The 72,089-nt window shown below is 40.1% G+C and overlaps 1 protein-coding gene across 1 annotated transcript; it reads left to right on the plus strand.

The window, feature by feature from the left end:
• The first annotated feature begins 11,226 nt into the window (after nucleotides 1-11,226).
• Nucleotides 11,227-55,851, plus strand: LOC124722144 (piggyBac transposable element-derived protein 4-like). Its single transcript, XM_047247349.1, has 4 exons — nucleotides 11,227-11,367; nucleotides 39,716-39,961; nucleotides 45,271-45,520; nucleotides 54,236-55,851. Exons 1-4 carry the CDS (start codon nucleotides 11,227-11,229, stop codon nucleotides 55,849-55,851), a joined length of 2,253 nt encoding a protein of 750 aa, XP_047103305.1.
• Nucleotides 55,852-72,089: the final 16,238 nt, after the last annotated feature.

Here is a 72,089-nt window from a genome sequence, read left to right on the forward strand (position 1 = left end):
AAGTGCATTGATAAGATTTGGACTCTGATCATAATTTATTGGTTGTGAAAATGCAGATTAACTCTGGGTGAAGAAGAATAGTATATTACGTAGATGAGACCAGTATAAATTGAAACAACCAGATTTTGTTGAAAGTCTCAGGGGAAGCATTGTACAATAGCTGACTGAAATAGGTAAATGGAACACAATAGAAGATGTATGTATAGCTTTGAGATATGATTCAGAAAAGTCAGCAGAGTAACAAGTTGGTAGTATTTTTAGATTCTGAAAAAAAAAATTATATTGCTGATGCGAAGACACTATTTGAAATTCTGAAATTATTGATGATAAAATATAATGAGTGAAAGCCTATCTGCAACTTACATGGCAGCCTGACTGCATCTGCAGGAGTTGAAGGACATGAAATGGAGGCAATAGTTGAGAAGGTAGTGAGACAAGATTGCCGTCTGTACCCAATGTTATATGTTATCCTTTGCATACACAGATCAAACAGCAAATGAAACTAACAATTTGGAAAAGGACTGAAAGTTCAGAGAGATAAAATAAAAACTTTAAGGTTTGTTGATGACACTATAATTCTATCAATGATGGCAATGGATATAGATCAGGTGAGTGGATCAGATAATTTCCTGAAAACAGGTTATAATATAAACATCAACAAATTTAAAATAGGTAAATGAGTGCAGTCAGATTAATTCAGCTAATGTTGAGAGAATTAGATTATGAAATGAGACAGTAATTCATTAAATGAGTTTTGCTATTTGGACAGCAAAATAATGATGGCAGAAGTGAAGAGGATATAAAATTGAGGCTAGAAATAGTAAGATAAGTGTTTCTGAAAAAGAGAAATTTGTTAATATTAAATGTAAACTGAGGAATTACAAAATCTTTTTTGAAAGTATTTGTATGGAGTGTAGCCTTATACTGAAGTGGAATATGTGGGATAAACAGTATAAACAAGAGGAGAATAAATGTTTTTGAAATATGGTGTTACAGAAGAATGCTGAAGATTAGATGGTTAGACTGGGTAGTGATAAAAATGCACCCCATCAAGTTCTGGAGAAAAGAGCTTTATGGCAAAATTTGATGAAAAATGAGATAAGTTAGCAAGACATATCATGACACATCAGCGATGTATTTAATTTGGTAATGGAGGGAAACATTGGAGATAAAAATTGTTGAGGGTGAACATTCTTCATTCTTGATTACAATAATCAGGTAGAAATGGGATGCGTGCTGAAGTAGTTATGCAGTGATGAAGAGACTTGCATGGAATAAACTAACTTGGGAAGCTGTATCAAACCAGTCTTTGGACTGAAGACGACAACCATAACGATATAACCGCCCAAGCCAAAGGTCTTACTTATATGTCAAATGCTACTATTTTTCTATAATCTCTCTGCTGTAATGTAAATATTCAGCTCATTTAGATAATATGGTTGTAGTAACTTCACACACAAAAATAAGTATGCACCTAAAGTGTAAATCACTTAAATGAGTTAACAGTTCAGAAATTCCATACACAGTCCAAGTACAATGCCAGGCAAAATACAGTAGTGCAGATTCAAGTTAAAATGAGAACACACTATAACACAATGAGGCTGAGTGTACGCCACTCTAGGATTATATCAGGTAGATTTCTTGTCAGTATCTTGAGCTGGTACTGTCCATTGCCTGCGTGCATTGTTCCCAAAACGGTGCTGTGTCCAGTATTTGATCCTACTGCCACCTGGCAACTGGACCTGTGCCACTGGGCACCAGCACTAACAAGTTGAATCATGTTGGTAGCAGCTGCCTAGGTGCCAGTATGATACGAGTAGTAACAGAGTGTTACCACAGTTATCTTGGTAACTTCAAAGTGTCAGAGAATTCATTTTCATCTTCACTTGCAATGCATTCAGAGTCCATTTTCTTTGTAGACAAATCATCATATTGATGGCTTATTTATGAAGCAAAAGTTAAGAAAAACATGCTTAGTCTTTTATCTAAATGCAGAAGAGATAAATTTACAAGATGGTACAAATGCAATGGGGAAAAACTGAATGCAATAAACAGCTTCAAAAGAAAGTTCATTTGTATTGTGCAGAGGAAGGCTTTGTTATGGTATGACTCTGGAAATACTATTTTGACCTTGTATTATCTAGTTACAGTTTTGGCAAGAAAAGATTACATATCTTGGTACTGGGTGGAAACAAAGATAGATAATATAATTATAAAGTCCCATGTTCTCCCTCATGCATGCCCAGTCTGGACATACTGAATAGTGTGCCATCCTCGACCAATGACATGACTTGTACGTGGTATGGGTGAATGTGGGATCAGCACACTGCTCTCCCAGGTGTTGTTGGGTCTGCTGATCTTGGAGCCACTGCTTCTCATACAAGTAGCTCTTCAGCTGACATCACGAGACTGAGTGGACTCTGTTCCAGTCCTCCCACTAACAGAAAGATCCCTGGCAGTACCAGGTATTGAACCCAGGTCCACCAAATGACAAACAGCTATGTTGACTACTCAGCTACAGAGGCAGACAAAAAGAAAGAAGGGAATATGAAGTATCTGCACTAGCAGAATAAAAATGCAGAAAACACAAGTTCAGAAACAGTTTATTGGACTTACCAAAATGAAACAATAATACAATCTCCAAAAGAACAGCCAAGTTGATCCCAACTGCGGATTGACACAAATATAAAATAACAAATAATAATAATAGAAAAGATCTGACTCTTCGTGGGGAGCGAACACGACAAACAATTCTACTATGTCAAGATGTTTGTCAACTATACCAAGTCCATCTACAAGAGATCAGCCAGCTAGAAGAGGCATCTGGCCAGCTAGAAGAGACATCTGGCCTCGGCTGCCGAGGCGGCAGCTCTGTATCCTTCCAGCAGAACTGCCTTTTGCCAGCAGTGCACCACCTTATAAAGCCCGTTGGCAGATGGATGTGCAGAAACTATTTCCGACCATGTGCCTGGCATATCAGAGAAGTTCCTGGGCTAGCTACGACCTCTGGTGAAGCTGTTCTGCAGGCTCCACAAATGGGTAGCAGTTCCTGATGGCCGTTGGTGGAGACCTGGTGTTGTGTTGTGTTGTGGCCACTAGTAAGTATTTGTTTTGACAAGGCAGATGGTGCAGGTTTTCCTGGTGAATATATGCCCTGTGATGCAGTCATCCCATGTCGGTTGGACATGAAGTGGGATGCCAATGCAGCAGGTGCTACGATGTATGAAGTGGACAGCCACAGCAGAATTAAAATTCATTTGTAATTTCCTTGGATCATGCGGCCCAAAATAATTTGTGACATTTTTTAACATGATGTAGTGTAAGCACATGAAACACAAATCAGATTATATTGTTTCTTGTCTAGAAATTTTGATCTTAAAAATACACCTCGATCTTCTCAATTTAGAATGTGAAAAGTCAATGAAATCTTGAGAAAAACCGAGCAACACAAGGGCTGATGTCAACAGAACAGTGCTTTACAAGGTCTGGTCCTATTGAAGCTAATACACCAATGATTTCTTTTGACCTATTGATTAAATTATCAAACCCACTATAGGGGGACTTCCAGATTAACATGGACTCCTTAGGAGAGTCTGACTTGGCATTTGTTACATTACTGAATCATTGCTATACATTAAAGAAGTATCTTTGGATTTGTGTTCTGACAATATAAGCAGTTCCATAGTATTAGCATATTAGCATCTAGAAATATGAAAGAAACTAAAGTCAATCATGAAACGGTTTTGAGGCACTTAAAGAAGACTGTATAGTAACAGTTCAATTCCATATTATTTGACAGTGATTTGAAATTACATCTGCAAAAAATAGCTGAAAGAGAAAGGATTTTCACAATTTTTGAAGCCACTCATTTTTCCTCTCCAGTGTATATATCTTACATGTGTTGACTGGACGTTCTCCACTTTCCTCTGCCCTTAGCCTCTTCCTCCATGTCTTTTCTCTGAAGTTTTTCCTTTGATCACTCTTTGTTGCAGGCAGTATGTCCCAGCTAAGTTGTCCTTGTTATTTATTTATACATGTTCTATAGATCCGGTATACAAAAGAATTGCAAGGATATGTAACGAGTCACAATATAAATTAACACAGTAGCTTACTTGTATATGCTAACAAATGTAAATTGCAATTGGTGTATAAGAAACAAAATATGTTAATAGTTACAGGCTTAAGCACTTTCCATGGTAAAACAGAGGTATAAAATAATAAATTACAATTTTCCATATTACAAACTATACATTAGCAGGAATTTGATAGTGCCAATTGTCTGAACACGAATTCCCATCCTGGTGTAAGATGTATTAAGTTACAAAGTAGCAATAGCAAATATACAAGTAAAGTATTACATCTAAGTTACAATGTTACACTAAAGGATTGATTAAGAGAGTAAAAAGCTTTTTCAAGAAGATATTCCTTCAATTTACTCTTAAATTTTGGCGTTTCACTGGTAAGATTTTTTGTGTCAGATGGGAGTGCATTAAACACCTTTATGCTTGAGTAGTATACTCCCTTTTGTATCAGACTCAAGTTTTTTCTGTCAACATGAAAGTCATGTTTTGTTCTTGCGTCACAGTCATGATAAGAAGTATTGGTTTTGTACATGTGTAGGTTCTTAGCCTAAAAGCATATAAGGGATAAGATATATTGTTAGGTCATTGTTAATATCTTGTGTGTTTTAAAAAGATTTCTGCATGAATGATTCCTGATAACTCCACTTATAATTCGAATTGCTCTTTTCTGAGTTACAAATACTTTATTTGCCATTGCTTGGTTACCCCAGAATATTAAGCCATAGGATAACAATGAATGGAAATTGCCAAAATAAGCATCCTTAACAGCATCACTATTAGCAGTTGTTGCTATAATACATAGAGCATAAGTTGCTGAAGCAAATCTTTTTCTCAAGTCCAAAATATGACAAGACCAATTTAATTTATTGTCAATGTGGAGGCCTAAAAATTTTGTTGAATAAACTTGATGTATATCTTGATCATTACAGCTTAGACTTACGTCATCCTGAACTTTGTGAGACCCATGGAAATATATGAACCGGATTTTATTTAGATTTAAAGTTAGGCCGTTGCATCTGAACCACTTATGGAGGTCATGGAACACCAAGTTGGCAGATGATGCAATATCATTTTGAGGTGTTTTTTCAATTACAAGGGATGTATCATCTGCAAAAAGAGTAAATTTGATGGTAGCCTTAGAACAGTGAGGAAGGTCATTAATAAAAATAAGAAAGAGCAAAGGGCCAAGCACCAAACATTGCAGCATGCCTACACTAACTGTTCCCCAGCCAGTGGAAGCTATTGAGCTACCTTCATGATTCAGCAATACCCTCTGCTTTCTGTCAGTCAGGTATGATCTGAGCCACATTCTCAGTGTCAATTAAACCATAATAGGCTGCTTTTGAAAGGAGGATTTCATGACTCACACAGTCAAAGCCTTTGGTTAAGTCGCAAAAAATACCAACTGAAGCCAATTTATTGTTCAGTGCTACTGGAACATTATTAGTAAAGGAGAATATGGCATCATAAGTTGACAGGTCTGATTGGAAACCAAATTGGCATTGACTAAGAGCCTTGTGGAAATTCAGGTGATCTACAATTCTCCTATGCATCAGTTTCTCGAGAACTTTGGAGAAGCGTGTTAAAAGGGATATAGGGCGGTAGTTAGAAGCATCAGTTTTTTCACCCTTCTTGAACAGTGCTTTCACATCGGTATACTTCATTCTATCAGGGACAATATCTTGTTGAAGGGATTCATTAAATATATGGCAAAGTATTACACAAATGGCATTACGAATATGTTTAAGTACCTTAGTGGAGATATTATCAAAGCCAGATGACATTTTGGTTTGCATTTTAGTGATGATCCTTTTCACTTCACTGACTGTAACTGGGGCTTTGAGCATTTGATTAATTTTGCACAGACCAGATCCTTTCAGAAGGTCCATAGCCCCATTGACTGAACTCTTTTTCTTCCCACTTCTGTTCTTGCAAGTCATTATGGGTTCAGAATTTGACCCATTAATAGTAATGCAAGAAAAATGTTGTTCTTGAAGTAAGATGAAGCTTTTTGAATGGGGTTGAAGTGAGGACTGGCACATGCAAGATCTTCTCATACTGCCCCAAGTGTGTGTTTGGTTGGGGAGGGGGGACATGGTTCAAAAATTATTCATGATTGGCAACCCCTCAAAAATGGAGAGAACTTGGTATCTCCACTTGCAGTATTGAACTTGCAATATCAGATTACTTTTTGTTTTAGTCTCCATAGAACTTTTGTGATGTTGTAAATTTGATTTTAAAATAGTGCTGTAAAAAGTGTTTTCATGGTTTTTCACTCAGAAATCACAGTAGTTCTACAGCAGCTGAATTACGTTTTCATCATAATAATGGCAAAAGTTTTTTAAAAAAGGCGCATATTTCAGTTGATAAAATTCATTTAAAATAAAAACTCTCTCACTTTTGCATTAAAGTATCAAAAAATTTTCTCCCAACCCTCTCACTTGGGCTCCAGTCTCAGAACAGAGCAAAGTTCAGCAGTGGCAACAGCAGTTTATTGTTTGTGTACAGTTAGTTTAATGGACTTTTTACATCCTTCTGAGTAGAAGTCAACAGTGGATGTTTATTTATCTGCTTTTTGTGGTGTTACTCATTTTGTTGTAAGAGTTTGCACATTTTTTGGGCATTTGTGCTGAGTGAGTTCAACTTCTTGGGTTAGTGTTACATTAGCTGAGGTACAGGAAAAGAATGATTAAACATTTATGTGTATTGCACCTGTTATGTATGAATGCAAGGGGAATTGTCCACTGTCCATAATTAACTGGAATCTGGGTTGCCACAGTTGACAACCTTCAGGTTGCTGGCCTTGGCTGTAGTGGCATCTGAGATAGCTTCTTTGGCACCTCTGGAGCCTATAGCATCACTTGAGATCTCTGATGGCACTGCAGCTTCTGATTCATATGTCATGACCAGTCAACACTTACCTTTTGGTGACTAGTGACAGGATTGTGAATCTCTGGGCAGAAGGCAAAAGTGGGTACCAACTATACTGCTGTCCCTTTATGTCTTAAAAGCACTCACCTACTGGAACTGTGGCTGATCTTCCTGAGAGGTCTGGGCAAATGTAGAGACTGGTATTACTTGTTACTGGGTGCTTCAGTGTTAGACAGGAGATAGAGCCCTTCAGTGAAATACCAGGCAGTTCAGGGAAGAAGGCCAGTGTCTTCTCTGTTTGATCACTGCGGGTCCCTTCCGAGATGTAGAGGAGGATCTTTCAGCAGTGATTGAGCACACTAGGTACAACTGGCTGCAAATTTTGGCTCATGTCAGCATGGATTCAGAGGCCATCTTTGGTTCCTACAGGCAGCTGGCATAGAGCAGGGAATCATTGATCACAAGGCCATTTTTGAGCCATCAGCACAAAGATATCATCTTCATCACTAACAGCATTCAGTAGCAATGGAGAAAGTTCAAGAGCATTGTATGATAAACTTTAGACCGGTATGTGATGAGCAAATTTATGAGTAATGGAGAAGACCCAATGTGGTTTGACAACCATGTTAGAAAGTTTCTATGATAGCAGAGAGCACATCACTGCAAATTTATGCAGCCAAAGCCTCAAAGACAAACAAAAACTAAATGAAGCAAAAATTAATGTAATGAGAGCCATCTGTGAAACATTTAATTAAATCAGAAGTAAAATACTGTCTACTGACCTGACAGAAATCCTAAGAAGTTTTGGTCTGATGTTAAATCATAACTAGATTGAAGCCATCTGTCAAGACACTGTGACTATAATGGCATTGAAATAGAGAATGACATAGAAAAGACAGGAATGCTAAATGCCTTTTTCCAAAACTGTTTCACAGAGGAAAATTGCACTGTGGCATCCCCTTTAATTCATCACACAAACAACAATATGGCTGTTATTGAAATAACCAAATAAGTGGCCGTGGGATAGAAAAGCAACTGAAACTGCACAACAGAGAGAAGGTCACAAAATCTAATGGGATTCCAGTATGGTTCTATCTAGAGTATGCTAAAGAACTTGCATCTCTTCAGGCAGTTGTGTACCTCGGGTCTTTGGAGAGGCAAAGTGTTCCCGATGATTGGGAAAAAGGACAGGTAATTCCTGTTTCCAGGAAGGGTTGTCAAACAGATGCATAAAGCCATAGGCCTGTATCTGTGAATCATTTGCAAAAAATTTGAACATGTGTTATTCCCACATATTATGTCATTTCTGGAGACCAAAAATCTCCTGTATGGGAATCAATGTGGGTTCCAGAAACAACAGTCATATGAAACCCAGCTTGCTCTCTTCATCCTTGAGACCTAGAATGCAGTAGGTACTGGTGCCCAGGTAGCTGCTGTGTTCCTTGACTTCTGTTAAGCATCTAGTACAGTTCTGCACTGCCACCCAATGAACAATATATGAGTGTACAGAATATCTGACCAACTGTGTGAATGGACTGAACAGTTTCCAGCAAACAGATCTTGGCAAGTCATTATCAATTAGGAAAAGTCTCCAGATGTAAAAGTGACCGTGAGCATACCCCAAGGAAGAGTTATAGGTCCATTAGAAAATTGTAGCAAAATGTGGGAAGACCCGCAGAGGATGAGTGCTTGGTACTGGTTTGGTAATTGGCAGTTAACATAAACAAATGTAGCATATTGTACATACATAGAGAGGAAGACCCATTATTGTATGATTGCAGTATTGAAAAACAATCAGTGGAAGCAGTTACTTTCATAAAATGTGTAGGAGTTTGTGCATGGAGTGATTTAAAGTGGAACAACCATATAAAAGTAATCATAGGAAAGGTAGATGCTGAACTGAGATTAATTGGAAGCGTCCGCAGAAAATGTAGTCCCTCAACAAAAGAGGTGGCCTGCAAAACTTTCTTTTGACCAGTACTTGAACATTGCTCATCAGTATGGGATCCAAACCAAATAGGATTGACAGAGGAAATAGAGCAGTTCCGAAGAAGAGCAGCACATTTCATTAAAGGTTCACTTATTAAGAACGATAGTGCACCAGAGATAATCAACCGACTCCAGTTGCATTCAGTGTGGTCTAGACAGTTTGTATCATGCTGTGGTTTACTGTTAAAATTCCAAGAGTGTACATTCCTAGAATAGTCAACAAATATAGTGCTTCCTCCCATATGTTTCTCACAAATAGACCACAAAGACAAAATTAGAGAAATATGAGTCCACACTGAGTCTTAGCAGCCATTGTTCTTCTAGTGAAACATTTGTGACTCAAAAACGAAAGATGGAGGTGACAGTGGTACACAGAGTACCCCCTGCCACATGCTGCAAGGTGGTTTGCAGAGTGTAGATGTAGAAACATAGACTGCCGTATCTATTTAAACAACAAAAGACATCAGTTGTGGAGCCAGGCTGTACAATTTCCTGGCAGGTGGGAACATTTTGGTGGGTAAGGACTATAAAAGAGAACCTTGGCTTTACTTGCAAAGCTCTTTTACCATCTGCGCTATCCAGACATGTCTCAGGATCTGCTCTCACAGCTCCCCTTTTCCCAGCTGTTCTCTCCTAGTTTCCAAATTCTGCATAAGCTTGCCTGCATATTTTGCTGGAAGAAAGAATAGATATACTGCTGGAAGTGAAGCCATTAACGAGCTCATGTGTCACGCCTGGACAGCTCAGTTGGTAAGAGCACTGGCTGTGAAAGACAAGTACATCAATTCCTGCTTGCAGCTAGGGTGTCCATTTAATTATAATTTCATTTATAGCAAAACTGCATGGTCATCTACGGTAACTGTTCTATTGGGAACAGATACTACCGTCATATACAGACAAGTTTCCGATATTTACAAAAGGCCTGCTACACAATCTTAAGTTGTCAGGAAGTTTCAAAACACCACATATTCTACTGCAGATTGAAATATTCGTGTTACTGTCATATAATTGGAAAATAACAGATAATCTGGTAAGCGTAGTCAATAAGTTGTTGGGGCTGGCATCTTGGATGCCAGCTTGACAATATCAGCTTTAATGTTGGCTGCACTAATTTTTAAAAATAGATGCAAACTCTTACCTAAAGTCTTGATAGCAATTTGTAATTCTTTTCTTAGAGAAAAATTTTTCTTGCACTCTGAAATGCTGCCGAAGACAGTGTAGTGTGCAGGGTGCAGACATGTTTACTTCGAGAAAGGGTTTGGAAGACTGGGGAAGACTGGCATAAGATAACAGTGTAATGTTGTTATTAAATAAGGCTTTGAAGCCCCATTACCTCCATCTGTATAAATTTTCTGGAACTTTCAGGACATCCACTACAATTACTTATATTGCCTGAACACATGTATTACCAGGAAAACTACTTTTTTTCATCATTAAGTTCTTCAGAAGGAATCAAACAAGACAGAAAGTGTCCTAAATTTACGTTTCTGATATGGCCTTTAAAGTTTTGATTTTGTCATGAAATGCTTTTACATATCAGTAGATTTAACAAATTTTCCATCTCCTTGTAGTTCCAAATTTAAGTCATTCAAGTGGAAAGTGAGGTCACATTTTCATCTTAAATTGGCAAGTTCTTCATCGGGCTTGACTTTCTTTGGGGAAAAAATTATTTGTTTACAAATGTTCCAGTATGTTGAAAATACTTAAAGAACTTATCCTCAGCTAAGTCCGTGCACATTAGATTGATAAATTGTGTTTCCATATTCACTAGGCATGTTAGCCAACACCACTGAAACTGAATTGTCTTGTGTGGTTTATGTTTGCTACTGATAAATAGACATGCCAAGGTAGCCAAAGAATATTGGAACTTTATTAATCTTCTGATCAAATACAGTACTAGTTTCTTAGAAGAAAAGAGCCATATCATTTATGCTAGACATAGTCAACCACGTTGCATTGATCTGCCCTAAAAAAAGCCTCTTACATTGCTGAAAAATGTGCATATGTGGATGTAGTCAACGATTGAGCCACCAGCGATGACTCATCAGTTTAGATGTAGTATGTGAGGCAGAGATCTCCAGTTGGTGAGGCTAGGATTTGGCTGATGTAAAGCCTGGAGTGTACTGCACACTTGGCAAATGGCACTCTGATTAAAGGACCACTTAGCATGGTCTATGTGAAGCCGATAGAAGTGTGAAGTGTGAACTGCCAATGCCAACTGCCTGAAGAGTGGACAGACAGTGTCCTATAAAGCCATCTGGTGAAAGCACAGTGGGAAAACACAATGGTGACACATGACTCACAAAAGGAAGACAACAGCCGCACTACATACGGCAAGTGTAGCACTGCCAGGTGCCGTGATTCTGCTGGAGGTGTGATCTTCCCCAGTTGTGTTGCTGGCATACTGGATGGTTGGCAACCCATGGTAAACCACTAAATGGCTCGTGGCTCTATTGTAGGCAACAACCAAGGGTAGAGCATATCTCTTTCCCAAAGACATGGCAGGGCCATCTCACTATGTGGTCAGTAGCTGTAACATAGGTGACAGTCAAAGATACAGCATTATTATTTTGACTGTGGTCAATGGCTGTGACATAACTGACAGCTAAGAATACTGCACCCTTTCTTCCTCAATGGGGAGATGGAGGGACCATCATGGAGCAGAGGCACTTCCCATAGAGAGGGGGCATCCTGGAGCAGGACAGCAGATCCACAAAAGGGTGACAGGTTCAATGGAGATGTGGACTTGAAATTGAGGCCAAAGGTCAGTGATGTGGAGGTGGTCATAAAGAAAGGGAGGTCCACTCATCTGAGGATGTGGAGGGCTCAACCTGGAAAGAAGAGATATGCGGGATCACTGTTGAGGAAGGGCAAATGAAGGTGGTGTGAGATGGTGTAGCCCGTCTTTGCAGCAAAATTTCGAAGGCTGAAGAACAGGAGTTCTGGGGGAATCTGGCAGGAGTCCCAAGCGGGATGTTGACATGTGAAAAGGCAGGCACTCTGTGTTGAGTGGAAGGCCCTGGAAGTTGCAGGAGACATCCAGAACCAGTGATGTCTAGGGGTAGCAACCAGTATGGGGTAGCACAGGGTAGGAACCTGCAGAAGGTATGGTGCATGCTGTGAAGCCATGTGTCAGAGAAGAAAGCAAGAGCGTGATCCACACTTGAAAATGAAGAGGCCTAGGAGAGGAAACAGGGTGCCGAGGAATTGGGCTGAGCACCAGAAACAGGGAGAGAGGAAGGTGTAACTGAAGGCAACCAGTCAGCAGGGAACAAGTTGTGGTCTGTGGAGTCAGAAGAGAGTGGGGCGATGCCGCCATTGGAAGGAGAGGGTGAATTCATGGAATGAATGGATGTCAGTAGCAAAGCAAGCAAGGAAGAGTGGACTGGAGATGGGCTTTGTATGGTCCTGTGGCATGAGGACTGGTGAAGGAGATGCTGGCAGCATTTGAGCCGGTGGTTCTGGAGCTGGTGGTGCTGGGGCGAATTGCACCTGAGTTAAGGGGGGGGGGGGGGGGGGGGGGGGGGAGTGGGGTGCTAGAGTCAGTAGTGCTGGAGCTTAGTGTGCCTCCATTTCTGCACTGTACTCAGCCCAGGTGCCCCACTGGCCATCAGATCCTCTGAATGTGGGTGCTGATATGGACATTGCTTTTTGGGATGCTGCTGCTGTAAATTGTAGTTGAAGCACCTGAGTAACATCTTGGAACAACTGCTGGGTCTACTGAACTCGTAACTGTAAAAGCTGAATTAGTGACTTTTGGTGCTGCATTAGCTGTGAGGACTAGTGAATGCAAGAGACATGCTATGACTACTGACAACCCAGGAGGCAATTAGTGAAACAACAACTATCATCCACAGTTCCCTAGAATGGGTAGCACGCATACAATCCCAATGAAGGTCTCAAGCTCCCATAAATACCAACAATAACAGTTTGCAATCCGATTATGTGGTGAGAACCAACTGAAAACGCCATGTGGAGAGCACATGAATGTGGTGAGTGGAGGGAGATGATACAAACTTCAAAATAACCCACAAATTACCTTTTTCGTGGTTACTGTTCCATGGGGACATTATTTAATAGAAAAATTGTGTGTTACTATTGGAATCATGAATACTAATAGGAAACAACAAAAAATTTGTAAATCATTTCCCAATGCAACTTTCATACCAGTTGACAGCTCTAAGAGAAAGCACTTTACAAAACATGGTCAGCACTGAAATAGCAGGGGTAAAGATGCCATGCATGCTGGAATAGTGAAAGCTGTTCTATCAACAAATAAAATAAACAATATCTCAGTTCCCCTGGCAGCAGTGACAAGTATTGAAGATCCAACCATATCTTTGCAAACAACAGATTACTCAACAGCAACACTACCTCAAACATCAGGTGCTGCAACAGTGGAATCTCAAAATGCAGCAGTCAAACCTGCAACTTCTGTCCCCCTGCATTCACCAGCAGCAGTGGTGGAAATTACATGAAATTACATTTACTGTTGACTTTCCATCAGCGACTCAAGACACTTCATCAGTCTGAGTCCCTCCACAATCTACAGAAGGACAAGACCCTACTCCACCTGATGAGGCAAGCAGAAGAATCCCAAGAACCAGGAAATGCACAAGTCTACAAGAGTTTTGGTACCCAGCCTCAGTTCCAGGACTAACTTAAGTCAAAAATCTGTAGTTACATTGCCTGTAATCACTAATTCCAATTTACAACAAAACAGTGACATCAGAACAAAGAGTTTAGGAAATGACAAACTTCGTATTTTTCATTAGAATATAATAGGTCTAAGAAAGAAAATTGACCAGGTGGGCATTAATGTCAATGATGCAATAAACAATGCTCATATGTTATGTTTAACAGAACATCATTTGACAGAAAAAATTGAAATGGTGCAACTATATAATTACAACCTAGCAGCTCATTATACAAGAAATACAATGGATAGTGGTGGAGTAATAATGTATGTTAAAAATAATATAGTGTACAGGTCTGTAGATGTAAAAAAATTATTGTGTTGATCAACATTTTTAGGCTTGTTGCATTGAACTCCACATTAATACTTTGCCTGTTTATGTGATTACTGTTTACAGAGCACCCTCATGAAAGCTTCATATCTTTCTCAACAAATAGAATTACTTTTAATTCGCCTGTTCTCAAAAACGCAAAGAATAATCATGCTTGGTGATTTTAATAGAAATTTTCTTACCTGTAATAATTATAGAACATATATTGACAATGTAACGAGCTCTTTTAATCTGAGGGCAGTTCTTGACTTTCCCACAAGAGTGACTAAGAACTGCACAAGTCTGATTGACAGTATTTTTGTAGACAATAACAGAATTGATAATATTTATATAACATAAATCTTAAATGGCCATGCTGATCATGATGGGCAGTTTTTAAAAGTGCATGATGTAAGCCCAGCCAAAAAGAGTAGTTTTACATATCAAGCTAAGGATGTCAATAACAAATTTAACAAATTACTGAATGAATTCATTACCATTTTTGAAGCTGTATTTCCCAAAAGAATTTTTAAAAAAGTACCAATCTGAGTGAGTACAGGAGACTTTGACTCACTAAGAGAATCAAAACATCCTGTAAAACAAAGAGAATGCTTTATGTTTCACTCAGAAATTATAAAAAACCTCAGGATAGGAAGCACTACAAATTATACTGTAGCAGCTTAAAGAGTGTCATTAAAAAATCAAAGAGCATGTTTATTAATTCTGAAATTAACAGTTCAAATAAAAAGATAAAAACTATTTGGAATGTGATCAAAAGGGAGACAGGAAAAATTACAGAAGGTACAGACAGTATCAAAGTGTGTCATAATGGAAGCATGGTAGATGAGGGTGATATAGTTGTCAAGATCTTGAACAACCATTTTTTGACAGTAGCAGATGAAACTCATTGTAAAGAGTCTAGAGTTGAAACCATGAGTATTCTACAAAAAGCAGTGCAGAACAAAATTAGTCAGATGCATGTACCCAATATTACAACTGAAGAGTTTGAGAAGGTAATTAGGCAATGAAAAATAAAAACTCCATTAATGTGGATAAAATATCTATCAACGTACTGAAGCACTGCTGCAAATTTATTCGTGAAGTTCTCTGTCACACATTGAATGAGCCCATAAATCAAGGTACCATCCCTAATAGACCCAAATATGCAACTGTGAAACCACTGTTCAAAAATAGTGATAAAGCTGATGTTTCCAATTACCCGTCAGTTTCATCATTAACAAATCTCTCTAAAATCTTAAGAGACACTAACGTTCAACAGAATCATGGCTCATCGTAATAAAAATAAAATCCTTCATGAAAATCAGTTTGGATTCCAAAAGGGTATTTCAACTGAACACACCGTTTTCTCATTTGTCAAACAACTCCTTGAATCCATAAACAATAAAATGTTACCTGTTGGAATCTTCTGTGATCTGTCTAAAGCTGACTATGTAGATCACACAACTTCATGTATGAAGGCTGAGCAGTATGGATTAAATGGTAAAGTAAGGATGTGGCTCTAGTCATATGTAGATGACAGAAGGCAGTTCATGTACTAAGGCTGAGCAGTATGGATTAAATGGTGAGGTAAGGATGTGGCTCTAGTCATATCTAGATGACAGAAGGCAGAAGGTAGTATTGATCAATTCTGCAATGGCACCTGCCTGCTCTGACTAGCATACAGTAAAATGTAGTGCCACCAGGCTCAGTGCTTGGTTCCTTACTTTTCCTCATCTTTATCAATGATCTGCCATCCTGTATGACACAAAAAGCACACTTCACCCTGTTTGCTGATGACACAACCATCGTGCAATCTAGAAAACACTGCGACCACTGTATTCAAAGAAGCTCTAGCTTGGATCACTTCAAATGGTCCGTTGCTCAATGTGAACAAGACTCAATTCATTCAGTTTCAAATAGCAAATAAAATACAGGAAAATGTTGAAATAAAATGTGGTGACAGAAATTTTGATAGTTGATTCTTCCAAATTCCTGTGATTACACATGAACAACTCTCTAAACTGGTCAGTTCACATCAATGAGCTATGTGAAAGACTGAATTCAGCAGCATTTACCAATCACTCCAATTCATCGGTTTGTAAAACAATTAAGCTGCATACCCAGGATATTTCCATTCAGTTATGACATATGGCATCATATTTTGGGGTAACAAGTCATGAGCAAACAGAGTGCACCTCAGATACTCCTGCAGAAATATGGTATGTGAACAATAATCATACACTTTACAAAAGAAACAGTGAATATCATGATCATGATACAAGAAGTAAACATGATCTTCACAAAGGTGTAAAAAGTCTCAGCATGGTACAGAAAGGAGTACATTATTCAAGTATAAAAGTACACAATAAACGTCCATTTCATGTTAAAACAGTCATTGGGGATATGACTAAATTCAAAAAAAACAGCTGAAACTTTATCTTTTGAATAGTTCTTTCTGTTCTTTACAGGAATTTTTTGACAGTGTGTAACAATTAGTACAAAATGTTCAATTTTAAGCATTCCTATAAGAACTGACTATGTAGCACTGGCATATCAGCTGATGACAGAATGTTTTTTATATGTATTAGAATGTATGACTTATAATTTGTTTGTGTAATCATTATTACTACTATAATCTGTGTTATTGTTGGTTAAACACTTGAACCTCATGTATCTGTTTGTATGTGATTTGGTTTGTAAGCCTCATGATCATTTACATATGATTATTACATGTTCTTCATCCTAGCGATACACTTGCATCAAGGACCTAAGGACCACAAAAATAAATAAAATAATATAAAGTATTGTGGTTGAGCACAAAGTCAACAAAAATGGAATCCCTCAGTCATGAATCCTTGTAGCCTATGGATAGAATGAGAACATCACTGCAAAATTTTTCTGTAGTTGCCAACCGAAGTGGCTTGTGTGGTTTATGCACACTGCTGACAAGTGGACATGCCCAAGTAGCCATAGAACAAAGGGACTTTCTACATCTTCATCTACATCCATACTCCGCAAGCCACCTGATGGTGTGTGGCGGAGGGTACTTTGAGTACCTCTATCAGTTCTCCCTTCTATTCCAGTCTCTTATTGTTCGTGGAAAGAAAGATTGTCGGTATGCCTCTGTGTGGGCTCTAATCTCTCTGATTTTATCCTTGTGGTCTCTTCACAAGATATACGTAGGAGGGAGCAATATACTGCTTGACTCCTCGGTGGAGGTATGTTCCCAAAACTTCAACAAAAGCCCGTACTGAGCTACTGAGCATCTCTCTTGCAGAGTCTTCCACTGGAGTTTATCTGTCATCTCCGTAACACTTTCACAGTTACTAAATGATCCAGTAACGAAGTGCGCTGCTCTCCATTCGATCTTCACTATCTCTTCTATCAACCCTATCTGGTACGGATCCCACACCAGTGAGCAGTATTCAGGCAGTGGGCGAAAAGGTGTACTGTAACCTACTTCCTTTGTTTTTGGATTGCATTTCCTTAGAATTCTTCCAAGGAATCTCAGTCTGGCGTCTGCTTTACTGATAATTAATTTTATGTTGTCATTCCATTTTAAATCACTCCTAATGCCTACTCCCAGATAATTTATGAAATTAACTGCTTCCAGTTGCTGACCTGCTATATTGTAGCTAAATGATAAAGGATCTTTCTTTCTGTGTATTCGCAGCACATTACACTTGTCTACATTGAGATTCAAATGCCATTCCCTGCACCATGCGTCAATTTGTTACAGATCCTCCTGCATTTCAGTACAATTTTCCATCGTTACAACCTCTCAATATACGACAGCATCATCCGCAAAAAGCCTCAGTGAAATTCCGATGTTATTCACAAGGTTATTTATGTATATTGTGAATAGCAATGGTCCTACGACACTCCCCTGTGCCACACCTGAAATCACTCTTACTTTGGAAGACGTCTCTCCATTGAGAATGACATGCTGCATTCTGTTATCTAGAAACTCTTCAATCCTATCACACAATTGGTCTGATAGTCCATGTGCTCTTACCTTGTTCATTAAACGACTGTGGGGAACTGTATCAAACGCCTTGCAGAAGTCAAGAAACATGGCATCTACCTGGGAACCCGTGTCTATGGCAGTCTGGGTCTCGTGTACGAATAGCGTGAGCTGGGTTTCACAAGATCGGCTTTTTTGAAACCCACGCTGATTCCTGCAGAGTAGATTTCTAGTCTCCAGAAAAGTCATTATACTTCAACATAATACATGCTCCAAAATTCTACAACTGATCGACATTAGAGATATAGGTCTATAGTTCTGCACATCTGTTCGATGTCCCTTCTTGAAAACGGGGATGACCTGTGCCCTCAGGCAAGTTCCTTCGTGTACTCTCCGTTAAATCGAACTGGTATCCCATCAGGTCCAGCAGCCTTTCCTCTTTTGAGTGATTTTAGTTGTTTTTCTATCCCCCTGTCATCTATTTTGGTATATACCATTTTGTCATCTATGCAACAATCTAGAGAAGGAACTACAGTAAAGTCTTCCTCTGTGAAACGGCTTTGGAAAAAGACAATTTGTTTTTCGGCCTTTAGTCTGTCATCCTCTGTTCTTTATTAATCTTCTGAACAAATACAGTAACAGTTTCTTAGGTAAGAGTTTTATTATTTACGCTAGCCATACTCAAACCAGTTGCCACGGTTAGACCTAAGAGGGTATCACTGATATAGCCACAAAGTGTTCATATGTGGACAAAGTCTGTGATTTACTAACTCACGATGACTTGGCACTTTGGATGCAGCACGCAAAGCACTGATCTCAGATTGGTAGGCCATGGGTGTGGCCACCGTAAAGCCTGAAGTGTATTGTGAACTCAGCAAATGGAATCCTGATTGAGGGATGTTTCGTGTGGTTGACATTAGGCCCAGAGATCCACGAACTGTGATTTCCTGATATTGACTGGTACAGAGCGGCAATGTCCTATACAGCCATCCAGCAGGATACCAGGAAAGAATGGTGGTGGTACTTGAGTCACAGAAGCAAGGCAGTACTGATGACAGCAGGTCCGCGTGTGGTGATCGTAGTGCCAGCAGGTACCGTGGTGGCTGCTGGAGATGTGGTCTTCTGCAGTTGTGTTGCTGGCGTATTGGAAGGGTAGCAGTCCATGGTACACAACTGGTAGCTGGGCCATAGTGACAGCTGAGGATATAGCGTCCCTCTTTTGTACGGATGGGCTGGTAGAGCCATCTCACTATGTGGTCAGTGGCTGTTCCCAAGGGTACAGAAGGCACTATCAGTGATTAAATCTTGACTGCTTATAAAATTCAGCTCTTGACTACCAAACTCATCAAATGATCTCCATTTTAAATTTTACTGTGAAGTGATCATTGATGCATAATACAACGAAAGGAAATTGGAGGGTCAGAACAACAATTTGAAATTTCTTGTTTCATTTTAGTAACTTTACTTCTTACTTCTATAAATAACTCCATCAGTGGTCACTTTTTCTTTTCTTTTTTTCAACTCAATTTCATTTCTTTTAGACTTTGCACACTTTTTTAAGTATGTGCCTTAACTAGATGGTACCCTTTAGTCTCTGAAGCGTTGTCAACTCTTTGTGTAGCACAAATATGTTGTTGCTACCTCTAATAACAACAGTAAATTTTGCAGAGTCAGAGATGTTTGTATTTTCATTCATAAAGAGATAAATGAAGATAAATTTACTAGCACTTTTTATATATTATTTCATCACCAAAGCCTTCTGCTCTGCATTTCACCACTGAGAAACAGTTTCAGATTCTAATAACTTTCCGGGTTATGTCATGCCTGCATATAATCTCTCAGCACAGGTTTTCCCATTTCTACCTCATTGTGTGATCTACAGCCTCTTCATGTTATCTCAGAAACATAGTAAATATGTTGCAGAGTGGAAACATAGTCTTTTGTTTACTTTGAGAAGATATTTTGTGTTGATGTAGGGTTTGCCTTTAATGATTAAAACCTAGTCTTGTGATCAAGGGGCAAATGCATGTCATATGCAGAAGTTGATAGCCTCTCTTCAAATTGTATTCCTTGAAGACACACATATTTCCTCCCCAAATTAAATACGTAGTGGGTTATTCATATGTTGTACACAAAAGCATCTCTGTCTGTTGACCGAATAAGGAAATCATGAGAATTACTTTTGAATATGATTAAAACATTGCTGATATAGCTACATCAGATTCTAAAAACATTTTCAATTCATCTGTCATTAGCACTAGTTATCCTACTGGGTGGAAACAAAGCTTATGTTTGACAATATACAAGGAAGATAACCCAAAATCACTAGGCGACCAGAGGGTAACCAACATATTGCTCACAGTATGTAAAGCATTTGAAGCAAATTGATTATGAACAGCTGATGGACTACCTTAAAACTTGTAAGATGTCAATCACGGTTCTCATAACATCGTATCACATGTAATAGGATGACCGGGGCGGGTGACATGGTCGGGGTTGTAGGGCGTGGCTGGGTAGAAGAAGGTGGCTGTTTTAGCAATCTTCCTCTTTATTGTCGGTTCTTCCAATACATTTTCCAGTAGCTCAGCCCCACTGCTCGTGTTGTGGTGGAGACGTGCTGATGCACGCAGCCCGGGGAATGTGACGCCACGCTCGGTCAGCGGCTGTACAGGCGGTAGGAGGTTAGCGGCACGAGGCCTGGCCCAGCGCGCCTCCTGCAGACGCTGCGGCCTGTGACGACACCGGGAGTCGCCGGTGCAGCAGCAGGCAACGCCCCCCGCTGGCCGGTCCTGGTGGACAGTGTCACTGATGACGACGATGTGACAGCGACCGATCGCCCAATCGGTCGAACCGAATGCCGACGCCCACCTCTGATGCCCTTAAATAGAGCAGACCGCTGCTGACTCCACCAGTTACGTGTCGGCGTATTTATTAGAAGGTTCTCGATGAGTTGGCTAATGCAACCACACCACACGCAGCCCACGCCTGTGTAATTCTGCTAATGCTGCGTTCTGATGGCTGCCGCACACATACCGACGCTTGTTGCAAAACTGTGTCACCTGCATAACGCGCTGGCCAGCCTTTGTCCGCTGTTTGCAGTTAGGCTGGCACATCGCACACTGAAGCACACTAAATCACAATTTCACACCGTATTTCCTAAAAATAACCCCTTGTTCTCTACAATTCCTCCCTCGTACGGAAAGAATTTGTCCCAGAATTCAACCAAAAAGTCAAAACAACTACGGTTCTGCTGCAGTGCTTCACTACTGTTCAGTGATTTTGTCTGGACCCTTAGGTTAAAGGTTGGAAGGGGCGGAATTTGGGCTACCTTCCTCTTGAGCCGATAGTACACTAATCCTATGACAAAGATAAAAATACAGGCGGCGGTGGTTGATGATCCAATAACTAGTAAGCATTGCTTATGCTCATTACGCTACTCATGCACTCGTTGAAAAAGATGTTCCATAGTTATACTTCCATCCTGAGCTGCTAGCATCTGGTCCAAAGAGGCGAGCAAAGTCTGTTCTAATGTGTTATTCAAAAGAGTGAGATTTTCTGTTGTGACGAATTGCACCAGTCTGGTACATACATCAATGTGCGTGTTATGTTCATGATTGTAGCTCCAGTAATCACGGCTGGTGAACGGAAAGTTGGCACTGAAATGTCACACTGTGTGCCATTAATTAACAGTCCCTGCCCCTGCAATTCTATTCTTTGCGTACTCCTTTGCTTACCCTGCTCGTAACAAACGCAAATAACGACTGTGTTTTCCATTACTGAAAATACCCAATGTGGACCCACTTACTGAAAGAACTGCACTGTGCCTACTATAATTTCCTTAGAGCACTCCGTGACTGGTTCTTGAGAGTGGGATGGAGAATACTCACAAGATTTGGGAACAGTGTGTAACAATTTCGCGGGGCAGATGGTAACTGGACCTGTTTGACAACGCAGCAAGTCTTGTGCAGTGAGGAATGCACGAGCTTGTCTGTTACAGTGTTTCCCGTATGGTTAATTGTACGAATTTCTGCAAAATTTCCCACTTCACTGGATACGTATGCAAGGTGTAACATTCAAATTTACAATCCTTACATGTTAATGGTATTATGATATGAATTCTCAGCAGGGTACCCATCTGCATACTGGTAACAGTGGCTATTTTGTAGAGATAAGTGTTCGTCTGTTAATGTCGTCAGTAGCTCCAGGGATGCGGGCAATTCTGATTGAACTTTCCGTAATCCTTCCCGAAGTTGTTCCGAAGGTAACAGTACCGGGGTTAGGTGCCCACGCATTGCGTGCAACAAAGCCTCCTGTAGTTCCGTGGCTTCTATGCATGCTTCCGTAATACTATCAGCAAGAAAACGGAGCAGCTTAGTGATTATCAGCTGTGAATCGATGTTATCCAACCGGTACTTGATTATACCCCAGTCGTGATTGGTTGTGTCAGCTGTGGCCTTAATGTGGGACATCAAGGTCGCGGCCAAAGCTCGCAATTGGCGCGTATTATTCACTACATCTTTCTCCAAACTCTCTAATTGGGTTGTGTGAAGATCTAGCATTCTCTGGTTGCTATTCGCATTATCCTGTACCTGCCGTAGCATTTCATTAATACTTTTAATCTTCCATGTCAGCGGTCTCAAAAACACTTTTTAGGATACGACCACCTGCGTCTAACCATACTGTTTTCCTACGGACGTGCAGGATTAACCCTGCAGTTAGCCGCAACTGAGCTTGTAAGTGTGCAAAAGCTGATCGTAGTAGCTGATATTCCCCCTGTGTGTCATTAAACCTTGACTGATTAGCCACCACAGAATGAAGTTCATTAAATGTATCCTCTAATTTACAGATTCGCTCTTCAACCGCCCAAATATTACAGTCCACCCTTAATGTCCATTGATGTCCGGACATAATTACGTCCGCTTATCGCGAGAACAAAGCACCACTTGATATAGGGCATACTTTCAAGGCTTCAGCTAAGTGCAACAGCAAAACAGAATAACTATGCTGAGAGATAGTGCACACCTTCCCTCTTCAGTGCAACCCGTGATGCTGGAACTGCTGGTCTTACCAGAACGTCATGCCTCCTGAGGAACAAAAGAAAAACAACTCACATTAGCTCTTCCTTTTTACGCGTGGCCTAAGAGCATAACGGCATGTCTGATCACTTCCACAATTAACTCGGTTCTCCTGTTTATCTACTCCTTTCTTATTCTTTTTCTTAGATTCATCTTTCTCTCCACTAGAAGTTACTGCAGACATTGAAGGAAGTTCCTCAAAATTCCCCTCAAAAGGCCTAATTCAGCTCACGTGCACAATAGTAGGGTGAGTTGGAAGTTGTAATTTTACATTTACCGGTGATGTCATCTCGATCACCCGGAAAGGACCTCGATAACAGGATACATATTTTTTCGTTTTGCCTTTTGGCACATACAGATTAGTCATCATCACCCATTGTCCGAAATGATATTTGGGTAAAGCTGCCTTTATATTGTGAACTTTGTCCTGTCTCTCTAACGCTTTAGTGTTCATTTTTTTCACCTGCCGCCAGATTGTTTTCAGCTTTGTCGATAAATCCTTAACGGCCGGAATATGGGTTCCCGGTGGGGTCTCGAGCAATTCAAATGGAGATGGCATCTTCCGACCAAACAGTAATTCGTACGAAGACAATCTTGTACTTTCATGCACTTTCGAGTTATATGCCGCGGTTACAAACACCAATAGGGTATCCCAATTGTTGTGTTGCGAATCTACATAATAAGTTAACATCTTAGCCATTGTACGATGAACTCTCTCGGTCTGACCGTTAGCCTGCAGGTGTAACACTCTCGTTCTCAATTTCTTTACATGCAACAACTTGCATAAAGGTTCAAATGGCTCTGAGCACTATGGGACTTGACTTCTGAGGTCATCAGTCCTCTAGAACTTTGAACTACTTAAACCTAACTAACCTAAGGACATCACACACATCCGTGCCCGAGGCAGGATTCGAACATGTGACCGGACCTAAAGTTTGACCCTCGATCTGTAATTATAGTTTCAGGTGTTCCGAATTTCAATATCCATTGATGTACCATGGCGTGAGCCACTGTTTTGGCTCACCAGTCCGGAATAGCTGTCATAGACACACAGCGTGAAAAATGATCTATTATTGTTAAAACATAGCGATTACCCGCTGGTGTTTGCACAAATGGTCCCGAGACGTCTGCGCCCAGTAATTGGAGAGGTCTATCCGCTTCCGGTAGTCGTTGTGACACAGTTTTCTGATGACTCAGTTCCGCTCGTTGAGCACACGGAATGCAATTCTTTACGTACTGATCGACATCTTGCCTACGGGTTGACCACCGGTAACTCTGTGCTACCCTCCTTTCTGTTGCTCTGCGACCCGAATGACCAGAAAACATTGAATCGTGTGCTTGCCTTAAAATTTCACTTCCCAATTATTCTGGTACGACTATGCGTCGACCGTTCCTAGTTTTATGGTACAATACCCCGTCTTCCACGACGAACTGTCGCTGCAAGGTAAATCGTTGACAATCTGTGTTGGCAGTTTGTGCCTCCACCCATTCGTTCTCATTTATTCCTATGCATTCCATGGCACATACTTTACGACTCAGACCACCCGCATTTCTGTGCGATTTACCCGGTCGATGAATCACTTCAAAATCATATTCACTAAGACACGAAGCCCACTTAGTTAATCTACTCGTTGGGTCTTTAAGCCCTAACAACCACTTAAGTGCTGCATGGCCAGTAATCACCTTGAAACGTCGTCCGTACAAATAACACCGGAAATAGGTTATTCCGAAAATTAATGCCAATAACTCCTTCTCGGTTGATGAGTAATTTTTTTCTGCATTGTTTAGCTGTCTGGAAGCATATGCTATCGGGTGTTCCTGCCCGTCTATTTCCTGAGATAATACAATACCCAAAGCAAAATTGCTAGAGTCACAGGATAATATAAACTGTTTACTAAAATATGGAAAAGCCAAAACCGGACTAGATGTTAACAAATTTTTTAACTTTTGAAAAGCCTCTTCACATTCTGCTGACCAGTGAAATTTTGCTCCCTTCTTCAACAACTGCATGAGGGGCCTTGCAATTTCCACAAATTTTGGAATATACCTCCTGTAAAAATTGGCGAGACCTAAATAAGACTGCAACTCTTTTACTTTTGTAGGTGACGGAAAATTCATTACCACCTCTACAAGTTTTGGATCTGTCCGGGCACCCTCCTGTCCTATAATGTGACCTAAATAACGGACTTCTTGCAACAAAAAATGGCATTTTTCCATATGAAGAGTTAACCGCGCTGCTTTCAGACGATCGAAAACTTCGCGCAAATGGCTCACATGTTCTTGCACGACCTTTGAGAAAACAATTATGTCGTCCAAATATACCATACACTGATTAGGTTCCAGCCCTCGTAACACGATATCTAGTAACCGTTAGAAGGTTACCGGAGCATTTTTGAGTCCAAAAGGCATTCGCCGATACTCAAAATGACTTGTAGGTGTTGAAAAAGCTGTCTTCGGTCGGTCTTCTGGGGCGACCTCCAACTGGTGGTACCCGCTTCGAAGATCTGAGGTCATGAAGTACCGACACTGACCCAAATTATCCACAGTTTCAGTGATATTAGGCATTGGATATGCATCTGATACAGTTTTTTGATTCAGGAAACGAAAATCACAACAAAATCAACATGCCTTGCCCCCATCAGGCGATTTTTTACCCACTATTATGACAGGAGCGGACCGGGGACTACTACTGGTTTCTGTTATCCCATCCTTAAGCTGTTGATTAATAAATTCTTCCATGACAGGCTGTAAACTTTTTAGAACACGATATGGACGTTTATACACCGGTGCTTCATTTCCAGTGGGGATGTAATGCTGAACTAACCGTGTGGCGGGCATTGGACAATGAGATCTAAATAACTCTTTATATTCCATCAAAAAGTTCTCCATGACTTCTCTGTCTTGCCCTTCTAAATGTGCTAATTTATCCCTCAGTGCGGATCAGCTGACAGACTCTGCTGTGAAATCCTTACCCAGTTCATCTTCCCCTATTATCTCCAGATTCGCTATTACGGTACCCTGTGCTAACTGTGCCTCTTCAAGGCCAAAATTATCAATACTGACAGGAACAACCATTTTCCCTTCTATCTCCCACACGTAGGACATGCTACAGCGCTTAAAACACTTCATTTTATCCAGCAGCTCATTCTCAGACAAAGGTTCAATGACACACAACTAATTTACCGGCACGCTAGCTCGAACATCTGCCCAGATTATTTTCCCTGTACCCTTCGGTATAGTATCCCGCGAGTTAACCCTAAGGGACCTTGTACGCAGTTTAGGTGGTCCACCCGACGTCTGGGTGGTTCCTTGCAACAGTAATGGTTTTTCGGCTGCAGAACCTAGGCGAAATTGTATTCCGTCCAGTTCTACGGTACGCCGCTCCAGGTTAACTTTTGCGTGATGTGCAACCAGGAAATCCAGTCCGAGTATGACATCATAGCTGCTGCTATCAACTGGAAGAACTTCTACCTTAACCTGGAAGTTCCTCATTTCCACTCGGAAGTTCAACACTGCTGATCCGAGTGACTTAACCTGTCCCCCACCCATGCCACTTAACGCACAGTGTGGTGGTTTTAATTGTGCTTTACCGAGTACATTTCTACTTGCCACGGATACCTAAGACCCGGTATCCAATAAAAATTTGCACAGTCTGCCCCTCACGAAGCCGGTCAGAAAAAAGTCTGCCACTGATTCTGCACTAACATTAATCCTTACCGGGGGTGTTGCACAGTGGACACACCACCCCCTGCCCCATTTAACTGAGGGGGGTGAGGCCCACCTTGCGGTTTCCTATCATGTTTCTGTCAGGACCCATTGCAATTACGCTCCCGATGACCCCAACGTCTGTATTTCCTGCACTGCATTTCCTTGCAATCGCGTCTAATGTGTCCCATCCGACCACATCGGAAACATTTTATTTCTGCATTAAACACTGTTTCCCCATCCCGCGTCTTTGTTACTGCTTCAACTTTCTATAACGCCACAGCGATTCCGACTGCCCCATTGAGAGTCTTAGGGAATTCCATACTAATCTTGCGGGAGGTTTCGCGTTGTATTCCCCACAAAAATGCGTCTAGTGCCCTCTGCTCAGCTTCCTGCAGAATGGCTTCATTAACCGTATCGGAATCCGTTAGCTCATAAGTATTAACATTAACTTTTCGAATTCGATCTACAAAAGCTTCTATTGATACCCCATTCCTTTGATACATTCTATTCAATTGTTCCCGATAATATCTAGACGTATTTTTCCTCCGATATCTTTTCAGCAACCATTTTTGAATACTTCAAATGTCCGAGCATCCCTTAATTCTTCATGGGATGTAACGTACACTCTGGGATCCCCAGTTACTTTCAGCTTAGCCACATGAAAAATTGTTTCTGCACCCCAATTTCCCAATTTAGCAGCCGTGCTAAGGTTTTAAAAAAAAATCATAACATCCTCCACAACTTTTCAGGAGAAAGGGGTGACCAAAGTGTCAAGAATTATTGCATTAACAGGAAACCGTTCCTTGCTCGCTTCTTTAGACCGAGCAAGCTCTGTCTCTAATTCCGACACTCACTCAAGTAGCTGCTGAATAGCCACCTCGGCTGACACAGACTGCTCCATCACTACCAGCTATCGAATCAAGACTACAGTAAGCCCAGAAAGAAGAACAGGAAGGGAAGACAGGCTATGCAACAGGTTCAGACAAACCCCCAAATGAAAAATTGGCACTTACTTGTCATGTCGCCGTAGTTGCTGATTCATTGTTCCCCTTCTCATGTGCCACATATCCTCGTCGATTAGTAGCCACAATTTCCTCCAATTCCAGGGAGAAGACCACTACTATCACCAATTGTAACAGGAGTGTGTGATGCGCAGGTTGCCCGACTGACACAACTTGTAATAGGATGACCAGAGTGGGTGACGTGGTCGGGGTTGTAGGGTGTGTCTGGGTAGAAGAAGGTAGCTGTTTTAGCAATCTTCCTCTCTATTGTTGGTTCTTCCAATACATTTTCTGGTAGCTCAACCCCACTGCTCGTGTCGTGCTGGAGACGTGCTGATGCACGCAGCCCAGGGAACGCGACACTGCCCTCGGTCAGCGGCTGTGCAGGCAGTAAAATGGAAATGTCGTGTTGCTAGGGCCTCCCGTCGGGTAGACCGTTCGCCTGGTGCAGGTCTTTCGATTTGACGCCACTTCGGCGACCTGCACGTCGATGGGGATGAAATGATTATGATTAGGACAACACAACACCCAGTCCCTGAGCGGAGAAAATTTCCGACCCAGCCGGGAATCGAACCCGGGCCCTTAGGATTGACAGTCTGTAACGCTGACCACTCAGCTACCGGGGCGGTAGGAGGTTAGTGGCACGAGGCCCGGCTCAGCGCACCTCCTGCAGACGCCTGTGCAGCAGCGGGCAACGCCCCCCGCCGGCCAGTCCTCGCGGACAGCGTCAAAGATGACAACGACGTGAAAGTGACCGAACGCCCAATCAGTGTAACCGAATGCCGACGCCCACCTCTGATGCCCTTAAATAGTGCAGACCGCTGCTGAATCCACCGGTTACGCAGCGGCGTGTTTATTAGAAGATTCTCGATGAGTTTGCTAATGCACCCGCGCCACATGCGGCCAGCGGTTGCGTAATTCTGCTAATGCTGCATTCTGCTGGCTGCCGCACACGTACACACATACCGTCACTCGTTGCAAACCTGTGCAACCTGCATAACGCGCTGGCCAGCCTTTGTCTGCTGTTTGCAGTGAGGCTGGCGCATCGTGCACTGAAACACACTAAATCACAATTTCGCACCGTGTTTCCTAAAAATAACCCCTCGTCCTCTACACACACCAACTGCATTAATCAAATTGATAGATGACATCAAACATGGCATGGACACATGTGAAGCGACTATTTTAACGTTGCATTATTTCAGCAAGGCTTATGATATCAATTTGGATAAATTAGTTATGAAAATGAATCAACTGAATTTCTCAAACAGTGCTGTACTGTACGTCAATAACTACCTTACAAACATGGTGAAGCGACTATTTTAACGTTGCATGATTTCAGCAAGGCTTATGATATCAATTTTGATAAATTAGTTATGAAAATGAATCAACTGAATTTCTCAAACAGTGCTGTACTGTACGTCAATAACTACCTTACAAACAGACGTCAATAAGTTGTTTGTGGGTCTGAAGTGTCACCATGGAAACTTGTGCTCTCAGGAGCCCCATAAGGTGCAGTCCTTGGTTCACCACTTTTTTTGCTTTTTATCAATGATATTTCATATCTGCTACATTATTGTAACTACCACTTAATTGCTGATGGTATCCAATTATAAGTGCTGGGCCTAAGGACACTGTTGCTACTGTGGTTGGTGTGAGTAATGTACCTTAAAAACAGATGTCAATGAGTTGTTTGTGGACCTGAAGTGTCATCATGGAAACTTGTGCTCTCAGGAGCCCCCTAAGGTACAGCCCTAGGTTCACTACTTTTCTTTCTTTTTATCAATGATATTTCATCTCTGCTACGCTATTGTAACTACCACTTAATTGCTGATGGTATCCAATTCTACGTGCTGGGCCTAAGGACACTGATGCTACTATGGTTGGTGTGATTAATGATCTTTATTCAGCACCATGATGGATACAAAATCTGGGTCTTAAGCTTCATCCTAAGAACCCCAATAATTTAAGAAAATTATTAGTTGTATTATGCTTTGTAAAATCACAAAATTATGTTGGAATTTTTTATTTTCCTTGTTTGACGATAGTTACCTTTTAAAACACATTCAGGAAAGAGTTAAGACAAATAATTATTATGGTAGTAAGAAGGTTAACTGAAAATGAGTGGTGTGAATCATGATAGTGTTACGGTGCTACGGGTGCACATAGAATTTGTCCTGGTGCGGGAACCTTTGGGTAAAGTCTGGCGACAGTGGGCCAGTGTTCCAGCCGCGGCAACATCAAAAGGACTGGAGCAGAAGCACCTGGAACCCTCCACCTTGCATCGTCTTGACGCTTCGGGACATTGCCATGCCATGGCTATATAAGGCCCACCCAGCTGTTGTGGTCATTCATTGTGAATAGTTTCGTTCAGTGCATGCTGCAGATGTGTTTAGTGTTCCAACTTTAGTGTCTAGTGGAGTGTTTTATATGACAATATTTTATTCGTTTACTTTAGTCTGTTAGTGTATTGTAAATTAAGTTTGCAATGGATAAATTTGTTACCAAAACGGTGCGCTTGTAAGTTGTTGATACAGCAAGTCAACCTCCTACAATTATTGTGTCATCAATTGCTTTGTCGTCTTGAGGCGAGAACATTCACAGCCAAAATCTGGAAATCCAGTAAGGGAAGATCATTTCAGAAGTCTTGGTTGATCAAATATATATGGCTATAATATGAAGCATCTACCAAAAAAGTTTTTTGCAAAACCTGCAAAGAGGCAGATGCTTAAAATGTATTACAATTTTCTTCAAAAAAAAGAAGATACCTTTAGTTCTGTAGGGTTTTCTAACTGGAAAAAGGCTTTGGAAAAATTCTGTCTTCATGAAAATATGTTTCTGCCTAAAGAAGGTGTTCTGAAACTAAATTCTATCACTAACTGAAGTTAGTGAATAAACAGTTAGATAGTGATATGAAGAAAGGCTGTTTAGCTCTTGAAACAATTTTTACTACCGTGGAATTTCTATGCTGACAAGACTAGCAATTAGAGGGCACAAAGATGTAAACACAAATTCTTTTGAATTGTTGGAACTCCAAAAGAATGACATACCTGAGTTTAAAGATTGGTTAGGGCATTTGGGGTATAAGTAGACATCCCACAATATTCAAAACGAGAGCATTGATCTACTAGGAAAGTCTGTGTTGAGAAAGATATTGGCTTCAATCAAGAAGACTGAACATTTTTCTATTATGTTTGATGAAACAAGCGATTCTTCAATTCATGAACAAGTGTCATTTTATATTCATATTGTCAATGATTCCTTAATCATCAACGAAGACTTTATTGGCTTATACGAGACCCCAAGCACTGAATCACAAACTCTGTTTAGTATTTTAAAAGATGTTTTTGCTAGTCTTGATTTGTCAATAGATAACTTAAGAGGACAGTACTATGATGGTGTCTCAAATATGTGAGGTAAGTCCAAAGGACTAAAAAAGTTAGTTTTGGACATACAACCAAAAGTACGTTATGTGCACTGCACTGCTCACAGTTTGGACTTGGCAGTTTTTGACAGTATCCGCCATCTTACATCTATGAGGGATATGTTACATCTATGAGGGATATTATGGCATTAGCCAAGGACTTAATAAACACTGTAAGGGAATCCAACAGAAGGATAGGACTTTTCAGAAGCACACACTGTGAGAACGCCAACGAACAAGCTGGTCTACAACCCCTTTGCTTGACTCAATGGTCTGTGTGAGCTTCTTGTATCTTGAGAATATTGAAAAACTTTGAAGAACTTCTAGAGTTTTTTGAAACATTTTCTGCAGAGGACAAAACAGAGGCAGGTTACAAATGTGCAGGCTACCTTGAGTCGATGTTACAATTTATGACTTATTTCTTCTTACGTCTTTATTGCCATGCAGTCAACCCAGTAGAGGATGTCAATGAAAAAATTCAATGCCCTCATCTAAGTGTTGCTCATCTGGAAAAAATATATGAGGACTTGATTTGTATATTGAATGGAAGGCATGATAGTTTTGAACACTTTTGGGAATTGTGTTTGAAAGAAAACCCTTCACAAATTGATGATCCTTCGCTGCCTCAGAATTGAAGTAAACCAAGGAAGTATGAAAACAAGAGAGCCAGCTCACCACACACTTTCAAAACCCCAAAGGAATACTACAAAGCTATTTAAATTGAAGTTTGTGAAACAGTACAGTCTTGCATTACTGAGCAGTTTACTTCAACTGGACTCACACAGGTCACTGCAGTTGAACAAGAGTGCTTGCTTTTAGTAAACAGAGGTGAAACAAATTTGAAAAAATTAATTGAGTTTTTAAAAAATGACCTAGACATAGAAAGACTGCACTTACATTTGAATATGTTAGCCGATATTGCTAATAAAAAACAATTGGTCTTAAAAAACATGCATGATGTAAGAAAGCACATTCTACATCTACATCTACATTATACTCTGCAAGCCACCCAACGGTGTGTGGCGGAGGACACTTTACGTGCCACGGTCATTACCTCCCTTTTCTGTTCCAGTCGCATATGCTTTGCGGGAAGAATGACTGTCTGAAAGCCTCCGTACGCGTTCGAATCTCTCTAATTTTACATTCGTGATCTCCTCAGGAGGCATAAGTATGGGGAAGCAATATATTCGATACCTCAACCAGAAACGCACCCTCTCGAGACCTGGCGAGCAAGCTACACCGCGATGCAGTGCGCCTCTTGCAGAGTCTGCCACATGAGTTTGCTGAACATCTCCGTAACGCTATCACTCTTACCATATAAAACTGTGACGAAACGTGCCGCTCTTCTTTGGATCTTCTCTATCTCCTCCGTCAACCCGATCTGGTACGGATCCCACACTGATGAGCAATACTCAAGGATAGGTCGAACGAGTGTTTTGTAAGCCACCTCCTTTGTTGATGGACTACATTTTCTAAGGACTCTCCCAATGAATCTCAACCTGGCACCCACCTTACCAACAATTAATTTTATATGATCATTCCACTTCAAATTGTTCTGCATGCATACTCCCAGATATTTTACAGAAGTAACTGCTACCAGTGTTTGTTCTGCTATCATATAATCATACAATAAAGGATCCTTCTTTCTATGTATTTGCAATACATTACATTTGTCTATGTTAAGGGTCAGTTGCCACTCCCTGCACCAAGTGCCTATCCGCTGCAGATCTTCCTGCATTTCACTACAATTTTCTAATGCTGCAACTTCTCTGTATACTACAGCATCATCCGCGAAAAGCTGAATGGAACTTCCGACACTATCTACTAGGTCATTTATATATATTGTGAAAAGCAATGGTCCCATAACACTGCCCTGTGGCACGCCAGAGGTTACTTTAATGTCTGTAGACGTCTCCCCATTGATAACAACATGCTGTGTTCTGTTTGCTAAAAACTCTTCAATCCAGCCACACAGCTGGTTTGATATTCTGTAGGCTCTTACTTTGTTTATCAGGCGACAGTGCAGAACTGTATCGAACGCCTTCCGGAAGTCAAGGAAAATAGCATCTACCTGGGAGCCTGTATCTAATATTTTCTGGGTCTCATGAACAAATAAAGCGAGTTGGGTCTCACACAATCGCTGTTTCCGGAATCCATGTTGATTCCTACAGAGTAGATTCTGGGTTTCCAAAAATGACATGATACGCGAGCAAAAAACATGTTCTAAAATTCTACAACAGATCGACGTCAGAGATATAGGTCTATAGTTTTGCGCATCTGCTCGACAACCCTTCTTGAAGACTGGGACAGTACACAAGAGCCTGCAGTTGGAGAAATGTTATGTGAAGTAGTGAAATGCATTAAGCTTCTCCAAGTAGTTCAAATCATGTCAGCAACAGCAGAATTGTCATTTAGCTCCCTTAGATGTCTTAAGTGATATCAACAATGGGACAGAAGCGATTGAACAACTTGCTTGTTCTTCATGCCCACCGAGATTTTTTTGGATGAATTTGATATCTGACTAGTCATCAATGACTTCACATTCAGTAATCCAGTCAGACATTTGCACCTTTCTAAAGATACTCTAGCCCTAATAATGACATTTAGAGCAATATTAAAAATCTTTATAAAATAGAGAATTAAATACATGCATAATGTTAAATTTTCAGTTTCAAAGTATTAGTACTAGTTTAGCACTGTATTACTATATTACTATAGTACTGTATTAGTTATTTTCAAATACTTATATATTTTTAGGGGGGAAGACCCAATTAAAACCTACTATTTACATACTTATTGACTGAAAGTATTAGGCATACTGTATTAACTTTATTAACTGTATTAAAGCATTAAGTTTGAGATATTGTTTTTATTTAATGAACCATGAGCCTTATTCAAAGTAAGCTTAAATTAGCTGTTTAACTTGTTAATCAAAGTGCTATTACTGTGCAACAGCAATATTTTATGTTTTATTCTTTTAATGATAGTTTAGGATTTATTTAAATATAATTTCAGTATTTTCAGAGATATATATTCACTGCTCTGTAATAGTCTATGATTCACTGCTCTGTAATAGTCTATGAGTATTATTACTGTAAATTAAATTAGCTTTTTATGAAAAAATCTTGTGTGTTTATGGTTTGTTTCTTTTTTCAAAGCCAAAAAAAGTGTCAGGCTTGTCGAGTTTCCCGTTGTGTCAAGTTATCAAGAGACCAGTTTTCGGGGTTCTAATGTTGATCATATGACTCTAAAATGCTTAAAAAACTTTAAAAATCACTATTTTTCATCTAAAACTTAGAAAATTTCCTGTGGCAAGACCCCCAGTATGCTCACCCCCGCCCCCCAATATTTTTTATAAGTTGGTGCCCCTGGTAGCTGATTACCCTATCAAATAATAGTAAAAGGTCTATGCATAATCTTTGATGAGCACTTGATCCAGAAGAAAAAACTGTCACAACACACAGAAAAATTTTTTCTTGCCTGCTTGCAATCTAAAAATTTAGAAAAACATATTAAGCAAAAATAAAACAAAAGCTAGTCTGGTTTCCAGTCCTTTTACTTCTGTGATGTATTTCTGAACAGTGCAAATAGTGAAGACTCCAGCTAACTTGATATAGCCATGAACGCTTCTGTAAAATGCATGTGTAACATACAATTATTTAATCATGTCAGTCCTTCCTACTTATACACAGTGACTATGTCTACTCATCACCACCAACTATGTCCAGATTTTTGGTTGGTGCAGGGCTTGGCTGAAATGAAAGTGACAGAATTTGGAGATCAAGATGGCCAAGTGCTAAGAAAATATAGCATTTTTGGTGTGAGTCAAATGAGGCATGAGCTATTTATGTTAGCATAGTTGCATCACAGCATTTGGTGCAGTGTAAAGAGTTGTTGTTGTTGTTGTTGTGGTCTTCAGTCCTGAGACTGGTTTGATGCAGCTCTCCATGCTACTCTATCCTGTGCAAGCTTCTTCATCTCCCAGTACCTACTGCAACCTACATCCTTCTGAATCTGCTTAGTGTATTCATCTCTTGGTCTCCCTCTACGATTTTTACCCTCCATGCTGCCCTCCAATACTAAATTGGTGATCTTTTGATGCCTCAGAACATGTCCTACCAACTGATCCCTTCTTCTGGTCAAGCTGTGCCACAAACTTCTCTTCTCCCCAATACTATTCAATACTTTCTCATTAGTTATGTGATCTACCCATCTAATCTTCAGCATTCTTCTGTAGCACCACATTTCGAAAACTTCTATTCTCTTCTTGTCCAAACTATTTATTGTCCATGTTTCACTTCCATACATGGCTACACTACATAAAAATACTTTCAGAAATGACTTTCTGACACTTAAATCTATACTTGATGTTAACAAATTTCTCTTCTTCAGAAACGCTTTCCTTGCCATTGCCAGTCTACATTTTATATCCTCTCTACTTTGACCATCATCAGTTATTTTGCTCCCCAAATAGCAAAACTCCTTTACTACTTTAAGTTTCTCATTTCCTAATCTAATTCCCTCAGCATCACCCGACTTAATTCGACTGCATTCCATTATCCTCGTTCTGCTTTTGTTGATGTTCATCTTATATCCTCCTATCAAGACGCTATCCATTCGATTCAACTGCTCTTCCAAGTCCTTTGTTGTCCCTGACAGAATTACAATGTCATCGGCGAACCTCAAAGTTTTTTTTTCTTCTCCATGGATTTTAATACCTTTACTGCTTGCTCAATATACAGATTGAGTAACATTGGGGAGAGGCTACAACCCTGTCTCACTCCCTTCCCAACCACTGCTTCCCTTTCATGTCCCTCGACTCTTATAACTGCCATATGCTTTCTGTACAAATTGTAAATAGCCTTTCACTCCCTGTATTTTACCCCTGCCACCTTTACAATTTGAAAGAGAGTATTCCAGTCAACATTGTCAAAAGCTTTCTCTAAGTCTACAAATGCTAGAAACGTAGGTTTGCCTTTCCTTAATTTTTCTTCTAAGATAAGTCATAAGGTCAGTATTGCCTCACGTGTTCCAGTATTTCTACGGAATCCAAACTGATCTTCCCCGAGGTCAGCTTCTACCAGTTTTTCCATTCGTCTGTAAAGAATTCGTGTTAGTATTTTGCAGCTGTGGCTTATTAAACTAATTGTTCGGTAATTTTCACGTCTGTCAACACCTGCTTTCTTTGGGATTGGAATTATTATATTCTTCTTGAAGTCTGAGGGTATTTCGCCTGTTTCATACATCTTGCTCACCAGATGGTAGAGTTTTGTCAGGACTGGCTCTCCCAAGGCTGTCAGTAGTTCCAATGGAATGTTGTCTACTCCCGGGGCCTTGTTTCGACTCAGGTCTTTCAGTGCTTTGTCAAACTCTTCACGCAGTATCGTATCTCCCATTTCATTTTCATCCACATCCTCTTCCATTTCCATAATATTGTCCTCAAGTACATCGCCATTGTATAGACCCTCTATATACTCCTTCCACCTTTCTGCTTTCCCTTCTTTGCTTGGAACTGGTTTCCCATCTGAGCTCTTGATATTCATGCAAGTGGTTCTCTTTTTTCCAAAGGTCTCTTTAATTTTCCTGTAGGCAGTATCTGTCTTATCCCCTAGTGAGATAAGCCTCTACATCTTTACATTTGTCCTCTAGCCATCCCTGCTTAACCATTTTGCACTTCCTGTCGATCTCATTTTTGAGACGTTTGTATTCCTTTTTGCCTGCTTGATTTACTGCATTTTTATATTTTCTCCTTTCATCAATTAAATTCAATATTTCTTCTACTACCCAAGGATTTCTACTAGCCCTCGTCTTTTTACCTACTTGATCCTCTGCTGACTTCACTACTTCATCCCTCAAAGCTACCCATTCTTCTTCCACTGTATTTCTTTCCCCCATTCCTGTCAATTCTTCCCTTATGCTCTCCCTGAAACACTGTACAACCTCTGGTTCTTTCAGTTTATCCAGGTCCCATCTCCTTAAATTCACACCTTTTTGCAGTTTCTTCAGTTTTAATCTACAGTTCATAACCAATAGATTGTGGTCAGAGTCCACATCTGCCCCTGGAAATGTCTCACAATTTAAAACCTGGTTCCTAAATATCTGTCTTACCATTATATAATCTATCTGATACCTTTTAGTATCTCCAGGGTTCTTCCATGTATACAACCTTCTTTCATGATTCTTAAACCAAGTGTTAGTATGATTAAGTTGTGCTCTGTGCACCTGTACAGAATGAGTACAGAATGGTAAATTGAGGCTCATGGGTTTGAGCTCCTAGGCAAAACCTTTTTTTTTTTCAATTTTCATGTTACTTACACTGCAAGTAAGCCAAAATACTCAGTGTATTGAATTTGTTAATATATCCATAAAAGGCATGAAAAGCAGTGCAAAGAAAAATATGGGATTGCAAATAAATTTCCAAGAAAGAATTGCAATTACAGCATCCGCAAGGAGTCTGTAAATAACTCCACAAGAAAGTACTGAAATTAAAGTGTACAACACTCCCCAGTCCATTAATTCCATATTGTCTCTTGAGCCGCCCTCAGCAGTTGCACCCAAACAGTCGTTTTCCAGTGCAGGTAAAATTAGCCCATCGATAGAGTAAAAGAAATCATATCCTGAGAAGACTGCATCTAAATACATTCCATTGTACAGTACCAACTTTCCTCACCAATATTTGTCAAAGTAATGTGTTATGAATGGTCTGCTGCCAAACTCTGCAGTGAGAGAAAACGTTTCATGAATCTAAAAGAAGTTTACTTTTCCATAGAAACATTAAAACAATTAGAACATCCATGTAATCGTAAAAATACTGTTTTTATAGCATGTGCAAGATGATGAGATAATTATACTGCTTCCTCCATCTTCAACTATAAAATAATAAAAGTATGTAGTTTATGCATGAAGTTTCCATATATGCCGTAATGTTCCTTCCTGGAAATTCATTTGCAATCTAACTTTTCTATTGCCTTTTGCTTTCAAATCCTTTTATGAAAATATTAATAAACACAATGTATTGGGCATTATTTTATCTTATTTGCGGTGTTAGTAACATATAAAAGGAATAAGGAACAAAGTATGTTCTCAGAGCCCAGGTGAAAAATATCAGTTGTGCTGACATGAGCTATGATTTGCAGCCAGTGCTTTCAATGGCCAGTAGCAAAGCTTCCACCACATTTTGATTGAGACAGCTCAGGTAGCATTCTGAGTGCACAGTGTGCTTCTTTCCCAACCCTTATATTTTTCTGAGAGTGTTCTTTATGTGCCTAGTGTTGGAGCTCTGAATGATGAATATACTCAGCCTGTGTGATTCTCCAGTCTTGGGAAGAAAATTGGCCACTGGTCCAATAGGCAAGGCATCCCATTCGAACTCAGATGTGTCATCAGCACTGAACAGCACCTCTTAGCTGCCACTCGGCCATGAGAGACATCTGTGCAGCCATTTCACACATTTTACAGCCAGTTCCCACATTCACCTTCTGCTCAGAGATATGTGATCACACTGCTTTTCACCAATCACTCTCAAACGAGGACAAGTAGTAAGCTGTTATAGATCAGAAGAAGCATTGGCATCTAGCTTTTCATGGGATTCCAGTGACATAATAGATGTCACTGCATTTACTACAGGTTCTTCAGTGATACCGTAGCTTAGGATAGCAATATGAAGCCTGTAGACTGTGGTTAATACAGATTCTAGCTGTTCTTGGGCAGCAGCCAATTCACCCTGTATCTGAGCACAAGTGCTCTTATTCATTGTCTACTATATAAAAGTTATATAAAAGCATGAAAAACGTACTAATCAAAACAGTCAGAGGCTGAGAAACCACAAGCAGATAACAACAATAGATCATATTACCCAACTGATGTACTGTAAGTGGCATAAATCTACATTGCTTAAATTACATTAATCATGGAGTACAAATAGGATAAATATAAACTAACTCTTTTGCCTTTAAGATAATTCTAAAAGATAATAACCATTGTTACAAAAATCTAAAGTACATGCCTCTATATGATGAGTATTTAACAGATCTCAGTTGGTCAACACTCAGGAAATTAACAAGTGGGTATTTTGTTTTGTTACTTCTCCTGTGCTTATCTGTCTTCTCTTTCCATTATCTCTCTTTGTGTCTGCTATTTACATTCACATCTCTCTTTTTTTTATGATTTGATTTCACTTGTTTATTATAAATTACCTTGCTTCCCTTTCCATCTACCTACTTCAATCTTCTTTCTCCTTATTTCTGCAGGAGGAAATTCAGTTCAAAAAGTAATAAAGTAATGATGAGTTCTTTAGCGTTTCTGTCGTGCTTGACATGTTTCGTCATTTTTTTTACGTGTCCATTGATTCTACTTATCTCTTATCAGTGTCATAATATTAATGGAAAAATGGTTGTTGATTATGCAGTCTTCTATTTTCATTAAGTGCCTGAAGTCATATCCTTTTCAAATGAATGAATTCCCTGGACATGCAGAAATATGGAATATGGCATTAGATTTAAACGTTAATTTTTACTATTGTATGTGAATACCAATGTCAGTTTTTCAATGAAAGGGGAATATTTTATTTTATTTTATTTTATTTTTGTACTGTAGATTTCAAGAGAGAATGTGCTGCAGATATCTGTAGGTGGACTGTTCAGAGACATTCTTACTATAGTGCTGAGGGAGCCTCTTCATGATCTGAGAATAAGTAACACCACAATTGTTCTTGAACGTTTTGAAACTCTTCTGAGGCAACTATGTAAAAGAGTTGATCCTTCACAACATGAAAATCCACCTGACATTCCAAGAGAGGTAGAAAACATTAATGATTTCCCTCAGTACCTGACAATGCTGAAGGTATGTATTACACTACTTGTGTAAAAAGTTCACTTCAAATTTTCATTTTTTTTAGGGGAACGGTTTTTCATTAGTTGTAAGTATACTTAAGTGTCACATTTGATGTTCTAAGATGCAAATGGAACAGGAATTCATGCAAAAGGTGTTTGATGAATTTTTATGAAACTCTGTACCTGTGGGTGATGGGATGGTAATTACTTTTTTGCGTGAAGAGATACCCAGATTGTCAACCTCTACATGTGAAACAATGAAATTGATTACTGTATGGTATCATCTGATCATGCTTCATGAGTGCAGCTGGTCATTATTTACTACCACCTACAATACTTGTATTTGATCTGAGTACCTACCAGATATCTTCAGAAGAACTGTCAATCACAGCTCTCCTGAGGGTGTGTGTTAAATTCCCAAATGAAAAATCATGTGTTGTAGCAAACAGTGACCACCTGCGCTCTCAAAACATCTACTGAATATTCAGTGTGCCATAAAAATTACAAAGTTCAGTGGTATCATGTTATTCAATCTTTGTAGTCACATTCTGTGTCTTAAAAATTGATTTAAGGAATTGATCAAAGTTAAGAGGTTTCCTTGCTTATTTGCCTTTTTTCAGCTCAATAACATCAAAATGGATTGCCTACCACAGTCTCTTGCCAGACTTCTCAATGTTGTGCACCTTGAAGTAGTAAATTGCAATCTGATTAAGATTCCAGTCTTCATTGGCGATCTTCCCCAGTTGAGAGTATTAGTCCTGGCTCACAACAAATTAGGTGCACAAGAAAATTGGGACTTCCTTTCACGCCCTCATATTAGACAGAACTTGGTTGTACTTAATTTGCAAGATAATGAGGTACAGTTCTCCAAACAATTATTATATATTTTATTACAGTGATTCTATGCTTTTGTAATATTTAAAGTTTTTAGTTTTTGTATTGTATTTATAAACAAGCTTCTGAATATGATCTAATGGAAGTGATAACCAATAAATCATTAGGCGGTAGCTACAGTAACACTACTTATTATTTGGGTTAGTATTTCTCATTGAAATTTGGCATCATTATCAAAAGTTTCAGTCAATCCTCATAATAGACAATTTGCTGTAGGATATTACATATAATTGTAGTAATTTAAAGCCTTTAATTAAAAGTAAGTAATGGAAAGAGTACGGGTTACAATTTACTGTAAATCTGAAGTTTCGATTCAGAGATAAATACATAGAAAAGTCTGAGAACGCTGCCTTCCAAAAGTGGTATTTAATTTCCCTCCCAGTCTATGAAATATCCTAGTCCATCCTTATATCACACCTGCTCCCAACCCTTTGACACAGGGATCATACCTGTCTTGAAGAACAGGAAGTACAAGACCAACCTGACACACCTGCCCAGTACGTCCTACCCGGGTCTGGTCATAGGCAGATCCTATCCTATCAGAGGACAGGCCACCTGTGAAAGAAGCCATACCATATACCAGCTCTGTTCTAACTTCTGCACACCATTTTCTGTAGGAATAACAACCAACTAGTTATCCATCTGAATGAACTGTGGCCGAGGGTGGAGATGCCCACCAAATGGCGCAAATACTGCTGAGCACAACACAATCAGTTTCAGTAGCTGCTTCACAAACTGTGTCTTCAGAAATTCTCCCTGACACCAGCTTCTCTGAATTATGTACATATTAATTGTCATTGTAACACACGCTTCAGTTTCATATCTCTCCTGTCCTCAATTTCTGCTAGCTTCTATCCTCCGCTCACCTGCATCCCTGCCCTGTGATCCTAACAGTCCTGCACTCAACTCCTCTTCTCCATAGTATCCATCTTCTGCTCTTCTGTCTTCTCCTCTGATCCACTCCCCTATGTCATTAAACACTGCACACAACTCCCCCTTTGACCAGAACATGTGCTGAGTTGGTCCTGCTCCCCACCTCCTTTCTCCTCTTTCCCACTCCACCAGACTCAACCTCTCATCCCCGTCAAGCTGCACGATGTTGTCAGCTGGACACTGCAGTCGTGCAGGTATATGTGTATGTGTACGTATGCGTGCATATATGTATTCTGTTAGCTTTGAAGAAGGATACATCTAAAAGTTAGCAATGTTCTCAGTCCTTTTTACGTGTTTATTGAGGATTGAATCCCTCAAATATATGGTGAGTTATTGATGTTCCTCATATTTACATAAAATGTAATTATTTTCTTTATAACATGACTGTATATACTCAAATAATCTGCACTTGTTTTTTCCCAAAGTTAAGGACAAAAATCTGGGATGCACAGATTATTTGAAACAAGGCTGGTACTGCTCCACCTCCAACAATAGATCCCATTATGTTAATTGCATTGTTGTGACCTCAGTTTGTGACACATCAGTAGCATGTTAACAACATCTTCAAACTCGTTAATTATGGCTAAAAGTTTTCGTTATCGCTCGTACACTGCTAAAGAAAAACTGAAATTTATTGAAGAAGCCAAGAACATTGGAAACCTTGCAGCAGGGGGAAAGTATGATGTGAGTGAAAGTTGTATTCACAACCGGGCAAAAAAACAAAACACAGCTTCAAGAAACTAATAGTAATCACCAGGCGTTTCATGGCCAAAAAGCAAAGCATCCGGACCCCCAAAAAAGGCTCTACGATTAAGTAGATGAGAAGCGACAATATGGATGCACAGTGAAATGTACCAACTTAAAGCACTGGCTTTAGCCAAAGAACTGGGTATTACCAGTTTCAAAGCTAGACAGGGCTGGTTGCCAAGATTTTTCAACGAAAATGGATAAGGACTCTGGAGGAAAACTACTATCGCTCAATGGCTTCCAGGTGATGACCAGGAAAAAATAGTGAGCTTTCATCGTTACACGATAAAACTGCGACACGAGTAGTCCTATATATTATTGTAAATTGGTAATGCGGATCCGACGCCAGTCTATTTTGAGATGCCGCTAGACAACACCATGAACAGGAAAGGAGACTCCAGCATCATCATATGAACTAAAGTGCACGTCATTTATGTTGGCGGCCGAGTTTAGGTTCGTTCTGCGCATCTGATGACACAAAACACAGTCAGCAAATGAACAGAGAACAACGTGCCAAAGCTCGACTGCAGTGCAGAGCACGGACGAGTGTCTTCAGTTTTAGAAACGTTCAGTCATAAATAAAGTAATAGAACAAAAGCAATGTCTTGATAGCAGACTTTCTTTTATAGAATGTTTGGAAAAAGCATTCTTTATACCAATTGTTTCATATTCTATTAATTAATTAAACCAAACAAGCAATAAGACTCCTAATTCAGGCGATAGCAAGGAAAGGTGTTTGTATCAATCTCACGAACCGCTTTTTCGCAATAAAGAACAGCGGTAATTGTTTATTTCATATTGTACTTTGACGAAGCGTGAGTAATTCATAGTCACACCAACCGTGTTTGTCAGTATTTTGCGTGACATGTTACAAACCTCTGGAGTTTTGTTGTCAGACGAGTTGCGTTAGTGTAACGGCTAAGGTGATAGCCAGCACGGTAGCTCAGCGTGTTTGGTCAGAGGGTAATGTGCCCCCTGTAATAAAAAAACTGAGTCAACAGATCAACAATGAATGTAACTGGATGTCTTACGACGTCCGCCCCGAGCAGATGCAACGAACTAAAAAAAAAAAAAAAAAAAAAAAAAAAAAAAAAAAAAAAAAAAAACTGCCGGCACGGTAGCTCAGCGTGTTCGGTCAGAGCCGGTTGGCCTCTGTAATAAAAAACTGAGTAGAAGGATCAACCATCGAACTTGAACAGGATGTCTTGAGACGTCCGCAACGACCAAACACAACGATCAATAACGAACAAAATGAAAAAAAAAAGGTGTTGGGACGATAAGTGCAAAGTTATGAGTTCAAACCTTGTGCGGTGCTCGGTGCTTAATATTTTCTTTATTTAAAAACAATATTGAAGTGCCTTACTTCACGAATTTTATTCGTTTGAATGCAGTTTTTTGCAATTGCTAGTGCTTTGTCTCTTCATTAACCCTGTCGCTGCTGCCGACACGTGCTCCCCGCATTCCGTGCTGTGCGCGATTTTGTCATCACTGCACTGCTCGCCTGTGCAGACACATGGTGTTCCCAATGCTTTGACACACTTGTCATTCGATTTCACAAAAGCTATTTGGACCAAAAATTTGATTTTAACACGTCTTCTTGACTGATACCTTCCCCCCATAAATGACTTCGCTGTTCAACGCAGTTATTGTGCAGCATTAAATGTAGTAAACCATTGCACGAAATTTTGAAGAGTTTGCTTTAAAATAAAGCCAAACGTGCCCGGTGTAAATAAAAATTTTGTTACAGTCGCGAAAGATGGAATATTTCTCAGTATTACATACGACACCTGTGTGGTACTTAAATTAAATGAGATATTGTTATACAGTAAATTTTATATGAAATTTAGGTACCTTGTCCACATTTCATTCTCAACATTGTGGCAACTAAAATCGACCATATGGAAAGTATATGCTATGGACTTTTACCTCTGCAAACTCTTCGAAATTTCGTGCAATAGTTTACTATATTTAATGCTTCATAATAACTGCATTAAACATCGAAACATATTTAAGTCATTTATAGTGTGAAGGTATCAGTCAAGAAGATGTGTGAAAATCTAATTTTTGGGCCAAATAGTTTTTGTGGAATCGAATGATAAGAGTGTCAAAACAGTCGGAACACCATGTGTCTGCACAGGTGAGCAGTGCAGTGACAAAGTCGCGGGGAGCACGTCTGTGTAGCAGCGAAAGGGTTAATGCGGCCGTGGTGGCTTTACTTCATTAACTGCATGCTCCCCTCTAACCGTAAGCTTGCAAACTATGCTATACAATGGCGCTGCTTCTCTTGGTGCGTGCGTCGTGTGCAACTGGCAACACAGCAATCTCCCGCATCTGGGCGGGCATGCGTGAGCCGCCAAGATAATAGAATTGAACTATAGTGACAGTGAGAAGCAAAGGCGTACAGTAATGTTGTTTGTAACTGGCGATGTATGAAAACTGCCATCTCAAATGATGTGTAAAAGGAAAACTATTCTGAAAATATCACTACAAGGCATACTAGGGTGGATAGACAATGATCTTGAGACTGACTGGGTGATGCAGATTTGGCAATGTTGTCCTGGTACGTTACTGAATTTACGTAACATGTTGATCCAGGACTGCTTCCACAGACATACAGCTAAGGAAGTGCGAGACAAATTACAAAAAGGGAAAACTGATATGGTCATTATCCCTGGGAGTCTAACATACATCCTACAACCACTAGGTGTGTGTATAAATCAGTCATTCAAAGTTGCACTTAAACAGCTATATACGCAATGGATGGCTTATGAAAACCACAAGTTCACACCAAGTGGAAAAATCAAATGCCCAGATTTGTCCCAGATTTTTGAGTGGGTGAAAAGTGCATGGGACTCCATTGTGCAACCACTGGTGGAAAAATCCTTAAAAAAATGTGGTGTCACAAATTCACTGGATGCAACAGAGGATGACTATCTACAGAAACATGGCTACGATAACAATTATTCTGCTGCTAGTGATGACGATGAAAGTGATGGTGAGTAGAGAGGTAATGCAGCACATTTACTGACTAAAATACACTCCTGGAAATTGAAATAAGAACACCGTGAATTCATTGTCCCAGGAAGGGGAAACTTTATTGACACATTCCTGGGGTCAGATACATCACATGATCACACTGACAGAACCACATTCACATAGACACAGGCAACAGAGCATGCACAATGTCGGCACTAATACAGTGTATATCCACCTTTCGCAGCAATGCAGGCTGCTATTCTCCCATGGAGACGATCGTAGAGATGCTGGATGTAGTCCTGTGGAACGGCTTGCCATGCCATTTCCACCTGGCGCCTCAGTTGGACCAGCGTTCGTGCTGGACGTGCAGACCGCGTGAGACGACGCTTCATCCAGTCCCAAACATGCTCAATGGGGGACAGATCCGGAGATCTTGCTGGCCAGGGTAGTTGACTTACACCTTCTAGAGCACGCTGGGTGGCACGGGATACATGCGGACGTGCATTGTCCTGTTGGAACAGCAAGTTCCCTTGCCGGTCTAGGAATGGTAGAACGATGGGTTCGATGACGGTTTGGATGTACCGTGCACTATTCAGTGTCCCCACGACGATTACCAGTGGTGTATGGCCAGTGTAGGAGATCGCTCCCCACACCATGATGCCGGGTGTTGGCCCTGTGTGCCTCGGTCGTATGCAGTTCTGATTGTGGCGCTCACCTGCACGGCGCCAAACACGCATACGACCATCATTGGCACCAAGGCAGAAGTGACTCTCATCGCTGAAGACGACACGTCTCCATTCGTCCCTCCATTCACGCCTGTCGCGACACCACTGGAGGCGGGCTGCACGATGTTGGGGCGTGAGCGGAAGACGGCCTAACGGTGTGCGGGACCGTAGCCCAGCTTCATGGAGACGGTTGCGAATGGTCCTCGCCGATACCCCAGGAGCAACAGTGTCCCTAATTTGCTGGGAAGTGGCGGTGTGGTCCCCTACGGCACTGCGTAGGATCCTACGGTCTTGGCGTGCATCCGTGCGTCGCTGTGGTCCGGTCCCAGGTCGACGGGCACGTGCACCTTCCGCCGACCACTGGCGACAACATCGATGTACTGTGGAGACCTCATGCCCCACGTGTTGAGCAATTCGGCGATACGTCCACCCGGCCTCCCACATGCCCACTATACGCCCTCGCTCAAAGTCCGTCAACTGCACATACGGTTCACGTCCACGCTGTCGCGGCATGCTACCAGTGTTAAAGACTGCGATGGAGCTCCGTATGCCACGGCAAACTGGCTGACACTGACGGCGGCGGTGCACAAATGCTGCGCAGCTAGCGCCATTCGACGGCCAACACCGCGGTTCCTGGTGTGTCCACTGTGCCGTGCGTGTGATCATTGCTTGTACAGCCCTCTCGCAGTGTCCGGAGCAAGTATGGTGGGTCTGACACACCGGTGTCAATGTGTTCTTTTTTCCATTTCCATGTGTGTATTTTATTGCAGATATTAACTTAAATTCTTAAACACGGTAATCCTCATTTCTTTCTTTTGCTAATGTAGGTAGGACTATAGTCCCAGCTGACGGGGATAATGTTCCCCAGCTGACCGCCTAGCTAATGGGCCAGCCAGCAGGCCTGCTAGCCAGCCAGCTGCGTGCCACCGAATCAGTTGCATTTTAATGATTTATCAACCTGTTCAAAGCATGTCAAGATTTTGACACGTTTTTTCAAACCAATTGATATTATATGTAAGCTAGAACAATTTTTTTCTAAATGGAACAAATTAAAGCAAACAAAAGAATTCCCCCACCCCAAAATTAGGGTGCGCAGATTATTCGAGCGTGTGGATTATCTGAGTGTATACGGTATGTCGGTTGGATTTCTGTGCCACACTGCACTGGCAGACGAAAGCTATAATGTCATACTCTGCTGCATAGCAGGTACTGGGAGATAAGGTACACAGTGTGAACTGGAATGATTTGAAATGGAATGAGCATGTAAGATTGGTTGTAGGGAAGGTCAATTGTTTAGAGAACTGGCATTTGGGACAGACAGCAGAGAAATTCTACTGGAACCAACATACATTTCACATAATGACCACAACAACAAGATAACAGAAATCAGGGCATGTATGGAAGTATACAGACAGTTGTAACTCTTGAGACTTTCCCAGCGAGCTAATGACATCTCGGGTTGTCAGGTGTTCTGCTGGATAACAGCGTCATTCTTGCACGATATTTCAGTAACGTAGCTTGTAAGCTGAGACTGCTCCTCGAGTGGACCTGGTCCAGTATTTATGTCTGTGGCCTTCCCCCGCCACCGGGGTTACAGGCGGTCTGCACCCGCTCGCAGCGACCTACTGGAGTGCTGCCATTCCATTTTCGGTCTGCTTACTCATCTAGACTCTAAAAACCTTTTTCTAGCATAAATATTCTTAATGCTTTCTTAAACTTACCGTATTTACTCGAATCTAAGCCGCACTCGAATCTAAGCCGCACCTGAAAAACGAGACTCGAAATCAAGGAAAAAAAAAATTTCCCGAATCTAAAGCCTCACTTGAAATTTGAGACTCGAAATCAAAGGGGAGAGAAAAGTTTTAGACCGCACCTCCAAATCAAAACATAGTTCGGCCATTGTAACAAGAGACACAGTTTAGGTCGAATGGATGAAGATACAGCTACAGCAGTTTGGCTCGAGTCGCAAGTAGTAGTTAAGCTTTACCAGGTAGCCATTGCTATGCGTCAGGCGCTCCGTCCATATTTGTACGGTGACCCTTCCTTTTTCACGTGCTTCGTCTGGTTTGAATCGATTGCTTATTTTGCTTTGATCTGATAAGTGCCGTTCTCTTTTTTGTTGGTGTTTACGTCACTCTAAACTGAAAATACACTATCGTACCTTGTCATGGACTGTTTGTTGCATTCAGATAATGACTGTTATACGACCTGTTGCCACTCGCTTTTGTGCGCTCTACCGCCACTTACAATAAAAAGAATGTATTGCCGCATTAGCGAAACAATGGCAAGGGACTGCTATGTGTTGTTACTTACACTGCTGCCTTCTTTGACAATTACCAACAGGAACCAAATAATAGGCTTGGGTATGAAAGAAGATGTTCTGAACGAGAGTTAAGCAAAAAAATTTTCTCCGTTTGAAAATCTTTGCAGATGCCTCTTTAGTACATTACATTCTGCACAGAAATTGGAGTCATCTTAGATTTAAAAATCTAGTCAGTTGCCGTGCTTTATTTCTGACTGTATCACTATTCAGCATAAGAATAATACGAATATCAACATGACATGATACGTATATTCTTCTGCATTTGCCGTTGCCTCACTCTAGTTTCGTAGTTTATTAGGAAGACTGGATTTAAATGAGATAACAGCAAACACGAAAGAATACATGGCATAATGTTTACATACGTATTATTCTTATGGTGAAGAGAATACTGCATAACTGCATGGGTTTCACGATTCATAAAATTTCCTATTAGCAACCATCTCTTGTCACCGTTGTACACGTCCTGTTGGTGTCAGTTGTCTGTCGCTTTTCGAAAGGCAGCCTGTGTACATGCGTTTAAGCTTGCCCTTAAATGGTTTATTCAAACAGACGTCAAGTGGTTGCAGAACTGAAGTCATCCCGCCTGGAATTACTGCCAAGTTCCTTTTGCTTTCCTCTAATTTTCGTTTTACTGCAGGTGTTGTATGGCCTGCGTACGCATCTAATACCAACAGACTGCGTAAACCAAGCATTGCGCCAGGACGACGATTCCACAAACGCCAAATCCATTCAAGCACCATGTCCTCCGAAAACCACCCACTTTCGTTTGCTCCTACAATTACAGTTTTTGGAAACACTTCCGATTTCGGTAAGGCTTTCGCTTGAAAACTGTGAATGGGGGTAATTTATGTCCATCTGCTGTGCAAGCAAGCTTTCGCTTGAAAACTGTGAATGGGGGTAATTTATGTCCATCTGCTGTGCAAGCAAGCATGACGGACATCTGTTTTCCACCCTCTGCTGTAAGAACACTTATGTCTTTCTTTCCTTTGGCGTTAACCGTATAATTTGACGGCATGTCAGAATATACGGGAGTTTGGTCAGCATTTTCTATCTGACCAAGAAGGTATTGCTTTTCTGTGTGCCGCCTAATTATGAAGCGCTGAAATTCCACAAGTTTCTCTTCATAATTTTTCGGCAGCTTCTGTGCAACTGAAGTTCGCCTCCAAAGTGAAAAACCCCAGCGCTTCATAAACAGATCAATCCAGCTGCGACTAAACTTAAAATGTTCGATTTTTTGCTCTCTAGCATGCATTTCATGTGCCTTAATTTTTAAAATTTCGGCGTTCACAGGCAGGAATCTCTGACACTATTCCTTTCCAAATTCATTTAAAATCACTTCTAGTGCATGATATCGTCCACACTTTGGACCACTAAATGCTTTCCTGCTACTTGAACATTCAAATAATTTGTCTCTCTTCAGTCGCCATCACCTGACGTTGCTCTCATCAATCCCGTATCGCAGACCTGCAGCACGATTAGAACCTTGTTCCGCTAAAGAAATAACTCCCCGCTTGAATTTGGTACTGTAATGAAAGCGTTTCATTGTCGTTCACTAACACCAACAAGCATTTCACAAAATTCCACGAAGCAATATGTGCCGCTACGTGAAGAACGCCAGCGTATCAACTCGTGCAGCAGTCCTAAAGTCTTGTGCATTGTTGGTATTTTTGTGTAAAGAAATTTATTTTTGTTGTTACGAATATTTGAAAGGCTGCTACATTCGAAGATGAACAATACGGAATTTCTATTTACTTCGTTGGATAATGTACGAAAATGCAGTTGTCGAAACTCGAGGCGGAGAAAAAAGCTTGTCTTCTATCTTTTTTTTTTTAAATTTATTTTCTGACGCAGAGGTTTTGGCGCCAGTATTTATCTTTGTGCCTGCAATGCATGCCTGTGTAGCGCTAAATACATTCGATGGCAGAAGTTAGTTGTGGCGGAACTTACCAACATTTTTCAGAACTTCTGCTTACTTTGCACTTGATTCTAAGCCACAGGCGGTTTTTTGGATTACAAAAACCGTAAAAAAATGTGGCTTAGATTCGAGTAAATACGGTACTCTTGTTATGAATCTCTGTCATTATTGTAGGTGGAAGAGTACTGAATAGTTTTGTTCCAGTGTAGTGGACACCCTTTTGCACCAAGCCCAAATTTCTTTGCTCATTTTGTTTGTCATTCTTCCTCCATGTGTTATGCTCCTGATAGTTTGGTTGAAACATCTCTATATTTTTATAGACAACACACACAAGTGAAACAATATATTGGCGTGTAGTTGTGTATATTTTGAGTTTTTGAAAGCTATTTCTACATGAGTCTCTTGGGCGTAATCCACGTATAACTCTTAAAGCTCACTTCTGAGCAATGAACACCTTCCTTGGTAGTGGCTGGTTGCCACAAAAGTAATGTCGTATTCAATGAGTGAGTGAAAATAGCCATAATATGCCACTTTTGCAGTGTTTGGTTTAATACATGTAGTGACAATCCGTAAAGCAAACATAGCAGAGCTAAGCCTCTTACAGAGATCTATAATATGTGGACACCAGTTCATTTTCTTGTCAATGTAAAATTCAAGAAATTTTGTTGTTTCCATTCTTTCTATTGGCTGATTACCACATGTCATACTTAGTTCTCTCTCTTCTGCTGTTTTTGTACAGAACTGAATAAAATTGGTCTTACTGGAATTTAATGAGAGACCATTCACCTTGAGCAATTTAACCACATCTGATAGTATGTGATTAATGGATTCCTCAAGATTCCTATCTGTTCTACTGCTCACAGAAATTGTGGTATCATCTGCAAATAAAGTAAATTTACACGGCAGGCTTGTACATGATGGTAAATCATTTATAAAAGTGAAGAATAATAGTGGTCCAAGAATTGAGCCCCGAGGAACTCCACATGTAATGGAAGTCCATTCAGAATGTACAGAAATATCACATACTGTACCTGAGCTATTCAAGACATGTTTTTCTTTTCTGTCTTGGAGATATAACTGTAGCTAATTACCTGCAACACCACTTATTCTTACTAATTTTGCTTTTGGCAAGAGAATCTGGTGATCAACACAGTCAAATTCTTTAGACGAATCACAGAAGACACCAACTGCTAGATGTTCTCATTAAGGGTTTCTAGGACTTCATTTCCAAGTGCATACATTGTGTCTTCTATTACGGCCCTTTTGAAAGCCAAATTGGCTCTTCGGGAGAACCCCATTCATGAGATGATCAGTAATTCTTATATTTGTTAGTTTTTCTGGAATTTTAGAAAAAGCTGTAATCTGAGAGATATGTTGATAGTTGACTAATTCAGTTTTATCACCCTTTTTGTATAGGGGCTTCACAATGGCATACTTCAGCGTACTGGGAACAACACTTTTTTGAAGGGATACTTTGAAAATATGACAGAGAATGTCCCTTATCCACACATAAGAATATTTCAATAAATTATTAGAATGATTAACAACCCCTGCAGAGTTCTTACTTTTTAGAGACATGATGATGTTTTGAATATCGTCTACAGTGACGGGGTTAAGGTGTGTTTCTGGAATTGTGTTTGAATATACAGCTTGACAAAGAGTTATGGCTTCATCAACATCAGCTTGCAATCAATCTGTTGAGTTACTGATAGGAAGTGCGTATTGAAAACCTCAGCCACACTTTTTGGGTTATTTACTAGTGTTCCTCCATTTACATCTTCTGTGCTTATTGTATCACTTCCTATTTCTTTTTTTACAATGCTCCAAATTGTTTTTATTTCATTATTAGAATTATCCATTTTCTTCTCATAATAAGGGGCTTTTGATTTCTGTATTAGTTTCTTTAAAATTTTACAGTATAATCTATAATGTTCCCATTTTTCTACATCTTTAGATAATCTTATTGCAGCATATGTTTCCCTTTTGGTTTTCGCATGACTGTTTTATATCTTTTGTAATCCAAGGCTTACTTACAGAATTGGAAGCACTGTTTTTGACCCATTTCTGTGGAAATATTTCTTCAAAAAGAGTTAAGAATTCGTGTATAAAACAGTTAAATTTGGAGTCAATATTATCAAGGCTACATACTGAAGGCCAATCCATTTGCTACAACTTATGGTTGAAAGTTTCTTTTGCCTCTTTGTTCATTACTCTTATGAGCTCCCATTGAGGAAATTGTTTTTTAAACAGATTAACGTCATAAAGAATGAGAATTTGTCCATCATGATCTGAAAGCCCACTTATAAACTGCCTGACAGTATCATTCTGATGTCTACTTACACCTAAAAGAATGTTATCTGTCATAGTTTGGGACTCAGATGTAATTCTTGTTGGAAAATTTATTACCGGTATCAGATTATGTAAGGTCATCACAATCTCAGAGTCAATTTTATTCATATTTTATGTCAAAAAGTTTATATTGAAATCATCTAAACTACAATAACCTAGGCTCTTGCATGTAACCCTGACGGGAGGAGTTCTATTATATGTAGAAAAGTTTTTATGTCATCTGAAGGTGCCATGTAGACAGCCAGCACTATTATTGTGTAGAAATTAGTTATTATTTCAGTTGCACATGCCTTAAATTGTTGTTCCACAGAGTATTTCTTAATATTTATGGCTTTGTATGCTATATTATTCTTAACATAAATTGTTACTCTACCTTTGTCTTTACTTGTCCTACAGTATTTTGTTAGTAAACTATAATTTACCATAGATGGCAAGGCACATTTATCAACAGCATGGTGCTCAGTTAAGCACAAAACCTGAGCAATATTTATACAGTCCTTTTCATTAATGTTAATAAGTAGTTGATCTGTTTTACTTAAGAGGCTTCCTATATTTAGATGAAATGCTTTTTTATTCTATTAGTGCTGTTGTTACCTGACTGAGAATCCACTGACACTACCTACTGTTGTCCCTTTTTTTCTTCAGGCCCACACATAAAAAATCCTTCAGATGTGAAGGAGGCTCAGTATTCCTTCTGCCCAACAACCTTTTATTTGGATTGCTTGATGAAGATTTCTTCCCATTTTTTGAATTTGGAATTTCCATTTTTCTCATAGATGTCACATCTTTTTCTTCTGCAGATGATGTTAATCTTGTAAGTGAAATCACAACTTCAGCTGAGAAGAGTGTTTTAAATGGACCTAGCATTTTGATTTGTACACCATCTGACAAGTTATTTTTCTCCTTTGCATTTTCAGCACCAAGATGTCCTTGTATTACCATTTCTAGCACTCTAAGCGCCAAGCCCGTAAAATTTACGGGCCTGGGATCGCGCGAAAATCACCAAGCCCGTAAAATTTACGGGCCGCTACATTTAATTTCATTCAAAACACTGCAACGTTATTTCTACGGGTTTGGCCAGCGCTATACGTTTTTCAGATGTTTATTAACAAAATGCGTCCATAGATGTCACGGCAGCGCTGTAATTCATGTTAAAACTTATCTTTGCGTTCTCAGTCTGTATATCATTCAGTTGTTTGTCATCATGTTTCGGCGCGGTTTATCAGACGCAGAAATTGCGGATTTGATCAATCATAGCGACACTCTGGATAATGTAGAGAGTGATTCAGACGATTCTGAATGCAATGGTGTGTTTGAAGGTACGTATTTCCGAATTTTCCACGTAATTGTGCAGTACGCACATATCTGTTGAACATGTGTAAACGATGTATGTAGTTACACATAATGTGATATTCTTTTTAGAAGACGAGATTGATGACAGTTTGTCTTCAGATGAAGACGAGAATGATGTTGAAGGTGTTGCTTCAAATCCAGCAGCTGTGCCGTATCCGAAAGACAGTGAGTGGACTGCAGTTGACACCTACCGACCTCTGCCTGTCAACACGACACCCAGGCAGATACTAGTGGATATTGATGAGTCGAGTTCTGTACTGGATTGCAGTAAAGTGTTCCTTACTGACAGTGACGTAAATGAACTCAAGAGACAGACAAATTTGTATGCATCACAGACAATACAGAAGAAAAGAAGAGGAAATAATCTGAAGCCCCATTCAGTTTTGAGTTCGTGGAAGCCAGTGACTATAAGTGAGATGAGGCGTTTCTTGGGTATTATTTTCCACATGTGTGTTTCGAAAAAGCCCAAAATTGCGGACCATTGGAGCACTAATCCTGTTCTTAGTTGTAACTTTTGTCCCCATGTCATGAGCCGTTTGCGTTTCACTCAGATACTGTCATGCTTGCATCTTGTTGACAATTCAAATCAGAAAAAACCAGGCGAAGATGGATTTCATCCACTTTACAAAGTTTTGCCATATTATAATAATTTGAAGGAGCGATGTATCCAGGCATATCGTCCCTCAGAAAAAGTGACAATTGATGAAGGAATTTGCCCATTTCGAGGTCGTGTGAGTTTCCGTGTTTACATGCAAAATAAGCCTCATAAGTATGGACTGAAAGTATATGCTGTTGCTGAAGCCAGTAGTGGCTATGTTGTAAATTTTGAAGTTTATGCTGGTAAGCATATTGTTGACAATTCTTCGTCTGCGGTTATTTTGCGATTGTTGTCTGACAGCAGCTTGCTGAACAAAGGCCACACTGTGTATTTAGATCGATTTTATTCCAGTCCAGAGCTATTTCAGCAACTGGCAGAGAAAGGCACTGGAGCTGTTGGTACTGTGAACAAATCCAGGAAAGGATTGCCTAAAGATTTAGTATCTGCTAAGCTGAAAAAGGGCGAAATGTCTTTTCGGCGTAAAGATAATGTATTGGCAATGAAGTGGAAAGATAAGAGAGATGTGTATACATTGTCTACAAGGCATCAAGCAACATTTGGTACGCATACTAAGAGAAATGGGTCTGTAGTATTGAAACCACTTCAGGTACTTGATTACAACCTCAATAAAATTGGAGTGGATATTGGAGACCAACGCCTGCAGTACAATCCGTTCCAGCACAGAACTGTGAAATGGTGGCGAAAATTATATTTCCATTTGCTGCTTATGGGAGTATCAAATGCATTTTGGCTGTACAATGCAGTGCACAGGAAGAAAATTACAATAACAGACTTTATAACAGTGCTTGCAGTTCAGCTTGTTGAAGACGACACACTTGAATTCATTCCAAGAAATGAAGGAACTGTAGGTCGGCTAACAAAGAGACATTTTTTGCAGCACATACCTGCAACTACTAAGAAGTATGCTGCTCGTGTGTGTCACGTGTGCAGTTCCAGGAGCAAGAAACAGAGTGGCAAGGCTTCTCGCAAAGAGACACGATACGAATGTGAACAGTGTGGCGTTGCACTCTGCCTGGAACCTTGCTTTAAAATTTTCCACACTAAAAAACAATATGATTCTGTGTGAAATTTATATGTAATACTGTATACTATCAGAAACATGTAATGTAGTGCCACAATTTTGGTTAAAAATAAATCACAATTGTATTCCCTTATTCGTATGACTTTTTCTAAATTCTTAAAACATCTAAGTGATTTCTATAACTGTACCTTAAAGCTGTGCATTGTAAAGTAGTTTCTTTCACTCAGAATTAAAGTAGAAATGTGCAGCTTCAAGATGGTACCAAATTTGCCACAATCCAAACAGTAGATTTGATGCAGTAATTTTTTTAATATTGGTAAAATTGCCCGGTTTCTAGGGACGGGTGCATAAAATAGGCCTGGTACAGAGAGTGCTAGGACAGTTTTGACTTGCTTCCCTCAGTTATATTACTAATATGTTCTCTAATTTGATTACACATAAATCCCTTTACCTTATTATTTATATGCATACCATGCCTGGTATAATGAGCCCTTTCATGGAAATGACATTCGAGGAAAGATGAATTAGGAAATGCTGTAGCAATTTTCTGTAGTTTCCTATTAGTATTTTCGATTTCTTTGTTGACGCATGATGTAGGAATTAAGTCATATATTGTTGGCATGCTCGAGACAATCATGTTTACATTTCATAAATTGCTTAGGGCTTTCACTGCTTCTCTGACAGCCTGTTTAGCATTATTATGGTACACATCATTAGAACCTCCAATTAAGATATCAACATCATTTTTTGTGAGTGTCTCCAATAGCGTACAGCAGTCCTTTGTTACTTCATACATAGGTGCACTTTGTTTTATGAATGGTGTTATGTTAATGTTCATTTCACTAAGCATCTTCAAAATTTATAACTTATGTCATGGCACTTCATGTTGCCATGGGGAAACATACTGTCCTTGTTATTCAATTTTATGTACGTCTTTTGTACTTTTGTAACATTCATGGGAATATTCACAGTATCTAAAGAATCACTTGGTTTTCGCAATGTTTGATTTATCGTATGGGGAAATTTATCATCTGAAATCACTTCAGGACTGTTTTTGGTAGACACGGCCATTGTATACACTTGCTGGTATTGTTTCACACTTGAAAGTACTTTCAGCACAATGCAACAGTTCTCATTTTCACTACCAGTACCATCACTAGACATTTTCACTGTGAGTGATTTTACAACTGTCTCCAAATTACAAACAAACCTTTTTGCTGCCATAAGTTTCTGTTGAAGTGCATCAGCAGTACTTTCTGCTACTCCAAGAGAAAACTTCTTAACAGCAGTTTCTTGAAGGTTGCATGTTTCAATGTCACAGTCACATGCTTTAGTTACTGAGCGTACACTCACCAAACACAAAACATGAGCCCACACGTGTGTTACTGCACACAATCTAATACCTGTGCCATCATCTTTGTTGCAACATACACATAAAAGATTAAATATATTTCCGATTTCCCACACGTGTGTTACTGCACACAATCTAATACCTGTGCCATCATCTTTGTTGCAACATACACATAAAAGATTAAATATATTTCCGATTTCTAGAAAACGATTTACAACCACATCTATTCGCAATGCCATCTTGTGAGAATGGTGCATGTCTACTGATCCACCTGAAGATGAGGGTGTAAACCCTCAAAATACTTATTGGGAGAAAATAAAAGTGGCTGATACAGATAATTGTTTTAATTTGTTTTTAATGTCATAAAAGTCACAATTTCTGAACCACAGTCAGAGCCATTCAACCATGTTTAGGAAAATATGGTACAAAATTATGAAAGACTGATTTTAAGTATGAGGATGTCACAGAATTGCTGAGAAATCTTTTAACCAGAAGATACAGGAACATGCTCACCACCCATCAAATACCTGCTTAGGAAACTTCAGAAAGAGAGAAGACTGAACGTGGAATATTATGCATAATAATGAAGAGGACAAAAATCTTTCTGTTCAGTTCACAATAATTTCCCTGTTTCTTTTTGTAATGGATGCAATTGCATTTGATTTGGAGCACTCTAATTCAAATTAATAACCATTGCCAGTATGAACATGGCAGAGGTTACTGGTAAGTGTAGGAACACACTAATTCAAAGTAATAATTGTTGTCACTATGAATGGAGTGTTTCATGGAAAGTAATGAGAGAATGTCAATTCTTATCATCTTGGTGGTTAGGTGTCTCACTCAGTTCTGTAATAAACAATATATTACATCTGAAGTCTTGATATATAGAGACTTGGGATAATTTACCAGGTGGGCATTTCAAGTTTTATGTTGCTTGAGTTATTTTAAATATTATATTAATTTAAGAAACAGCTACTTTATTTGTAAGATGGATTGACAGAAGTCAGGAATAATAGCTCTCCCCAATGAAATGAAATGAACATATGGCATTATTGGCCAGCAGACCCCATCTGGTGTTATCCGGCCTCGTGGGCAAAAACTTTCTATTTGATGCTACTTACGCACCTTACCATAGAAGATGGTGAGGTGAAATGATTAGGATGACACAAACATGCTGTCCCCAGCAAAGTCATCTCTGACCTGGCTGGGAATGGAACCAGGGACCATGTGATCTAGAGGAAGTGACACTACTCATTAGTCCGCCAATGACTTGGCAGCAGAAAATATGGTATGGGGACATGAAGATAAAATTTCAATAACAAAACCTCACATGGGAATCCATTTTCAGAGATTTGTGTCATGCTTCTATTGAAAATCTGATTTTCCTAAATCAGTTCGGGTAAAGACCAGGATAGTTCCTTTGAAAAGGGCATGGCCGATTTCCTTCACCATCCTTTCATAATCTGAGCATGTGTTCTGTCTCTAATGACCATGCAGTTAGTGGGACATTAAACTTTAATCTCCCTTCATTCCATTTGCCTGTAAATGAAAAAGAAAAGACTGTTATGTATATCCAGTAAAAATTATTGTCTGCCAAGCACTTTACTGGTGTTTGTGATGAGCAGTTATAGCAGTAGAAATACAATTGATTTCAGTTGGATAAAAATCATAAAATTGACATTCACTATTTCATTCAGATGGGTGTTTGACTAATAGACTAAACATCTAGGCCTTGATGCCTTAGTGCAGTACATACCTAGACCACTAATTCTAATACATGTTAGTACAGTAGCACTGAACTCAGAGGTTGACAGTTGTACCAGTAAAAGACATTTTCATAATCAGTAATTGGCTGATAAACACAAATAAAGTGATGACATTTTTTACTTCATGGCCATACTGTGGACTACAGTCCTGAGTCCCCAAAACTCTCCCAGTAGTTAATGAAGTTTGTGAGGGGATGTGACATCGTTGGTGATTCATTTGTAAGAACGAACATTAAGTTTGGAATTCCTGTTGGTGCTTCAATTGCAGTACTGTTCAGAAGTAAAGTCTCCACCTCCCTTTCATTTCCATACTCATGCATAATCATCATCTATGTCAGAGTTACACATCTGGAACATTGTGCAAAAGTCATAAAAAAGCAATATCAGACCACTTACATTCGGATCTTGCCATGAGAATAGTCCTGGATATTCCACAATGTCACCATACTGTACTATGATTCGGACAATCAATTATTGGAGATGATACAGGATTGTAGTCAGACAAAACAGGGTAAAGTAAATAACTAAGTCACTCTTCCACATATTAGACAAAAAAAAAAAAGTCATTATATTTGAGACTTGAAGCAGTATTATGAGCTATAGATTCTCTCTATAGTATGTATGAAAAAAATTTGCCCAACACTGAAATGTTCTTAATATCTGCTACTCTTTGTTATGCTATACATGGTAAGACAACTAAGATAAGCCACCCAAAATACTGTCATGTCGAAACCACGGCCAAGTCCAAATCTAAAGACAGGGTCGTCAGTGAAATATGTTTATTACTGACAGCAATTTAAAGCCAGAACAGAACTGAATTCCTGCATGCAGAGTACTGCAGTTTAAACAAACATAAGATATTTCAGACTGTTGCTATTTATACAAACATCAAATATTCTAGAATACACAAACATTGCAAATATGAGATTTTTTGAGAAACTTCTTGAAATGATAATTGCTAAATAACAAGTAATGGCTGGTGGGCACATTTCAACTGGTGACCTACAGCACACTAGTCAGTGACACTAACCACTACACCACACTGGTAGCATCACAACTTGCAGCATTGCTCCCTCTCCTGGAGAAACTGTGACCCTCTGATTTAAAAGTTCTCATTGGGACCAACAACAGCATCCTGGATATAGAGCTTGTTAATGGCACCCTGTATGGCAATGTTGGTGGTTGTGTTGTCATATCCTCTTCTCTATGTTAAGCTTTGAAGATAGCCCCTCCCATCAGAGATTCATGATTGTTGAGCTGGCCTTCAGTTTCCTTGAAGTTCCCATTATCGATATGCCCCTCAGGACTGCGGTAGGACTTGATGTGGAGGACACAGATGACATCTCTTCACTTCCATTTCTTGATGAAAGGTCATAAGCTTCAGCTTCATATGTTATATATGATGTAGACCAGAGTAGCAAACTAGTTAACTCTTTGGATAGCCTCACTTTAGCACATGTGTAAAAATCCATATCAAGTGTCCCAGGCTGCATCTCACCAGATGGTATTTGGCACTAAAGCACTGTCAATGTTTTTTATAACTGTCCAGGGCCTGTACGCAAGCCAGCTGCCTCTTTATTCATTCCTGGTAATAAGGTGTTTCATGTAGTCATCCAGACAGTGCATCAATTGACATTTTGACCTCGCAACCATGAAGTAGAAAGAACAGTGTTAAGCCTTTAGTATCTTGCTTCATTTTGTTATATGAGAATATACTGATGGGCAATATTGTATCTAAATCTCTCTGTTCATCATTAAAATACATTAAGGGCATATCTGCCAATGTCGTATTAAAGAATTCTGTTAGGCCATTCATCTGTGAGTGGTGGGCACTTGTCATCCTGTGAGTAATGTCACAAAGTGAAATCACCTTAGGTAGTACTCTGGACAGGAAAAGCTTCCCACAATCACAGATCATCACACATGGTGCTCCATGCTTCAAATTAATTTTTTTATAGAAGTAAATTCAATTTCTGAAGCTTTGGCAGTTGGTACAGCTTTGGTGACAGCGTAGCAGGTGAGGTAGTCAGTGCAAACTATTGTACACTTAACTCCCATTTGTTTACTGGAGGAACCTGTCCAACAGGTTGATTCCAGTCTGCTGGATTGGTGCTGCTGCAGCCAGGATTGGTACCAGATATCCCAGAGACAACTGGTGTTCCTTCAGTGGCTCATGTAGTGTGTAATTGGATCAGTAGAGACTTGGCCAGTGATACCTGCATCTGATTCTGTCTGGAATATCAATGAAAATAATCAGTTTTTGATAATATAAGTAGTTGTATAGCAGCAGCAGGAGTACACACACATAAAAGGTATTACAGTTCAGAAGCTTTCAGAACCAGTGACTCCTTATTCTGGCAGAAGGCTTGAAGTGGAAGGAAGAGGGGTGAAGGTAAAGGATGGATGAGGCTTAGGAAAATGTTAGAGTTTGGAAGAGAATCCTAGGTCAGGGGAGACTTACTGGATGGGATGAGAAGGAAAGAGCCTTTCCTTCTCATCCTCTCCAGTATGTCTCTCCTGATCTGGGGTTCTGGGTGACTTTTCTGAACTCTACCCCTATTACCAAACCTCACCAGCCCTTTTCATGCACCCTTCTTCCTTTCCCTTCATCCCTTCTCCCAGAAGAAAGAGTCACTCTCTCTGAAAGTTTGCAAACTGTGATACCTTTACATATGTGTTCTCCTGCCACTGTTTGGTGAATTTTCATGAATCACAGGTGACCAGACATTGGAGAATCACGGAAATACTTCAAGACAGCTGGCCACATATGAATTGGGATGATGAGCAACCATTTCCATCCCATCAAATCATAGTTCCTCTTATACAATCTTACAATTGTTAATTGGAATTCTTCTGTGGTTGGTTCCTCCTTCTTCAAAGCTTCTGTGGTTTTCAGCAGTTCTGGATCTTCTCTCTGTTCAGCAGCAATGTAATTTAATGCAGTAATGACTGATATTTCATCCATCTTGCTGGGTTCCACAACAGGATTCCGTGAAAGACTGTTGGCATCCTTGTGTTTGTGTCTGACTTTGTATACCACTGTGACATCATACTCCTGAAGTCTCAGTACCCATCTCACCAGTTGACCTAACGGATCCTTCAGGCTAGTTAGCTAGCGTAGAGAATGCTGGTACACCATGATGGTGAATGATTTGCCAAATAAAGACAGAACTTCTTGATGGCCCAAACACCAGCAAGGCCCTCTTTCTTGAATGTACAGAAGTTCATTATGAACTTAGTAAGTATCCTGGAATCATAAGGTGTCACCTTTTCAGCACCTTCCTGTGTTTGTACTAGAACTATATGTATCCCAAAACTGCTAGCATCAGTGTGAACTTCTGACCTGTCATTCTTGTCTTAAAATCCTAGAACTGGAGATGTTAGTGTCTTCTAAGGGCCTTTCCTGCATCTCGTTCTGGAAAATTTGGTGTCCCCTCGCAATAGTTCATGCAAGGGATGTGCCTTGGTACAGAAGTCCTTTACGTATCGTAGGTAGTATGAGCATATTACAGAAAAACTTTCACTTCACAAATATGCCAAGGAGTCAGAAAATCTTATTTTCTCTGAACTGGTCTGGCCTTCATCACCATTAACTGGGTACCCGAAGATCTTTATTTCTTGTCCGATGAAAAGGCACTTTGTCAGGTTCGGGCAGAGGGCTCTGGTATGTACACACTTAAACACAGCTGACAAGCAGCTTAAATGTTCTTCAAAAGTCTTTGAAAAAGTTATGGTGTTATCCATGATAGAAAACCATGTAGGGTTTTGCAGCAGGTTACCCATCATACACTCCAAGGTGGCTGAGTGTTATCTGGTCCAGACAGCATGACTTTGAACTCATAGATGCTGCCAGATGTTACGCACGCAGTCTTTTCCCAGTCTGACTCAGAAATATTGACTCACCACTAGCATGTCTACAAGGTCATAGTTGAGAGATACTTCGTGCCTTTCAGGCAGTCAGGATGTCATCAATGGGCGACAATGGGTAGACTTTTTTTTTTTCACGATTTTGTTTAGCCATTGGCAGGTGACATAGAAATGTAACAAGCTGTTGTTTCAGTTGAAGAGGACCACAGGTGAGGACCAAGGACTCTCTGAAGGTTCAAGGTGATATCATCTTCCAGCATCATCTCCACTTCCCCCCGGGATTATCTATCAGTCATCCAGTGACACTCCATATGAACCTTGGCTAATTGGTGGATGATACCCAGTATTGACACAGCATTTTACCATGTGCTGCTAGGCCTATCTTTTCTCCACTTTGGATTCGAAAACATCTGTGAATTAATACAGAATGACTTTCCTTTGTCACCTTTGTTCTTTGGTGAGGCCAGACACTATTGGCAGTTTGATAGTAGCTTCCTCCCTGGTGTTGCATGTAGTGGTAGTGCAGAATGATTCTTCATTGCTGACACTAAGGTGCCATTCCTGGTCTGGTTGAGCTGTACTTATACAAATACTTTTAGGGACGAGTTGAAGCTGACATTTAGTGATACAAAGTACTCCTTGGCCACCTGCAGTGATTATGGTCATTGCTGGCAAGTAGATTTCTTTTGTGAGCCTGAGCAGTTTTTTGCAATTAAAGAACTTTCACAGTTTAGCTGAGCATCTTTATTGATGACTGGAACTCATCTTGTTGACGATGGTCGGATAACAGTGTTTTCATTGGCAAACAACCACCCGGAGGAATCTATGTTATGTGAGCTTTTTGTAACAGCTTCATCAGTCTGGAGACCTGATCTTCTGTAGCCTATGACTGCTTGTGATGCTTGCAAGAGCTTCTATCCGAGGATAACATTATCACTAGCTTCTGCTAAAATGACAAATTTGGAGCATTGTGTTCTACCATTGATAATTATCCTTGCTATACGTGTTCCTTTTGGCTGGAAATATTTCCCATTTGTAGCTTTCAGCACAATTGCTTTATGTCACGGCCATAGTGTTCTTTAGCTGATGACGATCACAATCCCACATTACAGGGAAGGAAGACCCTGAGTCAACTAGTGCTCAGACAGGTTGGCTGTTAATGATCATGTTATTGAAATTTGCTGACATCTAGGTGACTGTTGTCTGTGGAGGATTTTTATCTGTGGTGGCCTCACCTCCTGAATTTTTTTTTGCTAGGTGAGTGGCTGGTTTCTGTTTATGGTGATGGGAAATTGCTATGGTACGTTGGAGAGTGATGTTGTCCAGGATACAGTGATGAGCTTCACCCTACAAGGTGACTATAATCATCTACAGTTGACTGGTATGAAGAGGATTGTTGTGATAGCGGACATCTCATGGCATAATAGTGATTGAACACTCATCTTCTTTGTCTACAGTAGTGTACAATGTGTCCAGACTATTCACAGTGAAAACATACCACCATGTTGTTCTCTGCCTTCCAAATGTCCATTTCTTTATGGGGCTTCGTATTTGGTGGAGCGGTTGGTTGTACCTTTGCTGGTTTGATGCTGGGTTCTCATTTGACAGTTGCAACAGAAGTCCAAGTTGGTCTAGTCCATTATTCATTGTGCATTTGGTTGGTGGTAGAGGTTGGTGCCAAAGATGGATACACCTCTTATTCGTCGTTCTCTATTACGTCACGATTTATGAGGTTCACATTCCTGGGTGCTGTACTTGGGCTGATATTTCTGACTTCCATACACTGCTGCAGCTCCTCTTTTACTATCTGGCATATGAGACAGGCAAGGTCATGGTGGTCTTCCACAGCTGCCGTGGGGACCACATTTGGGAGTCGGTCGTACTTCTTTTGCCCAATTCTTTTCTGTTACAGTTCCTTGATATGGTGGCACCACTTGATAAATTACTTTATTGTTATGACATCCTTTACCAGAAGAGGTGGGTACATGTCTTCTCAAACTCCTTTCATCAAGTGCAAGATTTTGCCAGCTGCTGCCATATTTATATTCACAATGTGACATAGGGGCTAAAACATTCTGTATGTCATTCCCCTATGATGATGGGCATTGTTCTTCAGTTGTTCTTCAACTATGTGGACCTGCTGCTGACTGTCGCAAAGTATTCTCTTTAGTTTGGCCTGGAATTTGGTCCAGCTATTGAGCTTCTCTTCATTGTTCTCAAATCACTGTTGGGATCTGCCATACACGTAAAAGTATATGTTAGTCAAACACATCATGTCATCCCACCTTTTGTATATTGTGGCTTGGTCAAATTCTTTCAGCCATTTTGTCAGGTCCTGACCAGCATCTCTGGAAAACACTAATGGATACCTCATATGCAGCTAGCTTACTTCTGTTTTAGAATCAATAGTCTCCTTAACATACATATCTTAGGAGTGCTGCACCGTTTGTATTCCAAGTCGTGTCCATGCAGGAGACGACTTTTATGTTGCCTAATTGGAACCGTGGTGATGAAGACATATTGAAATAAGCTGCATCTTCACCAAACCATCTCACGTCAAAACCACAATCGAGTCCAAATCAAAAGGTAGGATCATCAATGAAGTACAACACTTAGCACTGAAAACACATTAATTACTGATTCCACAATATGGCCAGAACATAAATGAACTTCTGGACAGATAGTGCTGTTATTTACACAAACCACAGCTATACCAGAATACACAAACGTTACAACTATAAGACATAATGAGAACATTTCAGAAATGATAATTATTGAGTAAAAAAATATTGGCTGGTGCTCAGATTTGCATTGGTGACCCACAGAATGGCAGTTGTTGACACTAACCACTACACCAGACTGCTAGCATCACAACTTAATGGCAGTAATCCACAAATGAGTAAATGTATAGCGGTACAGTTTTCGCTAAATTATAGCAGACAGTGGTGTGACATATGCAAGTAATTTTTAACATTTGTTGGTGTTGAATTATTAAACAAACTTCCTTTCCTTAAAATGGTACTATATACTTTTGCTGTGGTATTGAAAAGAGCATTAAAAAAGGACTTCATTGCCATAGCATGTGTGGAACTTGATCATATAGTAATAATACAACAGTGCCACTAACTACCGTCTCGTCATCAGAAAAGGAGTCCCACAGGCATCTGCCTTACTGTACAAAATGTAAGCCAACACGTAACTCAGGTAAGGTTCATATGTTCATTATTGTTGTTGTTGTTGTTGTTACGGTCTCCAGTCCTGTGACTGGTTTAATGCAGCTCTCCATGCTACTCTATCCTGTACAAGCCTCTTCATCTCCCAGTACCTACCGCAAATTACATCCTTCTGAATCTGCTTCGTGTATTCATCTCTTGGTCTCCCTCTATGATTTTTACCCTCCACGCTGCCCTCCAATACTAAATTGGTGATCCCTTAATACCTCAGAACATGTCCTACCAATCGATCCCTTCTTCTAGTCAAGTTGTGCCACAAACTTCTCTTCTCCCCAATCCTATTCAATACTTCCTCAGTAGTGATGTGATCTACCCATCTAATATTTAGCATTCTTCTGTAGCACCACATTTCAAAAGCTTCTATTCTCTTCTTGTCCAAACTATTTATCGTCCATGTTTCACTTCCATACATGGCTACACTCCATACAAATACTTTCAGAAATGACTTCCACACACTTAAATCTATACTCGATGTTAACAAATTTCTCTTCTTCAGAAACGCTTTCCTTGCCATTGCAAGTCTACATTTTATATCCTCTCTACTTCGACCATCATCAGTTATTTTGCTCCCCAAATAGCAAAACTCCTTTACTACTTTAAGTGTCTCATTTCCTAATCTAATTCCCTCAGCATCACCCGAGATAACTCGACTACATTCCATTATCCCTGTTTTGCTTTTGTTGATGTTCATCTTATATCCTCCTTTCAAGACACTATCCATTCCATTCAACTGCTCTTCCAAGTCCTTTGCTGTCTCTGATACAAAATACAATGTCATCGGCGAACCTCAAAGTTTTTATTTCTTCTCCATGGATTTTAATACCTACTCCGAATTTTCCTTTTGTTTCCTTCACTGCTTGCTCGATATACAGATTGAATAACATCGGGGATAGGCTACAGCCCTGTCTCACTCCCTTCCCAACCACTGCTTCCCTTCCATGCCCCTCGACTCTTATAACTGCCATCTGCTTTTTGTACAAATTGTAAATAGCCTTTCGCTCCCTGTATTTTACCCCTGCCACCTTCAGAATTTGAAACAGAGTATTCCAGTCAACTTTGTCAAAAGCTTTCTCTAAGTCTACAAATGCTAGAAACGTAGGTTTGCCTTTCTTTAATCTAGCTTCTAAGATAAGTCGTAGGGTCAGTATTGCCTCACGTGTTCCAACATTTCTACGGAATCCAAACTGATCTTCCACAAGGTCGGCTTCTACTAGTTTTTCCATTCTTCTGTAAAGAATTCGCGTTAGTATTTTGCAGGTGTGACTTATTAAACTGATAGTTCGGTAATTTACACATCTGTCAACACCTGCTTTCTTTGGGATTGGAATTATTATATTCTTCTTGAACTCTGAGGGTATTTCACCTGTTTTATACATCTTGCACACCAGATGGTAGAGTTTTGTCAGGACTGGCTCTCCCAAGGCCGTCAGTAGTTCCAATGGAATGTTGTCTACTCCGGGGGCCTTGTTTCGACTCAGGTCTTTCAGTGCTCTGTCAAACTCTTCACGCAGTATCGTATCTCCCATTTCATTTTCATCTACATCCTCTTCCATTTCCATAATATTGTCCTCAAGTACATCGCCGTTGTATAGACCCTCTATATACTCCTTCCACCTTTCTGCTTTCCCTTCTTTGCTTAGAACTGGTTTCCCATCTGAGCTCTTGATATTCATGCAAGTGGTTCTCTTTTTTCCAAAGGTCTCTTTAATTTTCCTGTAGGCAGTATCTGTCTTACCCCCTAGTGAGATAAGCCTCTACCTCCTTACATTTGTCCTATCGCCATCCCTGCTTAGCCATTTTGCACTTCCTGTCGATCTCATTTTTGAGACGTTTGTATTCCTTTTTGCCTGCTTCATTTACTGCATTTTTATATTTTCTCCTTTCATCAATTAAATTCAATATTTCTTCTGTTACCCAAGGGTTTCTACTAGCCCTCGTCTTCTTACCTATTTGATCCTTTGCTGCCTTCACTATTTCATCCCTCAAAGCTACCCATTCTTCTTCTACTGTATTTCTTTCCCCCATTCCTGTCAATTCTTCCCTTATGCTCTCCCTGAAACACTGTACCTTTTTGCAGTTTCTTCAGTTTTAATCTACAGTTCATAACCAATAGATTGTGGTCAGAGTCCACATCTGCCCCTGGAAATGTCTTACAATTTAAAACCTGGTTCCTAAATATCTGTCTTACCATTATATAATCTATCTGATACCTTTTAGTACCTCCAGGGTTCTTCCATGTATACAACCTTCTTTCATGATTCTTGAACCAAGTATTAGCTATGATTAAGTTATGCCCTGCGGCCTGCGCAAAATTCTTCCAGGCGGCTTCCACTTTCATTTCTTAGCTCCAGTCCATATTCACCTACTATGTTTCCTTCTCTCCCTTTTCCTACTCTCGAATTCCAGTCACCCATGACTATTAAATTTTCGTCTCCCTTCACTATCTGAATAATTTCTTTTATCTCATCATACATTGTGTGTTATTGCTGCTAAAATGTTGTCTGCATTTCTCTAACTGTTCTTCTTTGTTAGTGTATTTCATTCTTCATAGATACTGTTTCTGGAAAGTTTTTTAATAATATTTGGAAAGAGAGTTTTTAGGCGCTTGAAATGATCAGGATATCTTTCAGCATCCAACTGCACTGCTGTTCTAATCATTTGGCAACATTTGTCATAAACAAAAACCATATCCACTTTCTTGACTTTTGCAGTCATTCTGAATAGCTTCACAAGCAAATTTTCAGTTACTACAAGAGCAGAGGACAGACTGATGCACTTCAAGTGCTCAGGCAAACACACAAACTTTACATGAGTTATGTGTCTGTTTACATGTGCTGCAGTATCGTAGACATTAGTGGCATATCTTCACCTGGCAGAGGTACAGCGATTTTCAGTGCTATTATCTTGTTCCTGTATGATCAAGTTCAACGTGCACTATGTTTGTGAAGTCCTCTTTGATAGCTCTTTCTAATGTGGATATAATTCCACACTAAAAGCCAAAGTCAGTGTTTTAATTCACCAGCAATAAACATTAAAAACTACTTGTGTGCAGGGCCATAATAAGGAGGTGGTGAGATAGGAACCCCTGACCCATATCCTGCTGAGGGTCTAAAAACTGACTGGAAAAATATGACGAAAGAAAGGTGGTTTAAAAATTAACTGAGAGAGGTATGTGAGTTCTCTTGTGCATTGTGCTCCCATCTTCTTCCTATGAGAGGAATCCTTTTCTTCAGCCTGTGACTGTAAATGAACACTATTGTCACAGTATCATTTCTTCCAAGTTGCATCATAAAGATGCAATTACTACCAAAAAATGTCTATTCGCTTACATGGTTTATGTGGCAACAGTGAGTTTAGATCACACATTTGCAATCCACACAGCTCTCTCATGTTCATCAGTGAAGCTCTTACTGCAGTATTGTAGGACCCATTTTAAGTATTTATTTGCTGTCCATATAACAATCAGTTTTCAGACATTCTCATAGATTTAGTTCACATATGCAAAGCTTTAATTCACACACATTCCACGTGGGAAAAATATATCTAAAAACAAAGATGATGTGACTTACCAAACGAAAATGCTGGCAGGTTGATAGACACACAAACATACACACAAAATTCAAGCTTTCGCAACCAACAGTTGCTTCATCAGGAAAGAGGGAAGGAGAGGGAAAGATGAAAGGATGTGGGTTTTAAGGGAGAGGGTAAGGAGTCATTCCAATCCCGGGAGCGGAAAGACTTACCTTAGGAGGAAAAAAGGACAGGTATACACTCGCACACACACACATATCCATCCACACGTACACAGACACAATGAGAAATTCAGGCAATGGTAGCTCCGTCAGGCCAGTGGACTGCAGACCCAGTCAGCAGAAGTGAAAGTTCATCTTCAGCAGTTCTGCTGCATCACAGAAGGATAGTGTGTTGGCCATTAATGACACAGCTTGGCCAGTGGCCCCAGACACTGGCAGACATAGTCCTTACTGGACAATGGTGGACAGCAGCCTCTGTGGACCAGTCTCTGAGGTGCTCTCATTGAGTATGTGTTCCAGGAGACTCACCATCCAGCCCAGCTGGAAGTACTCATCGTGTAGAGTCCGACCCATGGCCCCTAGAGGCTGACAGCATCATTGTCAGCTGCAGGAATGGGGCGAGCAGCAGCTGCAGCTCTTTCTCACATCGGCAGATAGTATACAGCTTCCTGGCCTGGCTGGTCAAGTCTCCAGTAGGCCAGCTGACTGGTGGCAGTCTCTGCACCCAATCAGTGATGACTCAGAAGTTGTCACTGCAGCTTGCAGTGTCAGAGTCTCACTAGTGAGATTGGCAACTCCATAGATGATTGTAGACCATAAGGAATGCAGAGGGTCAACTGACATAGCTTCCCCTGTATCGCGGGACTGCTGCAACTGAGAGTTGCATAGTATTTATACTGGTACTTTCTGTCCACTCTGCTGCAGTGCAGGTAGCAATGACATTGTGTATACTAGATTTCTTGCATGGTCGGCTCTCCTATTACCTTCATCTTTCCAAATGCCATTTTCTGTAGAATCAGTGGCTGTATAGTTACTGTTGTCTTATAATTGTGGTTTCTTGTGTCACTCTGCTCTGTTACCAGTATTATGATATCTGTCTGTTGCCACAATGTTGTTGTGCTTCACTTGCAAATTGGGGCACTCAGCAAGTCCCACTTGTCACAATCACATCCATGTTCATCTCAGTCTGCTCAGTATTTCCCCTTAGCTTGGAGTTTGACAGTTGTTGATTCACATGGCTTGACTTCTGGTGCCACCAGAAAAGAGTTTTAACAAATTTTTAGTGTTAGCCTGATATTCCAGGGTGCAGCAGAGCTTTAACATCAGTCAGATAATCTCTGTATTTTTTCTGGTGAGTTTGTATTTTGTTAAAAATATTGTAATTTAGTATCTCTAAAGAGCATATTACAGTCTTTCAAGTTCTCTCTCAGTTCAGTGATTGCTGGATGTCATTTGTATGTGCATATCTGAGTGAATCATAGTGAGGTGTATAGTGCTGTTGCAGGTCGAAAGTGCCAAAAATTTGTGGGTTTGTTTCATCATTGATGGACTGCACTGGAGGTGTGCTAGCAGTAAACGTGCAGCACAAACCATTATAATCATACTTAAGATGGAGAATCCAGTGACATAAAATACATGGAAGAATATATGATGTGTTTTTGACACCCATATTCAGTTTAATCTGACTAAAATTTCCTATTAAGAAATGTCTTAATATGAAAGCTCAGTATCATATCTTGAAAACTCTTTAAATGAATTCTTGTTCAGGGTGTGACGGCCCAAGGGATGTCTGCTGGCCACCGTCTCATCCTCTACCTTCTGGCATTATGTGGATGCAGTATGGAGGGGCATGTGGTCAGCATACCTCTCTCCCAGCCAGTTTATAGACTTTCCATACTGTGGAGCCCTACTGCTCAGTCAAGCAGCTCCTCAGTTGGCATCATGAGGCTGGGTGCACACTATACCAGTTCTCCCAAAATGGAAAAATCCTTGACACTAGCAGCAATTGAACCTCGGTCCTCCACATGGCTGCTATCTATGCTCACCTCTCAGTTATCGAGAGGAACTCATGAAAAATGTAGCAGAGATGCTTATACAGTGGAGACAGTTTATGAAATAGCTGCTTTCAAGTTAAAGGTTTAAGAGCTGATGAAGAGCAGAGAGACAATTTCCCATTCTGATATTGTGAAGAATATTTTTTTTTAAGTGTAGGCTAAGAAATGTATATTCAAAAAGTTGTAATAATGTTATAGATATTTATGACATTATTAGTGACTGCAGTATTTGGTGAACACAGTTTCAGCAAACTAAGGATTATAAAAATCTTTGTAAGGTTAAGCATGAATGACAACAGACTATCAAATTCAACTGTCTTTATGGACTATGACACAGCTGCTAAACTTGACTTCCATGACATAATCAATTAGTTTGCTTTGCTCAAAAAAAGGAAATAAGACATAAAATTGTAATATAAACAGAATTCCTCAAAGGAGATATTTTCTCAACTCTCAGTTATATATACCTTGATTACAAT

This window comes from Schistocerca piceifrons, chromosome X, assembly GCF_021461385.2.
Source record: "Schistocerca piceifrons isolate TAMUIC-IGC-003096 chromosome X, iqSchPice1.1, whole genome shotgun sequence".
NCBI lineage: Eukaryota > Metazoa > Arthropoda > Insecta > Orthoptera > Acrididae > Schistocerca > Schistocerca piceifrons.

Excerpts from the sequence above, each read along its gene's own strand:
- LOC124722144 (XM_047247349.1), top strand. The coding sequence starts at position 11,227 with ATGGTGACACATGACTCACAAAAGGAAGACAACAGCCGCACTACATAC. Across the intron at positions 11,368-39,715 it reads TGGATGGTTGGCAACCCATG|ATTTCAAGAGAGAATGTGCT; the intron begins GTAAACCACTAA and ends TTTGTACTGTAG. Across the intron at positions 45,521-54,235 it reads TGATGACGATGAAAGTGATG|AAGACGAGATTGATGACAGT; the intron begins GTGAGTAGAGAG and ends TATTCTTTTTAG.